The 72089-nt window shown below is 34.1% G+C and overlaps 3 protein-coding genes and 2 pseudogenes across 3 annotated transcripts; 1 reads left to right on the forward strand and 4 right to left on the reverse strand.

The window, feature by feature from the left end:
* The first annotated feature begins 5666 nt into the window (after positions 1-5666).
* Positions 5667-13521, forward strand: LOC144997936 (protein CHROMOSOME TRANSMISSION FIDELITY 7-like; annotated as a pseudogene).
* A 4843-nt stretch (positions 13522-18364) lies between these two features.
* On the reverse strand, positions 18365-19051 carry LOC145005994 (uncharacterized). The gene has a single exon (XM_078965095.1). It carries the CDS (start codon positions 19049-19051, stop codon positions 18365-18367), a length of 687 nt encoding a protein of 228 aa, XP_078821221.1.
* Positions 19052-24062: 5011 nt separating this feature from the next.
* Positions 24063-24605, reverse strand: LOC144997948 (major allergen Pru ar 1 pseudogene; annotated as a pseudogene).
* A 2053-nt stretch (positions 24606-26658) lies between these two features.
* LOC144997959 (major allergen Pru ar 1-like) lies at positions 26659-27304 on the reverse strand. The gene is made up of 2 exons (XM_078957816.1): positions 27076-27304; positions 26659-27003 (listed from the first exon to the last, which is right to left on the reverse strand). The coding sequence occupies exons 1-2, from the start codon at positions 27257-27259 to the stop codon at positions 26717-26719; spliced, it is 471 nt and encodes a 156-aa protein (XP_078813942.1). The 5' UTR covers positions 27260-27304; the 3' UTR covers positions 26659-26716.
* A 12106-nt stretch (positions 27305-39410) lies between these two features.
* Positions 39411-40048, reverse strand: LOC144997969 (major allergen Pru ar 1-like). Its single transcript, XM_078957824.1, has 2 exons — positions 39819-40048; positions 39411-39745 (listed from the first exon to the last, which is right to left on the reverse strand). The coding sequence occupies exons 1-2, from the start codon at positions 40000-40002 to the stop codon at positions 39459-39461; spliced, it is 471 nt and encodes a 156-aa protein (XP_078813950.1). The 5' UTR covers positions 40003-40048; the 3' UTR covers positions 39411-39458.
* Between the last annotated feature and the right edge of the window lie 32041 nt (positions 40049-72089).

Genomic DNA, 72089 nt, shown 5'->3' on the forward strand with positions numbered 1-72089 from the left:
AAAAGTTTGGATTATTTACAAATGTACATGAACACCTTGTTGATTGTGCATTGTTAATCATGCAACACTTCTTTATACAATGCATACGATGTATAGACTTAAGTGACGTTGAATTGTTCGTTAGTGTTCACTAATACTTTTGTATTGATACGTGATATCCCTCTGGATAATCCACATAAAGTTGGTCATGAGAGAAAACAATTAACAATAAGAGTCATGATAGTAGAAACCAAATCAATAAGAATTAAAAATGAAAAGTTTGGATTATTTAGAAATGTACATGAAGACCTTATTGGTTGTGCATTGTTAATCATGTAATACTTCTTTATACATCACATTTGATGTATAGACTTAACTGACGTTGAATTGTTCGTCATGGTTCATTAATACTTTTGTATTGACACGTGATATACCTCTGGATAATGCCACATAAAACTGGGCATGCAAGAAAACTGATTCTTGAAGATAAATACCTACATTTGAGATTGTATGTCCCTGAGATTTATTGATTGTCATTGCGAAAGATAATCGAATTGGAAATTATTTTCTCTTTGGCTTGGATAGGAACATGTTATCTTTAGACGAACATAGAGGAATCCTTGGTAAAAATACCATCTTTCATTCATGTTGACCAACAACTATTTCAACATCAATGACATTGTGTCGAAAAAATTTACATATCAATCGGGTGTTGTTACACAATCCGTTTGATGGGTCGAGATTCCGTAATAATATTATTGGGTATCTAGCTTTCAGTCGTAAGTAATGAGAGGGTAAACCACTAACATTATGTGTTCAAGAATTTCACATGATAAAAGTTATTTGTACCCTCTATGGCTTCATCAAAACTATAGTAAATTCTCTTTTATTCATGGAATCGGTCGATCAAATAATCATTCATATCATCCAGTATTGTAAAACTCGCCGAGTTGGCCGATTACTCCTCCGAGTACTCGCTACTCGGCCCCTTACCGAGGCGAGTTACAAAATCCCGAGTACTCCCCAATCGGCCTATTTACTAAACTGAGTAGTTTTGTAAAACATGGTCAACTCGGTGATTAATATGTATAATATACTTAATGATTTATTATTTAACACATACATATGATTATTACCACATATATATCTTAAATTTTCAGTAATTATTCGCGAAGTAAGACCATTATGTGATTTTTCAGCTTTTGTGTATTCACATGTATCTAATTTTGTTATATATTTCAATCAACTTATGATTTTAACTTATGATTTTGACATACATAATTTCCCTAAAAATATTTCTACATGAATTACCGAATCCGAGTACTCCCGAGTACTCTCGGGTACTCGCTACTCGGTAGTCGGCCGAACAAGTACCGAGTAACGAGTTCTGCAACCTTGATATCATCGACACTCTCATTGCTTGTGGATAATATTACCCACTAAATAATATAATTTGATTAGGTTTATATAATTTCAAAGGATGAAAAGATTGCATGAATCAAAACATTCAATGACTTTGCTTTATCCGTGAAAGGAATCACTATATCATCGGGAATGCGAATAAAGCTCTCGTATGCCGTTTCTTTAACTCCTTCACCGACCCGTCCATCGAATAAAAATGAAAATATATGTAGTTTTGGGTTAAAAATAAAAACATATTTTTGTTTTTGGTTAAAAAGAAAAAAAAAACACTTTCATTTTGTATTAAAACCAATATAAATACATTATTATTGGGCTTACGACATGTTACCAATTTCAGATAATAAATATATCATATTTTTTATTTTAAGGAGTCTTTATATATTTTAGTTATGATTTAGAGTTTAGGTTGGTGTAATAAATTGTTTACGCTAAAAATAAAAATAAAGGTATGTTTCTAAGTTGGGTAAAAAGTAAAGTATGTCATTGTTATTGTTTAAATTTATAATTTGATGATGTTTAATTAAAATTTATATATAATCTTATTGCTAGCCATTTGGATATAATATATAAAAAATATTATCTTTAATTTAATTTGGGTTTTGTGAACTTAGAGTAACACATAGATTTTTGGAAATATGCACTAAAGGATAAATATTTGTTTATATATTTTCCTTTTCTTTTACTTCTTTTTTATAATAAGAACAGTCACGCTTTAAAAAACTGGAACACGTGGATGCAGATCTTGTCATTTCTTTTTTCTTTGCTAACATTGTTCTTAAAAAATTCAGCCGTTTCAAAATAAAAAAGTCTATTAATTTGGAACATTTTACTAATGAAATTCTTTTGTTATGACACTATCCACTGAAATTTCTACTTATTTATATCCTACAAGTGTGATGTTTTTTAAAACAGAAAAACATTTTAACATTGAACACATTAAAAGTCATTGAAACATTCTAATGATGAGTGATGACATCTTCATACTACAAAACAAAAAATCAATGTGAATCCAAAACTGTAGATTCATTAAATTACAGATGGAAAGAAATAATATTTTATGATATTCCCTTTTTGTTATGGTGCAAAGCAAAACCTATAAAAGTACCAACTAACCATATAGTAATAGACATGTAGGCTTATTTAAGCATCATAGCTTCTCTCATTTGCTTGTCCACGCTCAGTTACATGAGCCACATCATCTATTGTTATCCTACTTTTAGCAATATTTAGTTGTTAAAATCACTTTCCTGCAAAAAAGAAAAAAAAACAAATCCTGAATGTTTGAATAAAAATTATTATAATAATAAAAAAGGTCAAAGACATACATCATGCCAGAAGGGGACAATAAAATATTTCATGTTGAATAATGGTAGGTATTGAACCATAAGGCTAAGGGGAGTGGTAACACTCCTAGCATTTTACTACATCAGATTTTTGAATGCCACCTCATTTTTTTTTATTTAGCATCTAATCTTAACATTTGGTAAGGAGTGGTAACACTCTTAACACTCCATTTTTTTTTCTTTTTCTAATTTAATTTAATAAACAAACATTTTGTTTTAATATTACACAAACATTTTTTAATATCGCATATTTAGATCAGAGTTGCAAAAACTGAAGTCATTAAAACAAATATATATAGATTACTAAATACTTTAGGGACTAATTTTGTAACTATAAGTTAAAACATGCTGAAATACCCATCACCATTAAGTTATACCCTTATCCATTAAGTTATACCCTTATCTGCCGCCTCCATCCATCGTCTTCTGTTTCTCATCGAACATGTTGCCTCCAGCTCCAATCCTGCAATTGTCTTCTCTTCCATTGCGTGCAATTGTTTTCTTCCATCGCCTCCATTAGGTGAGGCTGCTCCGTTGTGCTATTTAGGTGATGTTCTCTGCAACAGTGCCAAATTTTTTTACTCTCCATCTGATCGATTGAAGCTCCTGATTTCTAATTTTCAATCCTTATTTTTATGATTGATTATTCAATCTGATTTTAAAAGTGATTTTGCATATTGACGGGTAAAGCAGCCAATCATATGCAACATCCTTCCCTCTCTTCTCTCGCCAAGCCCCTAACAAGCTTCATTTAGCAACCCCCCTAGTGAGCGCTAGGGGGCGGTGTTTTCATGCCCTTGGCGAGCTTAGCGGCTTCATTTGGCGACTCCACTCCATTTGGCCTAAAGGGTAATGGACAACAAACTATGGAACTATAAGAAAATTGTTTGCCTTGAGATTGTTGAGAAACTTTGACATTTTGTCCCAAAATGGGAGAAATAGCAGAATTTCCCCTAGATCTTGTACATTTTAAAAATATATTTATTGATTCTTTCTTCATTCATTTCTATAGACCTGACAAATCTTTTAACAAAAGTATAGAATTTACATATTCAATATAATTAAGCAATAAAACTTGTTGCTTCATCGTAAATAACAAAACCATAAAAAAGGACATTCGTGTACTAACTTAAGCAACTACTTCTTGTCTTCTTCTTTTTATCCTAATGGAAACAAAGAAATAAGAAAACACTACAATTACTTAAAATCAAAAGAAAAAAAAAAGAATCCCTAACTTCAAGTCACTAAACATAATAGGAAAAAATAGCACCATAATTATAACAAGCTTTCTTATAGTGAATAATAAACATTGTGTGCATAGCTTCACAAACATCTTGTGAATCTAACCTAGTAAAACCATTCTTAAAAGGACACGACTCATGTCTTGCTTATGCATCTGCATTACCCGTTTTGTTACTGCATGGGATAGTAGGTAGACCTTTACTTGTTTTCGTCTATTTATGTTAATTTTTTCTTAACGTTGGTATAACCACTGCAAAAAGACTAACATACCCTTGTATTCATTACTGATGATTATGGTGGACCTTTACATGATTTCTAAAAACAGGGTCATTTTTAGGACAATGAAAACCCTAAAAGCATCTCAAATCAGCATTGTACTTTGAATAGCCTACCCAAATATAGCAATATCTAACATGCTATCTTTTAACTGGTTACCACATTGTTATCGCTGTAATCACATCAATATATTTTAAATCACCAACAGGTTAAAGAGATCGTGCTTAAATCCAATATGATTTGAAAAGTTTTTCCTGTAATTTAAAAAAAGTTATTGTTATGGTGAATGCCAAAGAGAGACAGAGGTTAGGTTTCAGGTGGGTCTAATAGTGATCGTGCGATGGCATTGAGTGATGCGAACTGTTTGGTCATGGAATAGTGTGAGGTCAGGGAGCTGGAGGGGAGTGTTTTGACGATGGTGAGTGGCTTGACGACTAATTATGGTTAGAGAGAAGGAGAGATGGTTGGGAGAAGGGGATAGTTATATAAATGTCAAATAAAAGGCGACACAGTGGGAAGGTTGGTGAACATGATAGGAATGGAGATGTTAAACTGTATTTACCTTCGACAAATTCAATTGCCCAAATACGAAGAATACCGAGATACAGGGAAAATCAAGAGAAAGAGCTAGTTGTTTTCACTAATTTGAATGTCTATGCGATAGAGGATTGATTTGTAACAATTGCCTCCTTAATTTAAGCTGACTATCTTGACTTTTTCAATGGTCAACCACGGATAAGATACTTCAATGCATAAGCTTGTTGTAAATGATCCTTTAACGGTTGTATTTCTTTGGGCTTTAATTAGGGTTTATTTACCCCGGCGGGAAATCAAAATCTATTACTAAAATGAAACTCAAATTTCATAGCATCCGCGCCAAAAGATGAATTCGCAGTTTTGCATTGCAAACAACGACACAACAAAAGACGTCTCATTTGTGTTGCTTCTCTTCTGTGAAGCCACCGGCCGGAGCGCCGCACCCCACATTTAACAGAGACCCTCGAATTTCGACCCCATAGCTACAGGTTCGTTTCTTCTTGCATTCGTTCTATTTATTTATTTATTTATTTATTTTCTCTGTTGTCTCTATTTCTTCTTATCGCTGGATTCGTGTTTCTTCACTTTCCCATCTGGAACCTGTTCTTATCTACAAGATAAGAGATATTAGATATCTTTATTATTGCTAATTTTCTCTCTTCTTATCTCTTCTTATCGCTGAATCTGATTTGGTTCTCTAGTTTAATCAGTGTTAAAATCTGTGAATCTGATTTTGGTTTAATTATGTTCAAATTTGTGATAAGCTGCCATGCTATGTTCAGTTATGATGATGCTTATATGATACGTTGAATGTAATTTAGGAAGTCATTCTTCAGCTCAAGTTGTTACTTGAAGCAACAACAATCAATGGAATCGAAAATAAATTCTTTCTTCAGACCTTCTTCCACATCACAAGCCCAAGCCCTAAATCCACCTCTTTCGCTTTCGGATACATTGTCCGATGATGAAGACTTCATCAGAGAACCCGAAATTCCCATTATATACACTCGACGAGCTCCAAACACAAATAGGTATATTCCTTGAGTAGCATTTTGTTCCATTTTTATCATACAAGAAGTTATTTGACTAAAGTTGACTTTTGGTTTTTGATACGCAGAGCTAATGATGATATTTTCAAAGAAAATGATCCAAACAAACTTAATTTTGGACAACAGTTAGTTTTCCACAAATTCCAAGCAAACATAATTTTGGACAACAGTTTCATTTGGATCTAGGCCAATCTGATTTTCTATTACACACTTGTAAAACTTGTGGATTCAAGTTTTCTCCTGGAGATGAAGAAGATATAAAGGTTCACAAAGAATTTCACAAAAGCTACACACATGGTATTCAATTCAAGGTAGATTCTTTATCCTTATATCTTTAATGTTTACTATTTCATTAATGTTAGTTTCCAAAATTTTCTTCTACTCATTCATTCTTCATTGATTTTACACTTAAGGGCTGTAACGCCCGTAGATCAGTGCTAGTCAATTTAGAGATAATAGGGGTCGAAAACAACTTTTTGACAAATTATTATTTAGAATAAATAATCTTAACCAAGTTGTAGAATATGTCTCAAGGGTTCCGTACATATAAAGAACACTGAAATCCGAGTTATCAAGAAGAAGTTATGGTCCGTCGAAGTATTTCGGCAAAACCGGCACGACACCGGGAGACGTAAATAGTGAATTTAAGATAGAGGACTTTTTAGCCTTAGTGATATAAACAAAATTATTAGTATACATTAAACCAAGAACATACAAAAAAAAGAACGCCAAATCTGACTTCGTATGAGGAAGTTATGATTTTTCTAAAATTTGGCATTGCAGTGCACGACCCGAAACTCGAATTTTAGTTCGAGCGGTTTTTGGCTTACGCAACCTTAATGAGAGTTGAAAATCTCATTAATAGAAACTCAAAGGTAAAAAGATAGACGACAACGGAGTCCGTATGAAGGAGTTACAAATTCTTCGCAGTCATTTAGCAGTGTAATCCTATCCTACTGTTAAATTTAAGATCCGTGGGAAATTAGCCGACGGAGTCTAAATTAAAGTTGTAGATCTTGTTTTTACCTACGCGTGGATATAAATAGCGTCAAAAACGGATATCGTATGAGAAAGCTATGAATTTTTGAAAATCGGCTGATTTCCACCCTGTGTGCGATGCCACGTGTCAGCACCAGGCTGCGCCTGGCTATAGCCAGCTTGACTCACGATGTGAACCTTCCTCCAGCCCCTATAAATAAGTAGTGAGGTCTCCATTCATTTCTCACACCTCCCCTCACTTCCCGCTCTCTCTAGAACTTCTCTCTAGCCCCGAAACCTTCCAAAAAGCCTAGGGAACCTCCCTAGCACGTGGCGGAAGCCCCAGAGCGCCCGACAGCTCCGAGAAGAAGAGCCTTTTGGCTCGGGAACACTGCTCCAGCGGCACCCGGTTTTGAGAAAAAACCCGCTGTAAGTGAGCTATGTCTACCCTATCTTTAGTATAGCTTATGTTTTAATATAGTAACGTTATTAGGAACTTATAATGAGTATTTGGGCTATTATTATGAGTTATATAAGAGTGTTTCTTAACACTTATATAATATTAATAATATCTAGACTATTAATTAGTCGTGGTTAACGTTAGACTAAACTCTAGTGGTAATGATACTAGGTTTTGTCCGAGGGAAATTGTTTTAACAGTAACGAAGTGCTGTCCGAGTACCGAGTCATCACCTTATCAGGTGAGTACATAGTTACTTTCATCTTAGACATAGATATGAAGTATTTTATATAAATTACCTGCTATGTGTGCATATTATCTGAGTACTTGCTGTCTATGCTAGATGAACGATTTTATACATGTTTTAAATGATTTAAACTGTATATGTATTTTATATCTACGATAATGTTGGGGTAAAACATGGGTAGATGTAATAGATGGAATATAAGTTGGATGATGAGTTGAGAGGTGTTATAGACCACGAGGTGAGGGTGAGAGGTAGATGATGTGAGAAGCCTTTCCCAAATGATGGCCCCGTCATTCAGCAGAGTATAGATGACAACCACGGACTATTCTAGACAGTCCAGTGGAACATGAGCAGACTCGCAACCTGTAGGTGTTGTGAACGATGTGTTCACCCGGTGTACTCTAAACCCTGGCATCCATGCAGACTTGGTGCCTAAACCTTGGTGATCATGCAGACTTGATGCCTAAACCTTGGTGATCATGCAGAATTGATACCTAAACCTTGGTGATCATGCAGACTTGATGCCTAAACCCTTGCGACTATGCAGACTTAGTGCCTAAGCTCTGGCGACTATGCAGATTTAGTGCCCGTTGTGTAAACCGTGGCAACGATGGACTTCGTGCCGAGTCCTTAGGATGATCCTTAGGAATGAATGAATGAGGAATAGCTGATTCTTAGGATAGATCCTTAAGACTAAGATGATAATGGGGATCGGTAATTGGTTTGATTGTTTGATTGTTTAAACATAATAATTATATTATTGTGGGTTGAAAACCCTATGTACTTACCAGGTTTCCCAACCTGACCCACTTAGTTTATTTATATCACAAGTGTCGATATGAAGTGACATTACACTGACAGATTAAGGAGATATAGATCACTAGTGTAAATGAATGTAAGTTCTGTTTATGCTTATGTTTCTGTACTGACGATGACATCCCAAATGTTTTAAAATGAATAAAAATACGTTTCTTTGGAAATGCTTTGATAACGCATATATCGTGTTTTTCTGGGAATAAATTCCGCAACATTTTTATTAAAAGAGGTACTCTGATTTTCATAAAGCATAAACAAAAAAATCGGTCTTTTCTGGCCGTGAAAATGGGGATGTCACAGTTGGTATCAGAGCATTAGTTTAAGCGAACCGGGAATTTGTAGGATTTCTAGACTTAAACTTAGAGTGCTAAGCGATGATTGTGAGATGTGAGCACTATCTTATGTAGGAAGTATGCCTAATATGCTTTTATATGCTAAATGATTTATGATGCTAAATGTATGATCGGATCTATGGCATGTTGCCGACCGGATCTTGAAATTTTATGTGTTCAGATTTCTAAACGTTTGATTATGGTATTAGAACTGGCATATAAGTTTTCGGCGTGACAAGGAGATCTATATGTCTATCTTAAATAAATTTTTTCCTATCTTAAAAATTCTCGCCTCTGTACACCGAACGTCTGCTTGGGCGTACAAAACATCATGGTGAAGACAAACTAGGAAATATCCGAGAAAGATGACAACCTGAGCCTAAGAATGTGATGGGTCATGCATCGGTCGTTGCGCCTACACCCAAACCTAACATAATGGCAGAAGTTCAGGAAGTGATGCCAACCATGATAGACTGAGAAAATAGAGGAAATGAGATGGCTTACGATAGTGAATGATACCTATCGGAAGATATCATAAGAGAGGTATCTTGCCTTTAGAATACGTCTGATAAAATAGCAGTACGTCTAGAGAAGTACGTTACATCTGAATGTACACATTTGAATGGTGGGATGATAGAACGATTTGTGTATTTCCTAAATTTTTCCTATCATCTGGAATTTCCATCACCAACCAAGTTGAAGCAGAATTGATGATTGAAGATACGCATGGAAGAAGTCCTAGTAGAGTCTAGGAAAATTTTTATGATTATTTGGACACACTCGTATGTGTTAAATTGTTTTGTGATTTTAGGACTTAGGGACTGCGAGACAATACTTGGGACAAGTATGAGTAGGTGTGAAAGGTAGTAGATGCATATACTACCGGAAGCACATGACTCACGCTTGGATCAGGGAAAGTCACAAGCTTACCGAGAAGCTAATAATTGATACCGTTTTATTCAAATATGTCGTTACCATTGTTTCGGTAAAGACTAAGAAGATGATTGTTATTCCGACCCTAGTGGCCATATCGAATTGAGTCTGACTACAAAAAGTATGTTACATGGATGTAGCACCCGACTTAAGCCGTAAGGATTAATCAAAGCGATCAGTAGAAGTATCGCGATGGTTGCTAGAAATGCTACCTTTTAAGACATGATTAGAACCTGAAGGAAGGTATAGTTTGTCCTGGAATTTGACTCTAAAAGACCTGAGTCCAAGCAATGCATCACACGATGAGAGGTCATTAGAACATGACCCATCTGTATATTATGAAAATCGAAGGAATAAACTTATATCAAGTTTGTTAAAGAATGAGTCTCCAATAAAGATCTAGATTGTGACATGAAGATCATGACTGAAAGTCTAACATGAGATAGAGAGCGGGTCCAAGATCGGGAACCGCCTACAGTCAGGAAGTCTTAACGTTAGATACTCGTTCGAAGAAACATCAAATTTACGGTTATTACTTTGGTTTAAGAGATAACGTATGGAGTCATCATGTGAGCCCTGTTTCGTTGATGATTTCGGGACGTAATCATTCTAAGGGGAGATAATTGTAATGCCCGTAGATCACGGCTAGTCAATTTAGAGATAATAGGGGTCGAAAACAAGTTTTTGACAAATTATTATTTAGAATAAATAATCTTAACCAAGTTGTAGAATATGTCTCAAGGGTTCCGTACATATAAAGAACGCCGAAATCCGAGTTATAACGAAGAAGTTATGGCTCGTCGAAGTATTTCGGCAAAACCGGCACGACACCAGGAGACGTAAATAGTGAATTTAAGAAAGATGACTTTTTAGCCTTAGTGATCTAAACAAAATTTGTAGTATACATTAAACTGAGAACATACAAAAAAAAAAGAACGCCCAAATTTGACTTCGTATGACGAAGTTATGATTTTTCTAAGATTTGGCATAGTAGTGCACGACCCGAAACTCGAATTTTAGTTCGAGCGGTTTTTGTCTTACACAACCTTAATGAGAGTTGAAAATCTCATTAATAGGAACTCAACGGTAAAATGATAGACGAAAACGGATTCCGTATGAAGGAGTTACGAATTCTTCGCGGTCATTTAGCAATGTAATCTTCTCCTACTGTTAAATTTAAGATTGGTGGGGAATTAGCCGACAGAGTCTAAATGAAAGTTGTAGATCTTGTTTTTACCTACGCTTGGATATAAATAACGTCGAAAATGGATATCGTATGCGAAAGTTATGAATTTTTGAAAATCGACTGATTTCCACCTTGTGTGCGAAGCCACGTGTCAACACCAGGCTGCGCCTGGCTGTAGCCAGCCTGGCTCACGACGTGAATATTAAAAATTCACGACGTGAACCTTCCTCCAGCCCCTATAAATAAGTGGTGAGCCCTCCATTCATTCCTCACACCTCCCCTCACTTCCCTCTCTCTCTAGAACTTCTCTCTAGCCCCAAAACCTTCCAAAAAGCCTAGGGAACCTCCCTAGCACGTGGCGGAAGCCCCAGAGCGCCCGACAGCTCCGAGAAGAAGAGCCTTTTGGCTCGGGAACACTGCTCCAGCGGCACCCGGTTTTGAGAAAAAACCCGCTGTAAGTGAGCTATGTCTACCCTATCTTTAGTATAGCTTATGTTTTAATATAGTAACGTTATTAGGAACTTATAATGAGTATTTGGGCTATTATTATGAGTTATATAAGAGTGTTTCTTAACACTTATATAATATTAATAATATCTAGACTATTAATTAGTCGTGGTTAACGTTAGACTAAACTCTAGTGGTAATGATACTAGGTTTTGTCCGAGGGAAATTGTTTTAACAGTAACGAAGTGCTGTCCGAGTACCGAGTCATCACCTTATCAGGTGAGTACATAGTTACTTTCATCTTAGACATAGATATGAAGTATTTTATATAAATTACCTGCTATGTGTGCATATTATCTGAGTACTTGCTGTCTATGCTAGATGAACGATTTTATACATGTTTTAAATGATTTAAACTGTATATGTATTTTATATCTACGATAATGTTGGGGTAAAACATGGGTAGATGTAATAGATGGAATATAAGTTGGATGATGAGTTGAGAGGTGTTATAGACCACGAGGTGAGGGTGAGAGGTAGATGATGTGAGAAGCCTTTCCCAAATGATGGCCCCGTCATTCAGCAGAGTATAGATGACAACCACGGACTATTCTAGACAGTCCAGTGGAACATGAGCAGACTCGCAACCTGTAGGTGTTGTGAACGATGTGTTCACCCGGTGTACTCTAAACCCTGGCATCCATGCAGACTTGGTGCCTAAACCTTGGTGATCATGCAGACTTGATGCCTAAACCTTGGTGATCATGCAGAATTGATACCTAAACCTTGGTGATCATGCAGACTTGATGCCTAAACCCTTGCGACTATGCAGACTTAGTGCCTAAGCTCTGGCGACTATGCAGATTTAGTGCCCGTTGTATAAACCGTGGCAACGATGGACTTCGTGCCGATTCCTTAGGATGATCCTTAGGAATGAATGAATGAGGAATAGCTGATTCTTAGGATAGATCCTTAAGACTAGGATGATAATGGGGATCGGTAATTGGTTTGATTGTTTGATTGTTTAAACATAATAATTATATTATTGTGGGTTGAAAACCCTATGTACTCACCAGGTTTCCCAACCTAACCCACTCAGTTTATTTATATCACAGGTGTCGATATGAAGTGACATTACACTGAGAGTTTAAGGAGATATAGATCACTAGCGTAAATGAATGTAAGTTTTGTTTATGCTTATGTTTCTATACTGACGATGACATCCCAAATATTTTAAAATGAATAAAAATACGTTTCTTTGGAAATGCTTTGATAACGCATTTATCGTGTTTTTCTGGGAATAAATTCCACAACATTTTTATTAAAAGAGGTACTCTGATTTTCATAAAGCATAAACAAAAAAATCGGTCTTTTCTGGCCGTGAAAATGGGGATGTCACAAGGCCTGGCGTAATGAAAGAGTTATAGATACACACTCATTAGAACATGGACGTGTTATTTTGATCCTTAATGATGATCCTCCTGCTCATATTAAAAAGGTACATTCAACATCTTTTAGATAATCAATTTCTTTCTTAATAAAATCTTGTAATTACAGGTTGAGGAGGTTATAAAGATGATGGAGATGGAGCTTGGTGATGGATGGATCTTCCATAAACACCGTAAGGTGACTATTTTTCACAAATCCCTTCAATATTTTCACTTTTTGGTTTTTTGATTTTGTAACTAATCTTTCAATTTTCATGTATAGGCCCCATCTTTATATCTCCTCCCAACAGGTTGTTGGATGTCTAGTTGTAGAGCCAATAAACAAAGTGTATCCATTAGTTTCAAACTCAGACCAAAACCATGATGTCACTATCACCACCACTCTAATGGAGGTCAAAAAGTCAACTCCAACCACTCTACAATTCGGTAGCATTAGTTTCCAAAGATAAATCATAAAAAAAGATAACAATCAAAGAAATTCAAATGACACTTTTCTTGGAGCCATGCATCATTCGTGAAAAAGACTTAATCCTCGCTGTTTGTGGAATCCGTGCAATTTGGGTCACACCCTCCAACTGAAGAAAACACATTGCCACTCATTTACTTGAAGCCACAAGGTACCCTTACCCCTTCACACACACACACACACTTATGCCTTTAAAGTTTTAAACTTTTTTTTTCGTATGATTGTAGGAAATGTTTTAGTGCGGGAGTGATACTAGAACATTATGAGTTAGCATTCTCTCAGCCAACAAATGTGGGGAAGTTATTAGCATCAAGTTACACAAACACCAAATCTTTCTTGGTTTACACAACAAATTCATAGTAAGCCAGACCAGTCCTAAGCCAGTCCAGACCGCAGTCCTTAATCAGTCCTTAAAATTGATATACGTGGCAGTCCAGACCAGTCCTAAGCCAGTCCACAATTGAACCGGTCCAAAAATAAACTAGTCCATTTTTTGGACAACTTCCAATCCAAACCGGTCCAATCGGTCAAAAAAATGAAAAACATTTGGTAGCCCAATTAAATATGAGGCCTCCAAAATTAAGGTTTTGTTTCAATTTTTTCATGCGAATAGAGTTTCCCTTACATCCCTTTTTATATTGCTCCCACCTTCCTTATCTTTTGTAATACAAGCGATGTGAGACACAGTGACAAACAAAAACTCCATTCGTCCCTACTCCCTGACTCCATTCCTTTGCTTTTTTCTTTTTTACTCTAATAATAATAATAATAATAATAATAATAATAATAATAATAACTAATTAATAGAATACTCAATGGCTAGTATAAATGCGATTGTATATAGGCTTATTTACTTTTTCAAGAAGTTTACAACGGTTAGATTTAAAGCCAACGACTATAAATGTTTTTAATTTGCTAATTTTTTTTACACTTGTTAAAAACACACAAAGCAAACTTCCCAACATCACCATTTCTTATATCAATTAAGGACAAAGAAACAGACGGTTTTCACAAACTTACAGATCAAACCTCACTACATAAAAAACGTAATCTACTCTCATTACAATACACTCAACCTAATCTATATCAACTAAGACACAAACAAAATCTAAAAACAATCAGACTCATACACAGACTATCTTAGCTTACATAGAATGAAGAAGAGTATACGAGTGTTAGAATGAGAAGAGAGAATTGAGAGAAAACCCTAATATGTTCTTAGATCTTGAACAACTTAATGAACGAACAATCTTCTCTCTCTCATCTTTTATACCTTGGATATCAACCATGAATATAACCCGAACCAAACTTAACCCGGACTATAACCCTCGTATCAATCCTGATACCTACATTTACACTTAACTACACAAAGAATACAAAATTTACACAACAACCCCTCAGTCACATAACACTTTGTTTTAAATAATAAATATGAGATTGTAAAATATTAACTCATATTTTTAACATCCCCCCTCAATCGAATTATTTATTATTATTCTTTAAAAATATCAATAAGACCCATTTTAACAACTAAAAATTCATGCTGTTTTGAACTCAAAGACTTTGTAAGAATATCAACATTCTGTTCAGAAGAATCAATTTTAACTAATCTTACAATACCATTAGCAATTTTTTCTCTAACAAAATGTAAATCTATCTCAAAATGTTTTGTTCTTTCATGAAATACAGGATTAAGAGCCAATTTGATAGTTGACCTATTATCACAAAAAATAGAAACAGGCATAAGACTTTTAACATCAAGTTAAAATAAAATTTTTAAAATCCAAATTACTTCACAAGTAATAGAGCCAAGAGCTCTATATTCTGATTCAGTGGAAGATCTAGAAATTGTAGACTGTTTTTTACTTTTCCAAGAAATTAAACAGTTGTTAAAATAAATCATATAACCTGATACAGACCTTCTTGTATCTAAACATTTTGCCCAATCTGCATCAACATAACCCTTTAATTCAAACACACTTGACTTAGTCAAAGCCACACCTTTTCCAGGACTATTTTTCAAGTAACTCAACAATCTAAAAGCAAGATTTAAATGTGACTTTCTAGGTTTGTGCATATACTGACTCAGAACTTGAACTGCATAAGAAATATCAGGCCTAGTAATTGTAAGGTAAATAAGTTTACCTATCAGTTTCTGAAACTCTGTTTTATTTTCCAGCAAATTATCTTTTTCATTTTTATCACCTGAACTTACAACAAAATTAATTTCTAAAGGAGTATTTACAGGTTTACATCCAAGCATCCCATATTCATGCAATAATTCTAAACAATACTTTCTTTGATTTAAACACAAACCATCATCAATACTTATTACCTCTATTCCAAGAAAATATTTAAGAATACCAAGATCCTTAATAAAAAACTGACTCCTCATGAATTCTTTAACCTTTTTAATTTCAACTTCACTATTTCCAGTTAGAATAATATCATCAACATACACCAAAAGTACAGTTATAAATGTACCAGATTTTTTAACAAACAAAGACTAATCACTAATACTTTGCTGAAAGACAAACATAAACAATGATGCAAGAGTTTTTCATTCCACTTTCTAGGGGCCTGCTTTAGACCATATAAAGACTTAGTAAGCTTACAAACTCTAGAATCACTATTTGAATAATAGCCAGGGGAAGAGACATATAAACATCCTCAGTAAGATCACCATAAAGGAAAGCATTATTTACATCTAATTGATATAAAGGCCACGAATGATGCGCAGACAAAGAAATAACAATTCGTACAGTAACAATTTTAGCAACATGAGAAAATGTTTCCTCAAAATCAATTCATTCTCTTTAATTATACCCTTTAGCAACTAAACGAGCTTTATACCTTTCCACCTCTCCGTTTGACTTATATTTAATTTTAAATACCCACTTACATCCTATGGGCTTTCTATTTTTAGGCAAATTTGTTATTTCCCAAGTATGATTATGATGAAGAGCTTCCATCTCTTCATTCACTGCCCTGACCCAATTTGGATCAAACAGAGCTTCTTTGTAATCTTTGGGTTCAACAGACTTATTTAGATTAGAAATAAAACACTTAGTTTCATGATCAAGATAAGAACAATTAATTGACCTTTCAATACCATATTTATATTTTCCTTCAACTACATAATCAGCAAACTTAACAGGCATATGTGACTCACGTCTAGTCCTAGAAGCACCTACAGACTGCTCCAGAAAAGGTGTCAAAATAGACTGACTAATTTCCTCAGTCACACTTGAAGATGAAGGAATAGAGTAACCAGTAGGAGGCACCATTGCCTCGCCACCACGGTTGACAGATTCACTAGGACTGATGTCATCCAAGTTAATGGTTACATCAGTACCATCCAACTGGGACTCCACTCTCAACTCATCAAGACCACTGGAATCATTTATATACTCATTTGTGTCAAAAACATCATAGGAAAAGAGATCACTAGGGCTAGAACTATTCAAAAAATTATCAACATTAGTTGATTTTAATTTGTATGGAAAAACAAACTCATAGAACTTCACATCCCTGGATACAAAAGAAGTGTTAGTATCTAGACTAAGTAATTTATAAGCTTTCTTATCAGAACAATATCCCAACAAAATACATTTTTCAGCATGTTCAGACAATTTATCAGAAATATTTTGTTTAGTAGCAAAGCATAAACAACCAAAAACTCTCAAATGATCAAAAACAGGAACCTTTTTGAAAACAAGTTCATAAGGAGATGAACCATTTAAGATAGAAGTAGGCATTCTATTTATTAAAAGAATCGAAGTCAAAACAGCATCTCCCCAATATTTAATAGGCACTCCTGATTGAAATAAAAGAGATCTTGCAACATTAAGAATATGCCTGTGCTTTCTCTCCACAACTCCATTTTGTTGTGGAGTATAAGCACAAGATGTTTGATGGATAATTCCTTTTTCAAAACAAAAAAACTTCATTTGATTATTAACAAACTCAGTACCATTGTCTGAACGTACAACCTTAATATTAACATCAAACTGGTTTAAAAGTATATTAACAAAAGATTTAAAACAATCAAAAACCTCACTTTTAGGCTTTAAAAGAAACACCCAGGTGGCCCTAGTAAAATCATCCACAACAGTCAAGAAATATTTGAACCCTTCAACTGAAGCAAGCCTATAAGGTCCCCAGACATCTAAGTGAACCAATTCACCTAACTTAGTTGAAGTATGCTGACTAAGAGAAAAAGATTCCCTTATCTGTTTTGCTCTATGGCAAACATCACAAGGAGGAAGGGACTCATTACCAAAATTTAACACCTTTTTTAAAGAAGTCAAAGCTTGATGAACTGGATGACCAAGCCTGCTATGCCAAGTTAGTTTAGAAACACAACATTTGGAAACTACATTAGTTAGATTACCTGAGGATACACCATCAAGGTAGTATAATCCCTCATATTCTCTACCATTCTCCACCATCTTCTTTGATAGTGAATCCTGGATTACACAATTATGTTCAGAAAAAACAACTTCACACCCACTATCTTTACAAAGTTTATGAATAGATGAAAGATTAACATTAAAGTCTGGAACAACTAATACATCAAATAAAGTAAGATGTGAAGATAAATGAAGATTTCTAATTTTATTTATAGGAGCTGAAGACCCATTAGGATGTTTATAAAGAAGATTAAGCCTAAAGACATCTATAACATCCTGAAGTTGTGACTCAGAAGCTATCATATGTTGATTAGCTCCTGAGTCAACAATCAAACTTTGAGATCTATTAGGACTAACAAATGAATTGCAACACTGAAACAATGACATACCTTCCATATTAGAAATAACAGACACATCTTCATTGTGAGAATGTTCACTAATAAGACGAAGGAACTTAGAATATTGTTCATCAGTAAGAAGATGAGCACCATTGCTGGGAACAGACTCAGAAGAAGCTGAAGTTTTACTATTAGATTCAATAGAAGAGGAATTCACAGAAAAAGATTTGTTCTGGTTATTATTATCACTTTTAGGTTTAAAATCTTTTGGATAACCAATTAGCTTATAACACCTATCTATTGTATGACCTTTAAGATTACAGTGTTTTACACTGTAATCCCTGATTTCTAGATCTGGTTTGACCTTGTGTTCGTTTAAAAATCATTTGCTTTACTATCAAACACAAAGACTTGTGGTTTTGAGGAAACAATATTACCAAGAGACCCATTCTTTTAAAGTGACTCTTCTCTAGAAAGAATAGAAAATGTTGTCTTAACATTTGGAAAGGGTTCCATTAACAGAATGTGACTCTTGACTTGATTATAAACATCATCAAGACCACTAAGGAACTGCATTAGTTTCATTAATTCTGAGTGATCATTAAGTTTAGTAGCAGCCTCACAAACACATTCAGTTAAACAAGTTAGACCATCAAACTCTTTCCATAGTGAATCAAGTTTATTATAGTAATCAGAAAGAGACAACCCATTTTGTTTTAAGCTATTAATCTGTTGATGAATATTGAAAATGACAGAACCATCAGCCTTATTATAAGTCTCAAACAACTCAACCCAAATATCTTTAGCCTTATCAGAATATACATGACTAGCATATATAGTCTCAGAAATTGACCCCAAGATCCAATTACAAACAACAACATTAACACGTTCCCAATTAGATGCTTTAGATGCTTCAGTTTTTTCCAAAGTAATAGTACCATCTACAAATCCTAATTTTTTCCTAGCCTTAAGACCTCTAGACATAGCACTACGCCACAGACGATAATTTTCATTACCAGTCAATTTAATTGTTATAATAGAAGTCACAGTATTATCAGAAGGATGAACATATAAAGGATCATCAAAATCAACTTGATTATATTTAGGAATACCACTTCCTTCAAGTGTATCACCAGCCATAGTTAATCACAAAAAAACAGCAAATAGATCAACAAAGAGATCAGAAATCATAAACACCTGTGTTGACTTAAAGTCCAGATGGTTACCACAATATGTCGGGGCCCAAGACAATCAACACAGAGTTCAAAGAAACATATAACAAATAACCGGTGTGCTCAGGAAACCATAATTTTCCACATCAACAGATAGAAAATATGACAAAAAAGAACAAGAAAGAACCTCACAGCCCAATAGACAAAGAGAGATGAAAAAGAGAACAAGAAAACCTCACAGTGCAATAGACAAGAACCGATTAACAATATCAACTCCCTGAATCCGTTCCCTTCAAGGGTTTATCGGTGATCAATTCCGACCCCAAGAGGATTATTTCAGATTTACAGGATTGATCGATTCCACTGCGACGGTTAGATTTTTCAACAGCGGAGCTTGGATTAACACTCGATCTTCACTAAACCTGAAAGATCAAGAACAAAAAACTTCGCAATACCAGGATCTTAACAAATCGACACAAGTTTAGGGTTGACAAACAACAACCCTAGAACTCTCAATCGTCTAACCAAAAAACAAAGCCAAAAAACTGTGAGAGAAGAGGAACAAAATACCTCTCAAAGAATCATCAACACCAAGAGATCAACTGACAAGAAGCGAGATGTCAGGATCAACAACCATGAGCCTTACATCTCTAATACCATGTTAAAAAGACACAAAGCAAACTTCCCAACATCACGACTTCTTATATCAATTAAGGACAAAGAAACAGGCGGTTTTCACAAACTTACAGATCAAACCTCACTGCATAAAAAACCTAATCTACTCTCATTACAATACACTCAACCTAATCTATATCAACTAAGACACAAACAAAATCTAAAAACAATCAGACTCATAGACAGACTATCTTAGCTTACACATAATGAAGAAGAGTATACGAGTGTTAGAATGAGAAGAGAGAATTGAGAGAAAACCCTAATATGTTCTTAGATCTTGAACAACTGAATGAACGAACAGTCTTCTCTCTCATCTTTTATACCTTGGATATCAACCACGAATATAACCCGAACCAAAATTAACCCGGACTATAACCCTCGTATCAATCCTGATACCTACATTTACACTTAACTACACAAAGAATACAAGCTTTACATAACAACCCCTCAGTCACATAACACTTTGTTTTAAATAATAAATATGAGATTGTAAAATATTAACTCATATTTTTAACAAAACTATAAATACTTATTCATATCCAACTATTTGTCTCACCTCAAATTCTATCCCTTACTCAAAACATCTCTAAATTTACACTACAAAGCTTGAAGTTTCCACATTCGGATAATGTCGGGTGACGAAGAAAGTAGTTCCCGTCCCGTTGGTCGCTCCGGTTTTGATCCGAACCAACCAATTGGTGAAATTAGCAAAGAAAATCGTACCGCACTTGTTTGGAATAATTTTGCGCAACTACGTCAACAGAAAAAATTATACGGTAGATGCTATCGGTGTGGAAAAGTTTATGCCGGTGCAAATGCGACACTAGAACGACATGATGTAAGTTTTCTTAATTTTTTTTATTATCGCTTTAATAGTTTCTTATGTTTAATTAGTTTACTTTAATTTTTTATTTAGAAGTAATTTAATTTATGATTAAGTTAGCTTAGTTTATGATTAATACTAGTCCATATAACAAAGACAATGCAAGTTATTAATTATAAACTAGAAAAGATTCCCAAGCGTTGCCGGGGTCAGAAGGTATTGCTTTGTAAAATAAAGTAGCATGTTGAATTGCATTTAAATAATCTAGTAAAGGAAGATAAACAATGTCATCTAATTACATAAGTAAATAAATCTAAATCATTATTTCTTGCAATAAATGAGGAAAATAAAGAAATGGTTTCTCAAATTGAACTTTATTGCCATGTATAGCAGCGACAGGAAAACCAATCCGGAAAATATAGAACGTTGTTTTTTGTCTGTTAATGTGAAGGTAATTTGGTCTTTTAAGGTAGTAAGGACTGAATTTGTGACGACGGCTAAACCATATGGACCATTTATGTAATTTGGCGGTGGTGGTGGTGGAGATGGCAGCTGGTGGATGGCTTTATGGTATTGGGTGAGTATTTCTAATAAATAAAACATTAATTTAAAACCAAAAAGAAAAATATAAATTAATAAAAACAATTGAATTATGAGTAAAAGAGTGATTTCGGTTTCCATGGTTGTCCTCGATGTGTTAAATCTGGTAAACCATAGGGACCAATCGTGTAATTTTGTCTAATAATAATAATAATAATAATAATAATAATAATAATAATAATAATAATAATAATAATAATAATAATAATAATAATAATAATAATAATAATAAGGGACCAATTCTGCCAAAAAATTAAATACTAATAATATGTAATAAAATGCAAGGGTTATGAAAAATTCAAATGAAAGTGAAAGAGTTGTTTGTGAACAAAAGCATAAAGATGAAGGGTCGATGTTTTAAGTAGTTTTTGAAAACCAACATAAGTTGGAGAACCAAAAGTAACAAAAAAGAGGAGCAAACATACATAACCTTAGGGACCAATCTTGCCAAACATTTAGGAAGTTTACTATTCCTAACTTACAATAATAATAATAATAATAATAATAATAATAATAATAATAATAATAATAATAATAATTAGGGACCATTTCTATTAAAAGACTAAATACTAATAATATGTAATAAAAGACGAGAGTTATGAAAAATTCAAACGAAAGTGAAAAAGTTGTTTGTGAACAAAAACATAAAGGTGAATAATCAATGTTGTATGTAAGTAGTTTTTTAAAACCAACATAAGTTGGAGGACCAAAAGTGACAAAAAAATTGACAAAAAAAAATGAGCAAACATATATGACCTTAGGACCAATCTTACCAAACACTTAAGAAGTTTACTATTTCTAACTTTGATATATATATATATATATATATATATATATATATATATATATATATATATATATATATATATATATATATACACTAAATTATGTTTAATGATGGAAAAGCTTGAAAAATATTTTGAAGAATTTCCACCGATTTTTATGATCGATTCAACACTAAATTCATATGTGAATTTTAAAGGTGTAACAGATAGTCTACTTAGTATCGGAAATCTTTTGGGATCAGATGATATTGACATAGCTAAAAATATATCAGTTTTTGAAGACATGATTAAACAATTATATATGATATATGATAATGAATATGCAATTCGAAATTCGTCAACTTTTATCCCGAGGCCACCAACTCAACAAACTAGTTCTTCAACCTCTATCATGAGGCCACCTAGTTCCTTGAGTATCGGATCCTTATGGTTTAGGGATAGTCAATCAAAACGTCCAAGATACAATCAAACGTCTTTAGATGAACTTTCAATGTATAAAGATTCTGATTAGGCTTCTAATATAACCAATGAACAATTTTCACAATTGGATGTTTTAAAGTGGTGGGAAGATAGAGAACGGTTAGGTTAATATAAAGTCCTAGCCTCAATGGCTATGGATGTACTAACGGTCCAAGCTAGTAACTTAGCTTCGGAATGTTGTTTTTCTCATAGTGGTAGGATATTAAGTGCTCGAAGGTGTATGCTAAGCGATGAATCGGTGCAAATGTCGGTGATGCTAAAGGACTACTATGATTCAATGGAGAGAGTACAAAATAGCGTGGATCTTGAAGAAGGGTTAACCCATATGGAAACCGAGATTTTGGTAGATGAAATGGAAAAAAGAGGCGCGGAAGTGTCATCATACACTAACACCGATGTTGATGAAGATATTGTCGACACTCAAGAAGCACGCAATGCAGATTTAACAAGTACATCATCTAACATCACTCCCGACCAAGATTACTCCAACCCCAACCAAGAAGTTCTGTATTCCGACGACAACTACAACTTTTGGAATTTCCCTCCGGATATAACATTCTGATGATATATTTATGTTTTAGAAATTATCACTAATGTTATGAACTTATTTATATTTACTAAGTCTTTTATGCAATGTTATGAACCCAATTTCTCTTTGTTTTCTATGTAATATTATGAACTTAATTTTTAAGTTTATATGTTAATGATATGTCGAAGTTATGAAATCTTGGAATTATTACGTATCTATTTGATGGATGATGATTTATAATGTTATGAAATGTATCATAAGACAATTGAAGTGAAATAAAAAACTAGAAAAACCGAAACCTGAAAAAATCCGAAACCGAACCCGAAAAAAATCCGAAACCGAATCGAAAACAAAAAACCGAAACCGAACCGAAAAAAGACTGGTATCTGACTAGTTTATAGCAAAACTGATCCGAAAAAAGACCGATCCAAAAAAAGGACGGAACCGAAAAAGGACCGACCGAGGACCGATCGAGACCGCTCCAAAAAAGACCGATAAAAAAGAAAGATCGACTTAGAACCGATCAATGACCGGTTCAGGATCGATTTTTGTGCACCTCTAACTTTGGTGTTAGTGTTTTTGGTATTGCTATATGCTAATATGTCTATTAAGTCCATTTTATTGGCTTTTATTTTGTTCTTTATTGTTCTCATGAATTTAAAAAGAAAGGTAAGTTATGTACTAAACATAAATTAAAATCTAAAACTTGTAAAAATAAATATAAACAAAAAATAAATAAATAAAGATCAACATAAATATAAAGTGATCAAAATGTGCTTATATGGACGCCATCTGTTTTTTTTTTTTTTTTTCTATAGCATGTAATAACGTGAAATGAAACCACATAATCCAAATATTTGTACAAATATATCAGTTTGGCTTTACTCATAACACCAGATCTTTTTTGGTCTACATAACAAACTCATAATAAGCCATTAACCTCCCAAATCTTGACGTGTCTTCATTGTATCAGGAAACATATTTGATAGTAAAATTTTATTAATGGTGTGATGCTTATTTCTCAAAAACAGTGGGAATCTTAAAAACACGAAACATGAATACAACACAACATTAAAAATGAGAATCTTTAAACATATGCATCAGGGTTTTTGAGGAGGTAGCCTTCCACAACCTTGTAAAGCCCTAAAACCTTTTCTTTTCCTGCATTTAGTTCTTCTTCCTTGAGTTCAAAATCACCATGGGTGTAAATAGTTGTGGTCATTTTTGCAATGGTGCCATTATCAGGTGAATCCTCAAACTTAATATCATAAGACACCTTTTCAATCTTGTCCGATATGCCCATACCTTCAATCAAACTATACTTGTATGTGAATGTCTTCTCATTCACTTCATCTATTTCGTGCTTCACAAAACCTACATACAAGAAGTTAATTAGACACAAATATTTTTCCCTATTAATATATATTGGATCAGATATAAATTTACCTCCTGCAAAGTTAATCTGCTTAATGCTTCCGGCCCCACCATCACCTTTGATAAATTCAACGCTTTTGATTGCATCTGGCAAGAGTTTTGGCATCAAATTGTGGGAGTCGATAATTGAGGCCTTGAAAATTCTTGATGGAGGGATGGTGGAAATGTGTTCATCGGTATATGTCAAGACACCCATGATTTTTGAAGGCTAAAAAATGATTAAAATGGGTTGACTTGAGTGATTTGGAGTATGGAGATTGAAGGATGATATGGGTTGTATTTATAGGTTGAGATGGGTAGAGGATTGTGAAGTTGTACTTGATGCAATTGTAGTTGTATATTTGCATTGGCAATGGCAAGATCAATATTCTGTTACTTGTCCACATTTGAAATGGGCTTTAGCTGCCATAAACCATTACCATAGGAATCAAACAAAATTAAGTATAAGTTTCATAATTTTAGTGTTAATGTTCTTAATCTTTATATACATCCATTTTATTGGCTTTTATCTTTTGTATGTGTGTGTATGGGGTGATGTTTCTAAAATTAAAAGTAGGGAAAATGACTTAAAAGCCCAATGAAGTTTCCAAACCGTTTAAAAAACCCCAATCATGTTTTGTCTGTTCAAAAATACCCAACAAACTTAACATTTTATCTAAAAATCTCAACTAAGTTACAGTTTCTCGAAAGTCAAATAAGAGAAACAGATGACGTGACTTATTACCGTATCGGAAAAATTACTTGTTAGACCAACGAAGTTTCCAAAACGTTTAAAAAACTTCAATCATGTTTTGACTGTTCAAAAAAAACCCAACGAACTTAAACAAAACAAAATTGGAATTTTCTGAACGGTTTGAAACTTTGTTGGACTTTTTAGACAAAATGTTAAGTTCGTTGGGTTTTTTTGAACAGACAAAACATGATTGAAGTTTTTTGAATGGTTTGGAAACTTCGTTGGGTTTTTAAGTCATTTTCCCTTAAAAGTAAGAGATGTAATCAATGTAAACAAAATTATAATCTTAAAATTAAAAAAAAAAAGATGATTAAAAATAAAAATTAAACAAAAAAGATCCACATAGACATATCATGATCAAGATGTGCTTAAGTGGACGTCATGTAGGCATGAAAAACGGTTGTTGTTGTTGCTGGTTTTTTTTTTTTTTTAATTATTATTTTTATCATGTGATAATGGTCAATTGAAATCAAATTTCTAAATTTTTTGTAAACACTTATTTATTAGAAATTGAGGACTATATGTGTTAATTGGCCATACATGATGGCTACATATAAAATAACCCCAATATTTTTAATAAACTATAATATCAAAATGATAATTTGAAATTCCAAAAAAAGTGAATATTTGAAAATTAACTTATCCTTATAAATGTCCTTTTTAGAGGATTTTAAACTAATTTTATTTATTATTAAATATTTGGTAATATCGAAATTATTGATTATTATTTATAAGCATGTTGGATTTTGTCTAATGCTGTAGAAATCTAACTATTAGTAAGTATATGCTAATTCAAATATTATATTTTTGAGTTTGTTTAAACTTAAAAAATACATATAGCTTGGTGTTAAATCCGAGAAATAAGAAAACCAATTAGGTTCCATTTCTGAATATGAGCATACTAGACCAAACTAAAAGTTGATTCTTTAACATACTCTCAAATAAAAAATCTTGAAAACCATCTAAAAGAAAGTAGAACGAAAAGTAGAATTTGAGTGCTGTATGTGTTACACTACATCCAAGTAATATTTTAAACAAATTCGCACTTCCATCTATTAAGGTATTAATTGGTCTTGTTTTTTATTGTAATATATAATCCAGCGACTGACAAAAAAAAAATTACAAAGCTAACATGAAAGCTTTGGCTGTTAGTAAATCACAGGTCGTAAAACTTTGGACCCATTATATTATCTCTCCACCTTGACAAATATGTAAATTGATAATTTCTTCAATAGCTATAAATTATATAAATTTGATACAATATAGTTTCCTAATTCGTTATCAAGGTTGTTGGTTCATGCAAGTTTACAATCTTATTTTAAGAGGCTATACTTATTATAAACATCAAATAAGCTTGTAAACATTTTATTAAGATTTATTTTCTTAGTTTGCTGCAAATGAGGGGTGTTCCTTAGTTAGGTCTAGTCAGATTTAGAGCAACGATATACACAAATCATCAATTCTCTTCGTTATATAAAGAAGTGTTTTTTTGGCTCAAATTTTATTAATAGTGCAATATTTATTTCTCAGAAAAAACAAGGAATCTTAAAAATATCAAACACATATGTGAATCTTCAAACATATGCATCAGGGTTTTCAAGAAGGTAAGCTTCCACAACCTTGTAAAGCCCTAACACCTTTTCTTTTCCTGCATTTAGTTCTTCTTCCTTGAGTTCAAAATCACCATGGGTGTAAATAGTAGTAGTCATCTTTGAAATGGTTCCATTATCAGGTGTTGCTTCAAACTTAATATCATATGACACCTTTTCAACCTTGTCGGATATGCCCATACCTTCAATTAAACTATACTTATACGTGAATGTCTTCTCATCAACTTCATCTACATGGTGTTTCACATAACCTACATGCAATTTTGAAATTAAACATAATTATTTCACCATATTAATATATATTTGATTAAATATAACTTTACCTCCTGAAAAGTTAGTCTGCTTGATGCTTCCGGCCCCACCATCACCTTGGATTAATTCGATGCTTTTTATAGCATCTGGCAAGAGTTTTGGCATTAAATTGTGAGAGTCGAGGATTGCTGCTTTGAAAATTCTTGAAGGAGGGATTGCGGAAGTGTGTTCATCGGTATATGTTATGACACCCATGGTTTTTGAGGATTAAATATGATTAAAATTGGTTAATTTTGAGTGTTTTTGAGTATGGAGATGGGTTTCAAGGCTAAAAGATATGTTGTATTTATAGGTTGAAATGAGAAGAGGGTTGTGGAGTTGTTATTGTACATTCGCATTAATCGGCAAGATCAACATTCCGTTTCTTGTCCACATTAAGAAACTTAATATATGTAATAAATATAAAAAAGATAATCTTGAAATTGATTAAATAATAAACATGAAACTTATCTTAATAAATGAAAATGTAATAAATATAAAAAAGATAATCTTGAAATTGATTAAATAATAAACATGAAACTTACCTTAATAAATGAAAATGTAATAAATATAAAAAAGATAATCTTGAAATTGATTAAATAATAAACATGAAACTTACCGTAATAAATGAAAACAGGCTTACATAGGCGTTATATAGGCATGAAAAGTAAAACACTGGTTTAGCTATATATAGCGTTGCACAGTGGCAAACTCGTCTTTACTAGAATTTTCACGAGACTTGATAACTTATCAAATATTATATAACTAGGTTTAAACCAGTGGAAATCCACGGGTGATAAATTAAAATATAATTATAGTTTTTAATTTGTAACAAAAAAAAGATATGAAAGTTTAGAAAAAATGAAGAATAGTGATATTAGACAATTATAATATGCGTTTTTCCAGGTGAGTATTCATATAAAATATTTATTTCCTTAATTAAAACAACAAAAGATATATTTTTATTTATTTTTCCAATTTGCATAACTTTTTTTATTGATTTGATAAAGTTGCATACCAAATTGTTAGGCTGTTACGATTTCACCACCTAAAATATGTATATTTGTATTATAATATATTATCTTGTTAGTATTTCATGAATGCAATCAATAACACTGCTTTGAATGCGAAGTTGGATTTAGCTTTGCTATAAGTTTCAATCGATTTTGAAATTGAGTATTGTTCGCATTTGTATGAGTGTAGTCGATGAATCGATAAAGCAAGAACATATGAGTTTTGATTCGCAATTGGATTGATGATTGAGGGATGATTCGTGAAGAAAAACGCGAAGTCAAGGACTGTGAAATTGTTGTTTGCAAGAATTTAAAAACTCGATTGTGGAGTTGTTGATGCTCATTTTGCGAAAGTAAAACAATCGAGTGTTTGCATCTGTGAATCAATTTGAAGTCAATTGGGTTAATATTCGCATATGGGTTCAATATATGAATTTTTGATTTCGCAAGTTTAGAGTTCAAGAACTAAACTGTGTTCGCATCTGGAATGAAAATTTTGTGGTTCGCATTTGATTAATTAGGTTAAAATGCGAAGGTGATTAATGCGAAGGGATGCGAAGGGTGTAAGAATGAAGATGCGAAGTATTTCACAGTAGAATGCGAATTGGGGAAGAAAACAGAAATTTTCAAATATTGTCCCTGGAGTTTCGCATTTTTGGAAATAAATACTCAACTTCGCAAATGGGGGTCATAAAATGATGAAATTGCAGAATTTTTAAAGAGATACACACACATAGACAACCACACATATATTTAGAAAATTAAACTAAAAGATGATAAATTACAGATTATAGCATTGTTCTTTGAGAATAAATTACTAAAAATGGGATATAGACAATTATAAGACATTGTTCTTGACTTTTGAGTCCAAAGACGTATGATCCGAACTTTAATTGTGAAATCGTCCTTGATTGAGTCAATTTCCTTTATAGGAGTAATATGTTCCATTGTACCTTGCAAGTTAAAAAAAAAAATTTACATTAAATTAGACAATTATAATCAGCACACAGAAAAAAACAATCAAACAGTCAAGAAGAAAGTACATTGGTAGGCTGTTACGATTAAATTAGACAATTATAATATGCGTTTTTCCAGGTGAGTATTCATATAAAATATTTATTTCCTTAATTAAAACAACAAAAGATATATTTTTATTTATTTTTCCAATTTGCATAACTTTTTTTATTGATTTAATAAAGTTGCATACCAAATTGTTAGGCTGTTACGATTTCACCACCTAAAATATGTATATTTGTATTATAATATATTATCTTGTTAGTATTTCATGAATGCAATCAATAACACTGCTTTGAATGCGAAGTTGGATTTAGCTTTGCTATAAGTTTCAATCGATTTTGAAATTGAGTATTGTTCGCATTTGTATGAGTGTAGTCGATGAATCGATAAAGCAAGAACATATGAGTTTTGATTCGCAATTGGATTGATGATTGAGGGATGATTCGTGAAGAAAAACGCGAAGTCAAGGACTGTGAAATTGTTGTTTGCAAGAATTTAAAAACTCGATTGTGGAGTTGTTGATGCTCATTTTGCGAAAGTAAAACAATCGAGTGTTTGCATCTGTGAATCAATTTGAAGTCAATTGGGTTAATATTCGCATATGGGTTCAATATATGAATTTTTGATTTCGCAAGTTTAGAGTTCAAGAACTAAACTGTGTTCGCATCTGGAATGAAAATTTTGTGGTTCGCATTTGATTAATTAGGTTAAAATGCGAAGGTGATTAATGCGAAGGGATGCGAAGGGTGTAAGAATGAAGATGCGAAGTATTTCACAGTAGAATGCGAATTGGGGAAGAAAACAGAAATTTTCAAATATTGTCCCTGGAGTTTCGCATTTTTGGAAATAAATACTCAACTTCGCAAATGGGGGTCATAAAATGATGAAATTGCAGAATTTTTAAAGAGATACACACACATAGACAACCACACATATATTTAGAAAATTAAACTAAAAGATGATAAATTACAGATTATAGCATTGTTCTTTGAGAATAAATTACTAAAAATGGGATATAGACAATTATAAGACATTGTTCTTGACTTTTGAGTCCAAAGACGTATGATCCGAACTTTAATTGTGAAATCGTCCTTGATTGAGTCAATTTCCTTTATAGGAGTAATATGTTCCATTGTACCTTGCAAGTTAAAAAAAAAATTTACATTAAATTAGACAATTATAATCAGCACACAGAAAAAAACAATCAAACAGTCAAGAAGAAAGTACATTGGTAGGCTGTTACGATTAAATTAGACAATTATAATATGCGTTTTTCCAGGTGAGTATTCATATAAAATATTTATTTCCTTAATTAAAACAACAAAAGATATATTTTTATTTATTTTTCCAATTTGCATAACTTTTTTTATTGATTTAATAAAGTTGCATACCAAATTGTTAGGCTGTTACGATTTCACCACCTAAAATATGTATATTTGTATTATAATATATTATCTTGTTAGTATTTCATGAATGCAATCAATAACACTGCTTTGAATGCGAAGTTGGATTTAGCTTTGCTATAAGTTTCAATCGATTTTGAAATTGAGTATTGTTCGCATTTGTATGAGTGTAGTCGATGAATCGATAAAGCAAGAACATATGAGTTTTGATTCGCAATTGGATTGATGATTGAGGGATGATTCGTGAAGAAAAACGCGAAGTCAAGGACTGTGAAATTGTTGTTTGCAAGAATTTAAAAACTCGATTGTGGAGTTGTTGATGCTCATTTTGCGAAAGTAAAACAATCGAGTGTTTGCATCTGTGAATCAATTTGAAGTCAATTGGGTTAATATTCGCATATGGGTTCAATATATGAATTTTTGATTTCGCAAGTTTAGAGTTCAAGAACTAAACTGTGTTCGCATCTGGAATGAAAATTTTGTGGTTCGCATTTGATTAATTAGGTTAAAATGCGAAGGTGATTAATGCGAAGGGATGCGAAGGGTGTAAGAATGAAGATGCGAAGTATTTCACAGTAGAATGCGAATTGGGGAAGAAAACAGAAATTTTCAAATATTGTCCCTGGAGTTTCGCATTTTTGGAAATAAATACTCAACTTCGCAAATGGGGGTCATAAAATGATGAAATAGCAGAATTTTTAAAGAGATACACACACATAGACAACCACACATATATTTAGAAAATTAAACTAAAAGATGATAAATTACAGATTATAGCATTGTTCTTTGAGAATAAATTACTAAAAATGGGATATAGTGTAACAGGAACTTCAAAAAGAAATTGATACTTTTTTGTTTATTATATAAACGGTTTGATAAATCAGACGAAATAATCAATTCTTTTGTTTATCATTTAAGTGTAGATGTTACCAAGAAAACAATGAGAAAATTACATATTTACTGATATACCCTTAAGGGTATATAATGAGAAAAAAACTAAAAATCGAAAACTAAACAGAAAAAACCTGTATATTTAACAAAAAAATTAGGATATAAACAGGAAAATCGTAAAGCACTGATTGATTTATATATTTAATTGTATCACTTGCAAACATACTTTTCAAAAACAGATATAAACATATACGTACATATAGACAATAAAACATATATTTAGAAAAATAAACTAAAAGATGATCAATTCCAAAATATAGTATTAACACAGACATACGTAACAGAAGCTTATTTTTACACAAATAAGATGCTAAATTTGACAGAAAACAAACGTTAAATGCTATAAACAGCCATAAAACAGAAAGTGCAAAGTGTGATTCAAAATTTATATAGGTATTTTATAGAAATTTGACAGAAAAAGAAATGCTAACTGTTTTGTTATAATTACTTGTTTGAAAGAAGCATGTTATAACAGGTAAATAAGTGAAAACTAAAATAACGAAAATTGATCTTGATGTTGATACCAAGGGTAAATACGGAATTAACACAGACATACGTAAGAGAAGCTTATTTTTACACATACACATACACATTGATGATCAATTGAGTGGATCGAATAAAGAATTTAAGATAGAAAATAATTAATAAACAACTTCTGAATCAAAGATAAATAGAAACCTTGATTAACAAATTCAATGAGAAGCAAAATTGAAGTCGCAGAAGAAGAAAAAAATTTTCAATTATACGATTAACACAAACATTGAGAAGCAATCATATATAATCATGAGAAACTCACCAAAAGATTGAAGTTGCTGATTGAATATTCGAAATTAAGAAGCAGAATCGAGATGCATAGACTGTCGTAAAGATTGAATTATGTAATTGAAGCGGAATATGATTGATATAGTATGTTATGCGCATAATAATTGATTGATATGCATACCATTTTTAGATGCTCTTAATCGGGCATGTAACAGAATTGATTTAATGTATACAGCAGATATTCCATATTTAAATTTCAAATTAGAAAATATCAATATTTCCAGATTCAATATTCCAAAGATTTCGATACAATATCATTATTTCCATCCATATTTAATTTGTAATGCTACGTGAAATTCCATATTCCATATATTCCATATATAATCTAATCTAATTCAATTCCATACCTAATTACCTATTTTATCTATTACCTAATGATACGTGAAAGGATGCTGAAGGGGTAATAGAGTAATTTAACATAGGGCGAAAAATGGATGATTGTAATGACACGTGTCCAGTTGGTTTTGTTTATTAGATAGGGAGATATTTAACTAGGTGTAAATTACAGGAGCTAATTAAAAGAATTAAATATAAATGTTTAAATATTTAATAACTTTAGATAGAAAATAAATAAAAAATAATGAATTATTAAAATTAATTTTTTATTTTTTAAATTTAAATGAATAAACAAAATAAACTAATAATTTTTAATTTAATTATTTTGAAATAAAAATGTAAGTTCATTAATGAAATTGATATTCATTTATTATTATATTTATTGTAATTATTGCATTAATAAAGTATTATGTAGAATTTACTAAAATAAAAAAACTCATAAAATGACATGTAGAATAGAAATTAATTCAAAATAACCACAAAATAACATTTAACAAATTGAATGAGAATGTGACATGTGACAAAAAAATCTTCATTTATTAGAATACTAGTTGTAAGACTCGTATGTTATACGAGTTGAATAAAACAAAAAAAATATATACGATGGTTCATCAAAAATTTGTTTAAATTTGAAATTTTAGATTTGAAATTTAAAATTTAAAAAGAAACATATTAAATACAATAGGTAAGTACTAATATTGTAATATATTGACTATTTTTAATTAAGGTAATTATTAATTGATGTGTAAATTTGATTTGTTAATTAAGAAAAGTTTTTAAAAAAAATTGACAAATGGAAAGAATATTTATTCAAAAATACTAAAAAAAGACATGTGTCCAAGTTAATGTAAGAGTGACAAGTGGCAAAAAAAAAACATTCATTTATTAGAGATGACTAGGTGGAAAACCTATGTATTACATAACCTACTTAAAAAAAATTAAATATAAAGGTCTAATATTTAAGAATTTTAGATTTATATGAAAATAAGAAAAATAATGAATTATTAAAAATTTAAAAATGATTTTTTAATATTTTAAATTTAAATAAATAAACAAAATAAACCAATGAACTTTAATTTGAAAATTTTGAACTAAGAAGTTAAGTCTATTAATGAACTTGATATTCATTTATTACTACATTTACTGTAATTATTAGATTAAAGTATTATGTGAAATTTATTAAAATAAAAAAACCCATAAAATAACATGTGAAAAAAAAATTAATTCAAAATAACCACAAAATAACATTTGACAAATTGAATGAAAATATGACATGTGGCAAAAAAAAAACATTCATTTATTAGAGTAGATATAAATAAACTATAAAATAAATTCAACATAATAAATTAAATTCTATTACAAAACATTTTAATGTTAGAAAAAGTTGATATTCGAACATTAAGTGTCCCTTAAAATGTCTATTTTAGAAGATTTTAGTCTTTAAAGTAAATTTATTTTCAAATATTTTGTAAGATTAATTATGGTTTATAACTTTATTGATTTTTTTTTATATTAGAAATTTAATTATTAGTAATTATATGTCATTTCAAGTATAAATTTTATGAGAATTTGAAAAATCTATACTAAAATAGATATGTTCCAAGAAATAATAACCGATCATTAATGGTAGATTGATAGGCGTCTTGAAAACATGAATTATATAATGGGTCTTGTGCTGGACCAAGTTAATATTTCCTTTTTTCTTTAAAAAATTATTAGGAAGATTTTTTAACAATCTTTTTACTCTAATCAAACAAATATTATTTTATTTATTATAATATTCAAAAGAAAAAATCACTAAGAACTCTCTTCGTTTCGTGGATATATTTTCGATTTTTGTCATTGTTATTGTCATTGTTCTGCGAAATTGTAGGATATTATCAACATCTCTGTTTTCGTCTTCCTCTAAATTAGTAGGGTATATTGAAAAACCTTATGCTATTGCTTTTTCTATTATCTCATACTCAAGCTTTTCAGTTTAACCCAAATGGCCACAAGTGATACCGGTGATGTAAAAATCAATCTATACAACTTACTAGGTTGTCTTTAGGTGCTTGATCTCTAAGACCTCGAAGAGTTTTTGCTATTAGTGAGTATGTAGGATTTTATGGATTTCTAAGACCTCAAAGAGTTTTTAGTTTTTAGATTGATGTGAGGAGGAATCTGAGTCCTTGAATTTAAGGATGGAAAGAAATTAGAGAACAATCTACTATTCGAATATGTTTCAAAGTTATTATGGAAAAAATGGTAAATCGTATCACCCATAAGGCCTACGAATCCACTTGATAAATATTTGTACTTGTTGAATAGTTAACATTTTTTTGGGATCATAACCTTATCTCTTAGAAAAGGGTGGTCATTTCTGACTGGTTTGTTGCGGTTGAGGCGGTGTGGCTGACTTCAGGTCTAGATGTCTTATTTATTGTGGTTTATGCTCTTCAAGGAGCTAACTGCAAGCAACATCTTTGGTCTGATACTTCTGAGATGATTTCTTTATTTGATGGGGAATGCATTATTATAGGATATTTTAATGGAGTTCGGGACGAATCTGAGAGATTGGGATTAACTTTCCATCTAACTACTGCTAGAACTTCTAACGAGTTTATTGATAAAGCTGGGTTAATTGATGTTCCTTTAGGAGGTCCGAGGTTTTTGTGGAGTGATAAGTGGGGAACAAAGTTTAGTAAACTGGATAGATTTTTGGTTTGTGAAGGATTTCTTCATTCTTTTCCTCATGTCACAGGGTTAGTCTTGGAAAAGAAATCCCTGATCACCGTCCTATTCTTTTGTTGGAACACTGTGTAAATTATGGTTCGACACCTTATCGTCTTTTTCACTCTTGGTATGAGTTAGATGTCTTTGATGGTGTGGTTCAGAATTCGTGGTCGAGTTTGTTGGTATGGATGGAGATTGATAACTCGTGGGTTATTTTTAAGAAGAAGTTACAACTTCTTAAATCTAATCTTCGGGTTTGGAATGGAACAAGTTGAGTGAAACTTACCAGCAAGAGGAAACAGTTACAAGATTCGCTTGACGCCATTGATGTTCGTCTCATGGATGATGAGGACTTGACTGTGTTGAGATAGCAATGGGTGTCCCTTCAGAAAGACTATTTAGATCATTTATTTTCAGAGTGAGGTTGCATAGAAGGCAAAGATTCGGTGGAGTATTGTGGGTGATGAGAACTCTAGTTATTTTCATGGAATTCTAAATAGTAAAAGGAGACAGTTAGCTATTCGGGGTGTGGGTGGATAATCCTATTCGGGTTAAGCAGGAGTTTCATTCGTACTACGCTTCACTTTTTTTTCGTATCAAAGGGGTTGTCGTCCCAAAACGGATTCTCGTTACTTTAATAATCTTTCAATGGTGCAGGTTTCTTCCCTCGAGGCTAATTTCTCTCACGAGGAAATCCAAAGGACAGTTTGGGATTGTGGTTCGTCTAAGGCTCCAGGCCTAAATGATTTTTCTTTTGTATTTTTGAAGAGATACTGGGATATGGTTGAGGATGACATGGTGGCGTGTGTTTTGCATTTTTACTCTCACTCTTCCATCCTAAAAGGATGCAATGTTTTTTTAATAGTCATTCCTAAAGTAAGAGATTTGAAGGATACAAAGGATTTCAGACGTATTAGTCTAATTGGATGCCAACAAAAAAATCATTGGTAAACTTTTAGCTGATAGGTTAGCGGATGTGATTGATAGTGCTGTTAGTTTGGAGCAGTCTGCATTTATTAAAGGTAGACAAATTATGGATGGTCCTTTCTTGTTGAAGAAGTTGTGGATTGTATTAAGGCTTATGGAAATCCTCTTATGTTTTTTAAGGTGGATTTTGAGAAGGAACATGATTCTCTGTCATGGGATTATTTGATAGAGATTATGCAAATCATGGGCTTTGGTTATCGGTGGTGTCGTTGGATTCTTGAGCCTTTGCGATCGGCTAGAGCTTCTGTTTTAATTAATGGCTCTCTTATTGATGAGTTCCAGATTCAGAGAGGTCTAAGACATGGTGATCCACTATCGCCTTTCTTATTCATTATAGCTATGGAGAGTCTTCATGTTGCTATGGTTAGGGCTCAACAAGCCAATGCCTTTAAGAGTATATCTATCTCTAGGATCAAGAATTCTCATATTTTTTATGTTGATGATGTTATGATATTGTCTGCTTGGGATCCTGAAATTGCTCAACGTATTGTTGGTATTCTGAGATGTTTCTTCTTGGCTTCGGATCTTATAATCAACTTGCTTAAAAGCAATTTGAATGGAATGGGAGGTTCCTTATACCCATGTCATAAGTGTGGCATATTCGATTGGTTGTGCTTCATGTGTTATTTCGTTCTTACATCTTGGAGTTCCGGTGGGACAAAATATGTACCGTGTCTCAACTTGGGCTTCCCTTACGGATCGGCTTCAAAGCAGATTATCCAATTGGAAGGTTAAAAGCCTTTCATTTGGTGGTCGTCTTATAGTTGATTAAGTCGGTTCTCAGCTCATTAAGAAGTTATTTGATGTCATTGTTTCTTACCTCGATCTCAGTTTTGACAAAGTTGGAATTTGTGCGAGCTTTATTTTTTGGGGTTCGGACTTAGAAGCTAGAAGAATGCATTGGATTCGGTGGGATAGGGTGTTAGTCTCCACATAAGAGGACGGTCTGGGTGTTGGCAGTTTGTTTCAATTAATCGGGCTATGCTTTTCAGATGGTGGTAGAGATTTTTTCATTCTCCTAATATGTTTTGGGTCAGGTTAATCAAGGTTTTGGATGGTACAGACAGAGGGTTTAATTCTCTAAAGCAGAAGAGTCCTTGGAATGGGATCATTCGTATGTTAGGTCAACTCCGTAACCAGGGGTATGATCTTCAGTCCTTGTGCCCTATCAGGGTGGGTGATGGAAGTATTACATCTTTTTGGCATGATGTGTAGATGTGAGACTCACCCTTTACAGTGACGTTTCAGTGGATCTATGTGTTGTACATTTTTAGACATGTTACAGCTAGGAAGAGGATTCATAATGGCTGGGACTTGGAAGATTTTAGGCGTAGTCTTAGAGGTGGTATTGAGTAGAGTCGGTAGGATGGATTTTATCTCCTGATGTAGGATTTCCAGTTAGTTAAGGCCGCTGACAGACTAGGATGGATTCTAGATGTTTCTGATAGCTTTATAGTTTCTTCTGCTCGTCGGTTCCTCGATGGTAGTATGCTTTTTTCAGGAGGCACGAAGACTCGTTGGAAGAATCGTGTCCCTATTAAGCTTAATATCTTAATATGGAGGATTATTCTTTTGAGTATACCTACTAGAGAAAGACTTTCTCATAGATACATCACCATATACTCGATTTATGTCCAACTTGTTCTCTTTCTGTTGAATCTGTTGATCATATTTTGCTAGTTATACCAAGTTGATTGATGTTTAGATGCGAATTACTACTTGGTGGAATGTTCAGTACCCGACTCGGTTTTCTGTGCACACTCTTGTAGAATGGTCAGATTCAGTTAACTTAATGAGTGGTCAAAGGAAGGTTTTTGATGCGGTGATTATGACTACTTTTTGGTGCTTGTGGTGTTTTCAAAATTCCACTGTTTTTGGAACGATTATTCCTAGAAATTCCTAAATTTTTTATGATATTGCTCAAAGGTCTAATTTTTGGATTTCTAATAGGTGTAACAATGTTAAGTTAGGATGGATCATGTAGTTACATAATCCTCCTTCTTCGTAGCTTTTATTATAATGTTTCATTTCTTGCATCTAGCTAGTTTTTCAAAAAATTTATGTTGTTCTGAAAAATCATATTTTATTTATTTTTATTTTATTATTCGCTTGTGTTTGCTATGATATTGTTGATATTTGATTTTCAAACTTAATTGCTTTATAATTTAAATAATTTAAATGGGGTTGTTTATTATCTGTAAAATTAAATTATTTAAGTGGACAATTTGGATCACCATATGGGATTTAAAAATTTATTGCTTTACAATTTTGATTAATTTAGATAAAAACCAAAATTATAATTTGCATTTCAAATTAATTTTGTTACTAAAATAAGAATTATAATAGTACAAACAAACTATTATTTAATTTTTCCTTATTTATTAACTTATAGATTTTATTTTAGTGTAAATCTTAAATTATACTACATCCGTCCCATATTAATTGTCCACGTTTGAGTTTTGAAGTATTTATTCTTCAATTTTGACCTTAAATATTTTTGTTTTCGATAGATAATACTTGATGTAAAATATAAGAATGAATTTTATTTTAAATTTAATTTTATAAGTGATACATTCAAAAGTCAAAAGTAAACAATTAATTTGGTACGAATAAAATATATTCCGGAGTTTCTTTTTATAATTTATACTAGAAGGACAAAAGCCCACCGGACAAAATGCAAAACCCAAAAAGCCTTAATATTTTGTAAAGAACCGATTCTCCATACTAAATTTGTTAAAGTCAGAGAAATTTTAAAACTTTTCAAACTATTAAAAACTGAACTATGAAATCGAATTGAAATTTTGTTGGTTCTAATTAAGCTTTAATATAATTTGTACTATTTGAAATTATATTTTGAAAATCGCAATCACTTTTATGTCTTTCCAAAAACATGTGAACACAGTGTCCCAAACACAATATACAAGTATACAATGTATTTTATGTCTTTCCAATAGATGTAGGCTATATTTAAGCACAAAATCTATTACAGACTTCACAAGAAACTCATAGTAATTCGTTAACCTTCCGATTCTTGTATACTTTATTCCATTACATTAAGAAACACTTTTAGGAGTCAAATTTTATTGATGGTGTAATATTATTTTCTTAGAAAACATTGGGAATCTTAAAAATGTAAAACATGGATACAACACAACATTAAAATGAGAATCTTTAAACATATGCATCAGGATTTTTGAGGAGGTAAGCTTCCACAACCTTGTAAAGCCCTAACACCTTTTCTTTGCCTGCCTTTAGTTCTTCTTCCTTGAGCTCAAAATCACCATGAGTGTAAATAGTTGTGGTCATTTTCGCAATGGTGCCATTATCAGGTGATCCCTCAAACTTAATATCATACGACACCTTTTCAATCTTGTCTGATATGCCCATACCTTCAATCAAACTATACTTGTACGTGAATGTCTTCTCATTCACTTCATCTATTTCGTGTTTCACAAAACCTACATACAAGGATTAAATTGAAAACAATTTCTTTGACGATATTTATACATATTGGAAGAAGTATAAGTTTACCTCCAACAAAGTTAATTTGCTTAATGCTTCCAGCCCCACCATCACCCTTGATAAACTCGACACTTTTAATAGCATCCGGCAAGAGTTTTGGCATTAAAATGTGGGAGTTGATGATTGAGGCTTTAAAAATTCTTGATGGAGAGATTGTGGAAGTGTGTTCGTCGGTATATGTTAAGACACCCATGATTTTTTAGGCTAAAAAGATGGTTGAGAAATGCTAATTTCGAGTGTTTGGGAGTATGGAGATATTGTTTTAGGCTAAAAGATGCGTTGTCTTTATAAGGTGAAGCGAGTAGAGGGTTGAAGCCTTGAAGGTGTACTTGGTGCATTTGTGATTGGACATTTGCGTTGGTAATATCAACATTCTGTTGGTTGTCCATATTTGAAATGGGCTTAGGTGCAATGAAGCACATGAGTAAAACAATTTTGAGAATATCAACAATTTTAGTATAGTGTTAGATCCATTTTATTGCTTTTTAGTTTTTACCTTATTTGAAATGGGCTTAGGCCTTTAGGCGCAACCGTTCAAATACCATCAAGTATTTAAACCCCCCACCAACCCAAAAAAAAAAAAAACACTAAAATCGACTTATCAATTTAAGGGTGTTTGGTGAAGCTTATTTTTCGAGCTTATTCTTTATAAGCTCATTTTTTCTAACTTATTTTTCAACTTGTGAGCTTATTATAACTTACATTAAGAAAATAAGTAGAATTCATAAAAAATAAATCAGAAAAAAATGAGCTTATAAAAGATAAGTTCATAAAATAAGTCAAACACCCCCTTAAATTCTAATACAAAACGTTTCGGTATTTGATGAAGTAATTTATAACATTAGACAATCCCGTAAATACATGTGTTTCCTTTTAATAGATTATCATCGACATTGATCGTCATAAAATGTTGGATAAGACTTGGTTATATTTCATAAGCTCTTTGTACTCTTTCTAATATTTATGTCATGATTCATGAAAAAAAATTACTATGTTTATCTTTATAAGAAATAATTTTCTATCAAGTTTGAAATCAAATAATTTTTCTTACCAAACCAATGGCTAATCTTGTTGTGGGCTCAACTCATATTTTCATGCTGTGGATGTAAAATATAGACATGAGAGTTGAATACCAAGTGTGTTATAGTAAATCAAATCGATAACAACCAACCAAATCCATAGAATGTTACTACATACATAATCATTATACCAAATAAACTTCTTTTAAAAAGTCATGGTATATCAATTAGATAAAAATATTAAATTTTTGTCCAATTATTTTTTACCAAAAGCGCAAAAAATACAACTACATGAAATTACCCTTGAGGACCAGCCTTCATGAAATTTCTCACACAGAATGAGGGTAATATTGTCCTTACAAGCCACCATTTGCAAGCGATGGGCATTTATTCACGGGAAAAAAAAAAAAAAACGACTTATCGATTTACGTATCCCGGTTCGTTTTAACCCAGTCTCTAGGACATTTCCTCTGTTCTTGAAACTCAACTCAAGAACATGAAGAAAGCATATGATGCTGCAGCGAAGACGACGACTTATCCCATTATGTTTCCTGTTATTTTATATGACGGGAAGCGCCAGACGAATGTAGGAAATATAACGATTCGTCAAGATCTTGCGATCAACGAATTCAAGACGACGTTGTCCCAATTGATAGGTATACATTACGATGATCTAACGACTTACTTAGTCGAGAACAGGAAATCGACGACTTCCACAGAGCCATTGAAGATTCTAATCACTGATACAGTTAACTTCGATGTAATGGTTAGACTGAGGAACTGTTATTTCTTTGTGGTTTTGAATCGGCCAAGAACAGAGTGTCGGATGATTCCTGGTAACCAGAGTGATTTATTGCTTATGCATTTGAATCTTCTTGATTCGAACACGAACAACGCGCAAACGTCTGCTTACAGTTATGGCCCCAGTCCTTATTGTTACAATTACAGCGATGGGTTTAGCGATTTGGTGATGCACAGAGAAAACTACTTGAATATGGTTTTGAATTCAGGATACGGATTCGTTTCTCCTTCAAATGTGAATCTTCCGAAGATTGAAGAGGCAGAAAGCAGTTCGAATCGTCCCCTGTGTGAAGATTGCACAACAGCGCAAAAACAGGGGAAGACAGCTGAGTTTCATTTATGTGTTTACGATGAGGTTATTCATGGAATTTTCCGGTCACCGGCGGGATCCATTTCTCGTCGCCGGTAATAGAAAGGGAGGAACCAGGAAGGGAGTGCTCCGGTGTAACGTGGTGTACAGTTAGGAGGAATTCATTTCATTCTTTTGGTAATATCTTGAATTCTTGATAAAGACATGGTATATAAGAAATACTAGTTTTCAAGCATGAGTTAAGGTTACCAATTTTTTTAAAGATATATTTCATCATTCAAGAAAGGCTATGAAATTATAAATACATTACAGAATAAATGTTAAAATAATTGAATTGACATGGATTTTATGACAAATTAGTTTTATAGAAATGTTGGATAATGGGCCATGGGGTTGTAAATTGTAATAAAGCTTATAAATTATAATTAGTTGCAAGGGTTTCTGAATTCCGATATGTTATCATAAATAGGCTTAGAGAGGAAAAAAGTCCATGAAATCGGCCCAGAAAGGCCCGCGGGCTTTCACTTGGTTAAGAGTCAGTTTTATTTGTTTGGTTCCTATACAAAGCCCGGTAAAGATCGGGCCGGGCCGGGCCGGGTCTTGTCTGAAAAGGTCCACGTCCCAACTTATTATCAATTAACCATATTTCGTAAAGAGTTTGCCATTTGTTTATGACTACATTCTACTCGGTTTAAACATGATAAGCATGTTAAAGACTTTATGAGTTGGTTTGCCATTCTTTTAAGAATTAATTTCAAATTGTAAATTTTATAAAATTGTTTGTCATGATCAACTTTATATATTGGGTCGGAATTTGAATGAAGATTAACGGAAAATAATGTATATCGGTTACGTGTAATGGTTAGCGTTAGGAAATTTTCTAAGACAAAAGTTTTCTTTTTTCCTATTTATAAAAAACGACTTATTTCTTTTCTTCTTCTTTCTTCTATGTTGAATATGACTCTTTATTGTTTTCTTTCTTTTTTTTTCTCTATGCTTTTCTCTTTTGTTTTCCTTTTCAAGATATTGTGGGAACAAATTAGAAAAAATAAACCATTAAAATGACTTTTTGGGCGTCCATGTTGTCTGAGTGTGGGACAACCTTGGTTATGTGGATATGGATTGGGTTTTTGAAAGCATTGAAACTTTTTGAAATTTGAGGGCTTGAAGCTTGGGTAAGTTGAATTAATTAAAGTCTATTTGGTGTTTTATCCTTTAAGGAATCGGATATAGATGAGTTTCTATTCGGATATGGATAAGTTTATGTTTGCATCAAACTATCAAACGTGTAACGTGTTTGTATACATTTGTTGTATTGTTGATGCTTGTACTTCAGAAGTGGTAAGTTTGCACTTTTTAAGTTGAAAGTAGCAAAATCTTGATCTTTGCAAATTGCAAGTCAAAATTCAAGAAGGAAGTAATTGGTGAATTTTGGTAGATTATCTTTAAAAAAAAATGCAGTTGCTTATTTTGTTTTGCAATTAAGTTCACATATTAACTAGTAGTAAAATGTTAATGTATATACAACATGAAGCAAAATGACATATTCGTAGTCCGTAGAGTCCAAAAATGGTGTTTTTATATTTGAAGTTGTACCTTTTAATGGTGTGTATGGAATTTTGACTTGTGTTGATAACTTACGCAATAGTGTATTTCATATTGATTCATCTAATGGTCTAGACAATGCATGCTTGTGACATTGTCGTCTTGGCCACATTAACAAGAAACACATCGCCTAACTCCAAAAAGATGGAGTGTTGGGATCATTTAACCTTAGGCCAGATGATGAATACGAATCTTGTCTTTTGGGCAAAATGATAAAATCAATGTTCATTGGATCTTTTTTGGAAAGAGAACTTACCTAACAAGGGTTTCCGGGCCAGCTTTCGTTCACCGACAAATCCCCCGCTGCAAACATGAGGCTTTGCCTCATGCTCTGGAGTCACTGAAGGCGGACCTCCATGGCCACAAGGGCTTAGTAGTGCTAGTTGTTTAACATGGATCAATAGGTTATCCATCATATCTTCCACATACCTTACCAAGTCACCACAACCCAAGTGGTTTTTTCATTGAATCTTGTGAAAGAGGTGAATGTTTGTTGGACCTCATACATACAGATGTGTGTGGACCCTTCAGATCCACCATAAGAGATGCTAATCAATTTTATGTGATGTTTACAGATGATTATAGTAGATATGCTTATATTTACTTAATCAAACATAAATAAAAAAAACCTTTGAAAAGTTCAAAAAGTTTAAACATGAAGTCGAGAATCAATTAGGCAGGAAGATAAAGATGCTCCAATCTGATAGAGGATGAGAGTATCTTAGTATCAAATTCCACGACTGCCTGAAGGAATGTGTAATAGTTTCACAACTAACTCCTCCTAGGACACCACAACTTAATGGTGTGGCTGAAGGGCGCAATCGAACCTTGTTAGACATGGTTCATCCCATGATGAGTCGAGTCACACTTCCCATTTCCTTCTAGGGTATGCCTTAGAAACAGCCACCAATATCCTCAATCTTGTCCCTACTAAAAAGGTTGCCAAAACACCTCACAAGATGTACATAGGGAAAGTTCCCTCGTTAGCACATATCAAAGTCTGGGGTTGTGAAGCTTTTGTTAGATGAAAAACTCATGACAAGTTTGAACCTAAAAGTGAGAGATGTATTTTCATTGGCTACCCACAAAAGTCTTTTGGATACTTGTTCTACAGACCTAGTGAGACCGTGGTGTTTGTAGAACTAATAGGAGTCTTTCGTGAGAGAGAGTTCCTATGAAAAGAGGACAATGGGAGCACAATTGACCTTGAAGAGATTCTAGAGTCAACCAATGAAGGAACCTTAGAAGACACTAGCACTCAACTAGAGGAAGAAATTCCAGTTAAGTTAGTTGACACATCATTACCTCTCCATCGTTCCATTAGAGTTAGAGTGCCAGCTCAAATTTATCGTTTCCATATAAATCCATAATGTGATATGTTTATCAGTGATCAAACACTGATAGATTTAGATGAGCCGGCTAACTACAAGGAAGCAATGACAAACCTTGAGGCAACCAAATGGAAAGAGGCAATGGACAACGAGATCAAGTCCATGTATGGCAACCAAGTTTGGGATTTGGTTGATCAATAACCTGGTCGAAAGACAGTTGGTTGCAAATGGATCTTCAAGAAGAAGACAAACATGGATGAAAATGTGCACACTTTCAAGGAACAACTGGTTGCGAATGGATTTATTCAAACCCCTTGAATTAACTATGATGAGACCTTCTCACCAGTGGATCAGATAAAATCTATTAGGATAATTCTCGCCACAGCAGTCTTTCATGATTATGAAATTTGGCAGATGGATGTCAAAACTGATTTCTTTAATGGGAAGTTGGCTAAAGATGTTTACATGAGTCAGCCAGAGGGTTTTATTGAAGTAGAGTTTTATAATAGAGTGTGTAAACTTGAGAAATCCATTTATGGATTGAAACAAGCATCTCACAGATGGAATCTTTTCTTGGTTGAAAAAGGTCAAAGAGTTGGGTCGTTCTAGAAGTGAGGATGAATCATGTGTGTATGTCAAAGCTAGTGGTAGTAGAGTAACTTTTATGGTATTGTATATTAATGACATACTACTTATAGGGAACAACGTTCCAACCTTGCAAGAAGTAAAACCTTGGTTTGGAAAGTCTTTCACTATGAAGGATCTAGGAGAGGCAACATATATTCTCGGGATAAGAATTTCGAGAGATAAAAAGAGAAGACTAATTGGACTTAGTCAAAGTACATACTTGGATAAGGTACTGGAATGGTTTAGTATGGAAAATTCCAAAAAAAGGAGAGATACCTGTTCAGAGCAATGCCAAATTGAGTAGGACTCAAAGTCCAAGTACAGATGAAGAAATAGCTAATATGAGTCGAGTCCATTATGCTTTGGCTGTAGGATTGATCATGTATGCTATGATATGTACTCGTTCTGATGTGCCATTTGCCTTAAGCATGGTCAGTCGGTATCAGGGAAATCATGGCAAAGCTTATTGGACAACAATGAAGAACATTCTCAAGTATCTATGAAGGACAAATGATATGATTCTAGTTTTTGGAGGCAATGATACGTTGAGAACGACTGTTTATAGTGACGCCAACTTTCAAACAAATAGACCTAGTGAGACCGTGGTGTTTGTAGAACGAATAGGAATCTTTCGTTAGAGATAGTTCCTATGAAAAGAGGACAGTGGGAGCACAATTAACCTTGAAGAGAATCTAGAGTCAACCAATGAAGGAACCTTAGAAGACACTAACACTCAACCAGAGGAAGAAATTCCAGTTAAGTCAGTTGACACATCATTACCTCTCCATCGTTCCATTAGAGTTAGAGTGCCAGCTCAGATTTATTGTTTCCATATAAATCCATAATGTGATATGTTTATCAGTGATCAAACACTGATAGATTTAGATGAGCCGGCTAACTACAAGGAAGCAATGACAAACCTTGAGGCAACCAAATGGAAAGAGGCAATGGACAACGAGATCAAGTCCATGTATGGCAACCAAGTTTGGGATTTGGTTGATCAATAACCTGGTCGAAAGACAGTTGGTTGCAAATGGATCTTCAAGAAGAAGACAAACATGGATGAAAATGTGCACACTTTCAAGGAACAACTGGTTGCGAATGGATTTATTCAAACCCCTTGAATTGACTATGATGAGACCTTCTCACCAGTGGATCAGATAAAATCTATTAGGATAATTCTCGCCACAGCAGTCTTTCATGATTATGAAATTTGGCAGATGGATGTCAAAACTGATTTCTTTAATGGGAAGTTGGCTAAAGATGTTTACATGAGTCAGCCAGAGGGTTTTATTGAAGTAGAGTTTTATAATAGAGTGTGTAAACTTGAGAAATCCATTTATGGATTGAAACAAGCATCTCACAGATGGAATCTTTTCTTGGTTGAAAAAGGTCAAAGAGTTGGGTCGTTCTAGAAGTGAGGATGAATCATGTGTGTATGTCAAAGCTAGTGGTAGTAGAGTAACTTTTATGGTATTGTATATTAATGACATACTACTTATAGGGAACAACGTTCCAACCTTGCAAGAAGTAAAACCTTGGTTTGGAAAGTCTTTCACTATGAAGGATCTAGGAGAGGCAACATATATTCTCGGGATAAGAATTTCGAGAGATAAAAAGAGAAGACTAATTGGACTTAGTCAAAGTACATACTTGGATAAGGTACTGGAATGGTTTAGTATGGAAAATTCCAAAAAAAGGAGAGATACCTGTTCAGAGCAATGCCAAATTGAGTAGGACTCAAAGTCCAAGTACAGATGAAGAAATAGCTAATATGAGTCGAGTCCATTATGCTTTGGCTGTAGGATTGATCATGTATGCTATGATATGTACTCGTTCTGATGTGCCATTTGCCTTAAGCATGGTCAGTCGGTATCAGGGAAATCATGGCAAAGCTTATTGGACAACAATGAAGAACATTCTCAAGTATCTATGAAGGACAAATGATATGATTCTAGTTTTTGGAGGCAATGATACGTTGAGAACGACTGTTTATAGTGACGCCAACTTTCAAACAAATAGACCTAGTGAGACCGTGGTGTTTGTAGAACGAATAGGAATCTTTCGTTAGAGATAGTTCCTATGAAAAGAGGACAGTGGGAGCACAATTAACCTTGAAGAGAATCTAGAGTCAACCAATGAAGGAACCTTAGAAGACACTAACACTCAACCAGAGGAAGAAATTCCAGTTAAGTCAGTTGACACATCATTACCTCTCCATCGTTCCATTAGAGTTAGAGTGCCAGCTCAGATTTATTGTTTCCATATAAATCCATAATGTGATATGTTTATCAGTGATCAAACACTGATAGATTTAGATGAGCCGGCTAACTACAAGGAAGCAATGACAAACCTTGAGGCAACCAAATGGAAAGAGGCAATGGACAACGAGATCAAGTCCATGTATGGCAACCAAGTTTGGGATTTGGTTGATCAATAACCTGGTCGAAAGACAGTTGGTTGCAAATGGATCTTCAAGAAGAAGACAAACATGGATGAAAATGTGCACACTTTCAAGGAACAACTGGTTGCGAATGGATTTATTCAAACCCCTTGAATTGACTATGATGAGACCTTCTCACCAGTGGATCAGATAAAATCTATTAGGATAATTCTCGCCACAGCAGTCTTTCATGATTATGAAATTTGGCAGATGGATGTCAAAACTGATTTCTTTAATGGGAAGTTGGCTAAAGATGTTTACATGAGTCAGCCAGAGGGTTTTATTGAAGTAGAGTTTTATAATAGAGTGTGTAAACTTGAGAAATCCATTTATGGATTGAAACAAGCATCTCACAGATGGAATCTTTTCTTGGTTGAAAAAGGTCAAAGAGTTGGGTCGTTCTAGAAGTGAGGATGAATCATGTGTGTATGTCAAAGCTAGTGGTAGTAGAGTAACTTTTATGGTATTGTATATTAATGACATACTACTTATAGGGAACAACGTTCCAACCTTGCAAGAAGTAAAACCTTGGTTTGGAAAGTCTTTCACTATGAAGGATCTAGGAGAGGCAACATATATTCTCGGGATAAGAATTTCGAGAGATAAAAAGAGAAGACTAATTGGACTTAGTCAAAGTACATACTTGGATAAGGTACTGGAATGGTTTAGTATGGAAAATTCCAAAAAAAGGAGAGATACCTGTTCAGAGCAATGCCAAATTGAGTAGGACTCAAAGTCCAAGTACAGATGAAGAAATAGCTAATATGAGTCGAGTCCATTATGCTTTGGCTGTAGGATTGATCATGTATGCTATGATATGTACTCGTTCTGATGTGCCATTTGCCTTAAGCATGGTCAGTCGGTATCAGGGAAATCATGGCAAAGCTTATTGGACAACAATGAAGAACATTCTCAAGTATCTATGAAGGACAAATGATATGATTCTAGTTTTTGGAGGCAATGATACGTTGAGAACGACTGTTTATAGTAACGCCAACTTTCAAACAAATAGAGAAAATTTTCGTTCTCAATCAGGTTGAGTATTAACATTAAATGGAGGAGTAGTTACTTGGAAAAGTTCCAACCAAGACACAGTGGCTGATTCTACATGCGAGTCAAAGTACACAGCGACAAGTGAAGCATCAAAGGAGGCAACATGGTTGAATAACTTCATTGGAGATCTTGGAGTTGTCCCAACCATTCAGGAACCAATGGAAATTTTCCGCGATTATGAAGGAGCGGTTGCTTTAACCAAAGAACTGAGAGATCATGGGAAATCCAAACATATCAATAGAAAGTACCATTACATCATACATAGAGTAGAAGAAGTTTATCTCATAGTGAAGAGAGTCTCATTAGAAGATAATCCTGCAGATCCTCTCATAAAGGCTCTGAGTAGGATTAAGCAAAGACTGTTGGGTTTTGTAAACTACAACATTCTATGGTGCACATACAAATCTAAATGCCTTGGATCTGTCTTTTCTCTAATTATACATGTAATGGTATTTCCAAAGAATTAAGCCTACAGCTAGCGTGTAATTGACATAAATAATATGAAATACTAGTTAGGATGACATACCTTTTATGTAGCTTGAAACCTTGTTGTATTTAGCCTTAAGAGCTTAGCACCAAAAGTATGCTTGCCTTTAACTCACAACTCACCTATGACAAAGGTGTCTCTTGAGAGAGAATCTCCATGCACAAAAAACACCTCATGAACTCCAAGAACATGTGTGTAGTCATTTTTTTGGCTAAGGAGTACATATTTATATGTTGGATTCCAAGGGTTATGGGTATAACCCAAATCCATACCCATGGGTATTATGATCCATGGTTCATGTGGCTCAACTCTTTATGTGTCCATACATAAACTTGGTCCAACATGGATCATAAGCCCAACACATATAAATATAACTAATTACCATAATTAGGCTCCATAGATTTAATTAGTCTATTTTGATCATTAAATTAATTCCAAATTAATTCTTGATCAATACTAATTAAAACATTTGATTTCATATTAATATATTAGCACTTATAATATATTAATAAATCATATATAACCTTCTCTCCAGAGTCCATCCTAACAAATTGTCCTGGTGTTATGCAACCCAAATGGACCATGTTACTCTCGGGTCGGGTATATACTAATAATATTTATGGTCTTAGGCATCTAATCCAACATAGACGACATGCTATGAACATTGGTTTGAGAGATGACTGTCATGAATTAGATTGTAGACATTAGTTTTAGTATTTAGATGGATTAGTTTGAAGCTTGTAACAAAATAAATGTAACTGACTTTTGGTGATTAAATAATAGAGATTATTTATGAGTTTGTTTACTACCATTTGCAATTATTTATTCTGGTGTTTCGTTTTGCATGTTTACTTCTTGAATAATTTAATTATTCAAAATTCCACAGTTGTTCATACTTTGGGAAGTATGTAGTGAATTAAGACAGTTGTTCATAGCAATTGTGTTGCTACAACATTCATGAGTACTTAGAAATTAAGTACTGGATAAACAATGCTCAGAGAATTACTTCATGGATTACATCACAAATAATTATGAGATGATAATATCTTATATTCTTGAAACGAAGATATATGAGTTGTAATTTGCAAGCCATTTATGCATTGGTATTGTGAAAACGCGTCAGTAACATGATGTTATAAAACGCAGTATCATGCATGATTTAGTGTGTATATAACACAAGAATATAAGTTAAAAGTTTATTCGTTCATTTTTCCCTAATGGGAAAAGCGATATCTTTAGCCCCCTCAGTGATTTGGTGTTAACCTATAGTGTTGGGCCAAACTAGGACTTAATTGATGTGTTCAATTTGAAGTATTTTGTCGTCATCACAAATCATGAAATCAGGAAACAAAACTTGGACAATGAGATTGATTATGATCCATGTCTCATGTATGTATGATATCTAGTAGAACGAAGGAATATCTGATCACTTATCTTAGGTCCAATGTTTGTTTATTTTAGAGTTCCGTAGTTGCTATGAAAACACTATTTGCTGTTTAATTTAGAAGTTATATTGGTAATTGCAATTATAGACTTATCAAAGTGGGAGACTGTTGGATTACGTGTCTAAGATAATAACTGAATTAGTATAGTCTTGAATTATTAGTGAAGTCTTTTTAGGTTGCCCTCAAACCTAGTAATTGAATAAGATGACTTTTAGAGAGAAAGAGAGAGACTGATTTGTTGATATGTTATGAATATAATATATTAATTAGAAATAATAACACTTAATTAATGATTAACAAAAAATTAATTAGAATTGATTTTGAAATTAATTGTATTAATTAAAAGAGCAAGGGCTAAAGTGAAATTGTTCAATAGTTGAATAGGAAAATGTCCAAAACATTCCTTGGAAGGAGGTGGAAGATTTATAGGTTATTCCCAAGCATCTAGAATATTCCTTGCAGATAAATAGGAAGCTAGATAATAACCAATTTGAATAAATATTATTTTATTCATTTAGGGTTATTTAGGGTTTCCAAGTTAGGCCTGACAATTAGGCTGGGTTCAGGTTCGTAGGTCACGGGTTCGCGGGTCAAAAAACATAACTTCAACCCAACCCATATAATATATGGGTTGATGGGTTGGCGGGTCACGGGTTGGTGGGTTGGAAACCTCAACCCAACCCAACCCATATAACCCATTTAAGTATATAGGTTTGTAGATTCACAAGTTAATGGGTTAAACTCAACCTATATAACCCATTTAATAAATAATCAACATATTTTAAAAAAATGAGGTTTTTTCAACTTAAATTCATAAAATGATTAAAGTAATTAACATAAAAAAACGTTTTCAACATAAATTCATAAAGTCAATAACATCCAAATAAAAATGAAAAATAAAAGCATTCATAGAAAGTGGATGTGTTCTTCGTTCGTGACTCGTGGAAATAACAACATGTATTTTTTTTTTTCTATTTCTGATTAACGAACTGCAAATGCAGATTAGTCACATACGATTACGAAAGGAATAAAATGATATTGAATATTACGAATACAGATGGAAATCAAATTTCATTAATAATTAAATATATCATTTTTTAAAATGTAATATATATATATATATATATATATATATATATATATATACACACATATATATATACACACACACACACACATATATATATATATATATACATACATATATATATATATATATATATGGGTTGGCGGGTTGACGGGTTGGCAGGTCAAAAATCTCAACCCAAACCCGTCTATTTTCGGGTTCGGTAAGTGTCAGGTTATGGATTGGGTCGAGAGTTGCCACCCCTATTCCAAGTTGCACAATAAAAGGGACCATTGACCTAAAATTTTCTGCCACTTGATTCTCAAGATCCCTAGCAAAAAATTTCATACTCCTCTCCTCTCTCTTGTTGCTAGTGTTGGGTGTGAAACATCAGAGGCAATACATTTGTATTGCTAGCTTCTAAGATATTGAAGAAAGGAGTCTTGATTGTTTACCATATCAATCAAAAGGTAAGTTGTTCTTTCTATAATTTTCGAAATTACCTAGGGTTAGAGATTTCATGTTCTTTAATAGAATGTCATGTTTGGTTTTAAGTATTACAACAATCCTATGGTGCACATACAACGCTAATGCTTTGGATCTAAGTTTTCTATAGTTATACATGCAACAAAAATATCCAAAGCATGAAGCCTACAACTAGCAAACAATCTGATATTTGAATCATAAAATACTAGTTAGAAAATTACCTCATTTTGTAGCTTGTTATATTTTAGATTTTAAGAACTTACCACCCCAAGTGTGATGCCTCAAATGGTTCACAACACACCATGAACCAATGGAGGAACTTTAGAGAGAGGTTAGGCACACCAAAATCGGCTATAGTATATCTAAGATGACTAGTCCACCCAATTTTGTGCCAAGGGGTCTCATATATATAGTGTAAAATTCAAAGGGTTATGTGTAAACTCTAATTCTTACACTTGGGCTTGTAATCGACTAATACTTTATGGATTCTTTCATAAGCTTAGCCCATCAATAATCAACCAGGGATTATTAGCCCAACTTATATATCATTGATTTACACAATCAGCCTCTGTATATTTAATTAGTCTCTTTTGATCACTAAATTAATTCCAACTTAATGCTTACTCAATACTAATTAAATAACATGATTCCTCAATTAATATATTATACTTATAATATATTAATAAATCATATTAACCTCTTTCTCAAATATCCATCCTATTAAATTGCCCTGGTGATATGCAACCCGAAATGGACCATGCTACTCTCGGGTCAAGTACATACCAACTATAGTTATGGGCTTAGACACCTAATGCAACAGTCTCCCACTTGGATAAGTCTAATAACTATAACTGCAAGTATGCCTTAAAAACTAACTAGCAATCGTAGCTCTTAAAAGCCGTTGTCGAACTCTGACGCATCCATTAGATAAGGGATCATATATTCCTCCATTCTAGATATCGTATGGACTGAGACATGGATTATAATCATTCTCTCTATCCATATGTTGTTTCTCGATTTCCGATTTAAAAAGACCAACTAATTGAATAAATCAAATCAGTCTAGGATTGGCCAAACGCTTAGGGTTGTCATCACTAAATCATCGAGGGGCCCACATATATCGCTTTTATCCCTCTAAGGGTAAAAGGAATTGATAATCGACTCATATGCTTGACTTTGTTGGATTAGATGTATAACCCCATAAATATAATTGGTATGTACTTGAATTAATAGTAGCAATGTTCTTTTGAGTTGCCTTCAAACATCGCAATTGAATAGAATAACTGTTGGAGAGAGAAGAATGATTTATTAATTTATTACTTGGTTGATAAATTTATTTTAAATCAATATAAATGATTTATTAATGTATTATGGATATAGTATATTAATTAGAGATCATATTGTTTAATTAATATTTAATCAGAACTTAATTTGGAATTAATTTTGGGATTAAATGAATTAACTGAAACTGCAGGGACTAAAGGCGACAATGTTCAAAAGTTGAGCATTGAAGCATTCTAGAACCTATCTTAGAGGTGGGGAACGAAATCTATAGTGTCTTAGGGTTTCCTTGGGCTCTAAGGGTGCCTTGGAAGCCTTAGGGAGGAAGTTAAGGGATTAGGGTAATCTAAGATACACCTGCCTTATCCTAAACCTTCCTTATGACGTATATAAACCCCTATAGGGTTGGATTTCATCCCATGCACTCCAAGATAGGCTTAGAGCCAAAAATTCACTTCCTTTTTTTTCTTTCTCTCTCTCTCCATAGTATTCCTTGGATGCTAGGTTTGTTTGTGAGCCATTAGAGGCGTGACACTTGTGGCGCTTGCTACCAAAGTTCAAGATCTTCAAGGATTTGATTGTTATTACAATATAACAATATATGTATGTATCCTAGCCTTAATTATATGTTAATTTTGAAAATTACATGTGACTCCTAGGGTAGTTGAATGAGTATCCACTCTCACCCACCGCTTCTTTGTTTGGTGGAGGTCATTAGTAGAACATATCTGATAAGACATTAACTTCATTAAAAGTCTAATGCTATTAAAGTAACTAAAACACCTTTTATGAAATCCCATGCTTAGTTACATTAGGAAAAATGTGAAAGTATGTTAATCCATAAAATTGCACATTATACTTTATAATAGTTAATGGAACATGTATGGTTAACCGACACACTAATAGTGACTTTAAAGAGTAATAATGGACATCTCAACAATTATCATTGATTAATGGAGTGTGTGTGGTTAACCTGCATAATAATATGACATGATAAATGACATCGAGAGTGTCAAGCATATTTGTATGATTATTCACATCTTGTTTGTGATCCTCGGTATCCTAGTCACAAATAGTAGAGCATAATCTAAAATCAAACATGCCATTGATAGATTCAATGAATCTCAAAATATCTAGGAATTTCATTTTATTTAAAATTGGTAAATTTCTTTTACCCATCTTCATAAATTCACAATAAGATTACGACATCCCTGTTCTTAGTTGTGAATTGGTATTTTGGATACTAGCCTTAATCGTTTATTATGGGTTAAATAATAAGGATTATTGTCATCTAAATAAAACTACATTCTTTCTTTAGAGATCTCTACTCCAATTGATGTTGTCGTCTACCCACCACTCGGGTTTCTCCCTACTCTCTATCGTGTCCAAGTTGACCTTTGATGGCACCAACTACAATGATTAGATGTGCAATATCAAGATGACTCTTCGATTTGATGGAAAAGAGTATGTCCTTGAAGAAAAACTTGTTTAAATCGATGAAACCGCTGCTACTCCTAAACAACTAGCCTCCTACAAGTAACACTATGATGATGCAACAAAAGTTGCTTGCATCATGGTTGCTACAATGATCCCCAAATTGCAGAGGTTCTATGAGGACTATTAGCCATATGAGATGAACAATAACCTTGTGGAAAAGTACCACAAGAGACCTTGACAAGAGAAATATGAAGTGGTCAAAGCTCTCATGGCTTGCAAGATGAAAGAGGCAGAGTCTATATGCAACCACGTATATAGAATGCAAAGGTACGTGGAATGCCTTGTTAGGCTTAATTGGCAGTTCAACAAGGTTTTGGTCATTGACATGGTATTGAAATCCTTTTCAAGTTGTTATGATCAGTTCATTTTGGTCTATCATTTGAACAACACAGAAATTACATTGGCCAAACTCCATAACTTGCTATAGACTGCTGAGTCGGGATTGAAGGGAAAGAAACAAGTCCCTACTACTACTTCTAGTGCTTCCCATTCTCACCATTCGGCAAAGCAAAAGGAAGAAAAAAAGGATGCTCCCAAAGCTAATAGGAAGAACACGGCCCATGAAGGGTCATCCAACAATGGCCCACATGCAAGGCTCCACTCATATATTTTAGTTGTTAGTGACCCCAAAGAGGCCACTTGTTACTATTGTAACTCACCATTTACTCGTTCTTGGGCTCTTGATATAGGATGTGGTTTTCACATTTGTTCTGATTTGCAGGGGCTAAAAGAAAGTGAAGAGGTGCGACATGAGAGGATGAATATGATCATGGGAAATAAATGAATGTAACATCCCAAAAATCACAATAAATTTGAACTTTTCAAAAACAACCCATTTCATCCATAAAGTTTTACAAAACCATTGTTTGAAAAGTATTATTCAAAATTAGAGTATCCTAAGATCCAATGTCATAAAAAATTCCCACGATCCTTTGAAGAACCTGAAACAATAAACGGAAACCGTAATCCAAAACTTAGTGAGTTACCCCAAAGTACCATCACATAACATACAAACAATAACATGCAAATATGATCCTTCAGCTAGATTGGACTGCCTCGTTGGGCCTACAGCCTATCCGGACCACCCTGAGGGTCTTGACCTTCAGCACAAAGCAAGACCGCCTCAACCCAACCATAATATATCGACATATGTAATAGACAAACATAAAGAACATATCCAACAAACACATATAATCATACATATATACAAATCAATCATCTAACTAGCATAACACCATCCTATAAGTCAGGATATGTAACCTAGTGGGCTGGCATTGGTGCCTTCGACCCACAAGTATAGTGAGGAAAGCTCACATCTCGGTCTGAAAGATAGGTAAATAAATCTATGCTCCAAATACTAGCTCTACTCATCACCTATTCATCAAATAGTGACCAATCTCAGATACAACTCAAAATAACGAAAATACCCTTAGGTCAAATCTTGGTCAAAGCCTAAAAAATCAAAAAGTCAAACTTGGTCAACACAACTGACCACACCCAACGTGCTCAGCTTGTACGCTTGACGTACATGAGTTTGACCAGAAACGTGATGGTTGACCACAAACACCCAATGTTCCTGGGGAACGCCTAGCGTTCGCAACTAGGTATTCTTCCTTCTTATTAACAGCTTAATCCTTTAGCTCTTTTATCTATATTCCAAATCTAGTCTTAAAATAACATCCTTAACCATAAAATTTCCAACTTTATGGTATTGCATGGCTATTAAGTGCCCAACCACCAAAAAACCTAACTACTTAACCCATTAAGACCTCGTAACTCATGCATGGAAGGAAACTAAAAATCAGGATTACATTTTTATGCTTCTAAATGCTCCAAAACTTTTGAAAGGATAGATTATATGTATTAGAGTAATCCATAATCATAATACCAGCTTATGGGACCAAAAGAACAACATTTCAAGTTTTAAACAAGATCCAATCAAAGCTTCACCAAGTTCAAAGTTTTTACCTCTAAATGATGCCAAATGATGATGTGATTCTGGATCCAAAGTGTTACACTTCTTCAAGATGATATTCTCTTTTTTCCTTTCTCCTTCATGGTCACCAAAACTCACAAAAAAATGCTCAAGAATGATCTAAGATGGATTAGGGTTTGCTTCGGGACGGAGGTGGGTTGGAGGCTGGTGAAAGAAAACAAGTTTGGGGCTTAAGGAAGTTTAAATAAAGTCCAAACCCTAAATATTAAGGTTTGGGATTCTGGCACGAACACCCAACGTTCACGAGCTTTCCTAATAACTACGAAATTGTCATTATGGACCACTTTGTAACCAGTTCTCGTATTAAGGGTGAAAATGTAATTAATTGTCATGCTAAGGGGTTAAAAGTTAAATACCTAAATATTTGGATGTTATAGTTCTCCCCCACATGAACTATACTTCTTCCTCAAAGTCCGCTGCTGTGAACAACTTAGGTTAAATCTCTCACATCTCTGTCTCGTGTTCCCACATCCATTCGGAACCCTTTCGATGCTTCCACTGAACCTCGACTAAAGACACCACTTTGTTGCACAAGGCCTTCATCATTCTATCCAAAAGTGGTCACTGGTCTCTCAACATAATTCAGGCGATAATCAACCTAAATATCATCTAAAGGAATAAGCATTGAATCATCTGTCATACAATTCCAAAGCTGCGAAACATGAAAGGTGTTGTGGGTCTGACTGAGCTCCTCATGAAAATCCAACCGGAAAGCTACCTTGCCCACCCTGGGAACCACTCGAAATGGTCTTAATATACAGGGGTCCCAACTTTCCCCTCTTCATGAAGCGTTTTACATCCTTCCAGGGTGATACCTTCAACAAAACTGAAAGACCCTCACTTTCATAAGACTAAAAAAAATTGTTACTCCAAAAACATGCTACATGCATATTCACAAATAATATTTTACATTTGATAATCTATTTACAAACAAATGGATACAAACTGACTAAGTTTAAGCTTATTACAAAACTATCCAGGATATTGTATATTTTATACATACTAAAACTTAAATACAAAAGTAATAGTATAGAATATTTTAATTCTTCCAACAGTATATAGCTATAATGGATGCTTATTGCCTGCAATATATTAAAACACTGAGAGGGTAAGCAGTGACACTTAGTGAATTTAATAATAGATACAATATGATTTTATGCCATATATATACTTTAATATGGAAGAAGCAAAGAGGAACAAGGAACAACTAAGAAATATGTGAATCATGTGACAAACTTTCCATACTAATCAATGACTTGATTCAAAGATATACAATCAATGAGACATAACAATTTACAAACTTTATATACATCAATAAAGCTTCGGCCTAAATGGCACAAAGACATACAATTTATGATTAACATTTTGGTAGATTTTAGTTGTCTAACCATTTGCCAATACCATAGAATAGAAGTCATTCTCTTACAGAGACATGCTCTACATGGTCAGAGGCTACATACCAGTACCACCGTGAATCTAAGTCCTTTCACTGATCACATGGTCAAAGGTATAACTTTGCTATCATAAATAGCGGAAATAATAACAACTGAAAAGCACATAGCACATATAGCACATAACATACAATTGTTCCTATATATTGAAACTCACCGTGAATTAACCGGGGGTCAAAATAGTAATTTGGTCAGCACTTCGTTACTATAAATAGCTTTCTTCTATAAAAACTGGGAGATTTATTGAGAACCGGGCTCTGCGAAGGTAGAGCTACAAAACGGACTCCGTTTTTGACGTTCTTTATATGCACGCGTAGGCGGAAATATAATCTACAACTTTCGTTTAGATTTGGTTGGCTAATTTTGAATTTGTTTTTAATATTATTATTTTTAACAGACCAGGACTGGTAAATCCGTTAAAAATTCATGACTTCTTCATCCGACGTCCATTTTCGTTTGTCTTTTTACTGTTGTAATACTATTGACGAGACATTTGATTATCGTTTAGGTTATGTCGGCTAAATATTGCTCGTGAAGTTTCAATTGATGATAGCCAGATATCAAATCAATCTTTGAGAAATAGTCAACACCCTGAAGTTGATCGAATAAATCATTAATGCGAGGTAGTGGGTACTTGTTCTTGATAGTTACCTTATTTAGTTCACTATAGTCAATACACATTCGCATCGAACCGTGCTTCTTCTTGAAAAACAATACTGGAGCACCCCAAGGAGAGGTACTTGGTCGAATAAAGCCTTTGTCAACTAATTCCTGCAATTGGATCATCATTTCTTTCATCTCAACTGGCACAAGACAATAAGGAGTCTTTGCAATCGGAGCAACACCAGGTATAAGGTCAAATTGGAATTCTACTTGCCTGTCCGGAGGAAGTCCATGCAACTCTTCGGGAAAAACATCAGGATATTCTTTAACAACAGGAACATCATTTACAGCTTTCTTCTCTTCTTTTGAGATATCAATTGTGTAGGCCAGATAGATAGAACATCCCTTTTATATGAATTTATGAGCTTTAAGGAAAGAGATTATTTTGAAGATTCTTTGTTCACCGTAGACATAAATAGGATTTTCTCCTTCAATAGGAATGCGTACTATCTTTTCATAGCACAAGAGTTCTACATGGTTCTTTGACAATCAATACGTGTCGAGAATAATATCAAAGTTGGGCAAGGAGATAGGGATCAGATTAGCAAGAAAACTATACCCTTCAATTTTTATGACACAATCCCTATAGACTTTATCAGCAAGTAATTATATACTTCTCGTAGTATCTACGTGAAATGGCTGCGCGAGTGCATAGCAAGCAGTTTGAAAAGAATGTGCAAATTCATAAGACACAAAAGAATCTGAGGCACCAGAATCAAATAAGATGTGAGCAGGTCTAGAGTTGACAAGAAATGTACCCGACACAACATTCGGGTCCTTGCGTGCTTCCTCTGTGGTAATCTGGAATGCACGACCCTTAGCTTTTGGCACCTCCTCCTTTTTAGTTGGAGTACCCTTTGATTGTTGAACAGAAGCTTGACTTCTCGCCGGTTGTTGGATAGTATCTTGACTTCCCGTCATCAGACTAGTAAGAATAGGGAAAAATGCTTCTTGTGGCCAGTAATACCACATGCATAGCAAGTAACATCTTTTCTTGGGCAAGCTGGCTTTATATGACCCTTTTCTCCACATCCATAACAGACAACAAATTCCTTGTCTATTTTGCATTGGCCCAGATGATTCCTTCCACAAACACGACATGATGGAGTTTGCATGGAAAAAGACTGTGATCGACCGCGACCACGAAAAGTACTTTGAGATTGAACTTGTTTGTTAGGATCAGATCGAACAGATTAAGCTGGTGGAATAGAGGGAACAGGAACAGGTCTTTCAATACGTGGATGCTTTGGAGCAGTAAAAGTGGCACCACATATTTCTAAGTCATGCTCGGATTTTCGAGCAAACTCAACGGCTTTATTGAATGACAGAACATCCCGATTGATAACAAAATCATGGATTTCATGTCGTAGTCCCTCCATGAATAATTGAATTTTCTCGTCTTGAGTTGGAATATACTTTGTAGCAAACCTTGCTCTTTGACTAAACTGAGTTTCATACTCATTCACAGTCATTCCTCCATGTTTAAGCTCGAGGAATTCCTTCTCTAATCTCCTCCTCATGTCTAGAGGACAATACTTCTCTAGCAAACGAGTTTTAAACATTTCCCGGGATAAATTCTCCTGGTCATACTTGTTGAGAACTTCATATGTTGCTTCCCACCAGAATAAGGCTTCTCCGATGAGCATTGCAGATGCATAATTAGCCTTGTCTTCATTATCCACATGAGATACACGAAATACTTTCTCTGTGTTCTGGATCCAGGTAAGAACAACAATGTGATTAAGAACACCAGAAAATTCTGTAACACCACTACTCTTGAAATCTTTAAATGAGGGACGTTTCACCTCCCCTTTTGAAGATTCTACAGTGGCTTTCTCTTTTCCTTTATCACCATTCTTTTTGTGTTCTTCGAGAGTCTGACTAATAACACAGGTAAGTTTACCCAAGAGTCGCTCCTCACGCGGAGATACTGGAGTATTCACTTCCTCAGGTTAAGGACCTCCACCCACATCAGGGGTATGGCTACTAACCTGTTCAGCCATTACTCTGCAATATGGAGTAACATCGTATTTTAGAATATTAGGGTTTATCATTACCTTAATACTCTACTTAATTCTTTCCTAAGTTTTGTATCCATATAATTACAATGAATTAGTTCATATATTGAACTTCCAATAGTTTAAGTCTAAACGCCAATCCGTGGCATTTAGTTCGCTTAAACTACTGCTCTGATACCATAATTGAAAGACCCTCACTTTTCATAACACTAAAACAATTTGTTACTCCAAAAACATGGTACATGCATATTCACAAATAATTTTTTACATTGATAATCTATTTACAAACGACTGGATACAAACTGACAAAGTTTAAGTTTATTACAAAACTACCCAGGATATTGTATATTTTATACATACTAAAACTTAAATACAAAATTAATAGTATAGACTATTTTAATTCTTCCAACAGTATAAAGCTATACTGGATGCTTATTGTCTGCAATATATTAAAACATTGAGAGGGTAAGCGGTGACATTTAGTGAGTTCAATAATAGATACAATATAACATTATGCCATATATATACTTCAATATAGTAGAAGCAAAGAGGAACAAGGAACAACAAAAGAATATGTGAATCATGTGACAAACTTTCCATATTAATCAATGACTTGATTCAAAGATATACAATCAACGAGACATAACAATTTCCAAACTTGATATACATCAATAAAGCTTCGACCCGAATGGCACAGAAGATATACAATTTATGATTAACATTTTGGTAGATTTCAGGCTTATAGCCCTGTCTAACCATTTGCCAATACCATAGAACAGAAGTCATTCTGTTACGGAGACATGCTCTATATGGTCAGAGGCTACATACCAGTACCACCGTGAATCTTAGTCCTTTGCTTTCATAAATAGCGGAAATAATAACAACTAAAAAGCACATAGCGCATATAGCACATAACATACAATTGTTCCTATATATTGAAACTCACCGTGAATTAACAGGGGGTCAAAATAATAATTTGGGCAGCACTTCGTTACTATAAATAGCTTTCTTCTATAAAAACCGGGAGATTTATTGAAAATCGGGCTCTGCGAAGGTAGAGCTTCAAACCGAAAAGATAAATTTCTCGGGGTCTTCAGGCACTTCGGGACGTGTTTCGAGTGCTAATATTGATACCGGGGCTTCGGGGGATGCCAAAATAGTGAAAATATTGAAAAGGGGGTCAAAATTGGCAATTTCTCAAAATTACCCGGCAAATCTCGCAAACCTCCTTTTTATAGCCGAAGTGTGAAGGTCGGCCGAGAAGGGCGAGTCAACAACAACAACATGTGGCAAAAAGTGCGAAGTCCAGCGAGGCTCGCTCCGGATGTGAGGCGGTGTGGTGGAGGGGAGAGGTTCGGACACGCGTCGACTTCGGACTAGTCCAGCGTCTCGGATGCGAGGAGTCAGTGCTACACGCGTCAGCTGCTGCTTCCGGATGAGTCATGACATCGCATACGGGGGGCCAGCTAGGATCTGATGAGGTGGCTGATTATACCCATGCGAAATTCCTCGGAAATTGAACCACAATCTTCCGAAATTCATAACTTTCTCATAGGGGCTCCGTTTTTGACGTTCTTTATATGCACCCGTAAGCGGAAATATAATCTACAACTTTCGTTTAGACTTCGTTGACTAGTTTTGACTTTATTTATAATATTATTATTTTTAACAGACTGAGACTGATAAATCTATTAAAAATTCATAACTTCTTCATCCGACGTCCGTTTTCGTCTGTCTTTTTACCGTTGTACTACTATTGACGAGAGCTTAGGTTGTGTCGGCTAAATATCGCTCGATCTTTATTTCGAGTTTTTAGCTATCTACTGCTATTCTGAAACTTCGAAAAATCATAACTTCGTCATACGAAGTCAGATTTAAAAGTTCTTTATATGAAAGTTTATTATTTTAACGAATTCTACAACTTTCATTTAGATCAGTAAGGTTAAAAAGTAGTTTATCGGAAACTCACTTTTTACGCGACATAGTGTTTGCCGTGTTTTATCGCGAATCTTCGATTGGTTATAACTTCTTCGTTATAACTCGGATTTCGATGAGGTTTTCGCCTAAATGCTTTTAACAAGATTCTTTACAACATAAAATAATAAAACTTTACTTATTTGAAATTTTATATTTTTGCTAAATTTCACTATTTGGATCTTAATTGGAATCGCATAAGACTTCCAATACTTTCTGAATGATTCTAAGCATAGTTTTACTTCATTTCTAGTAAAAACAATCTGTTACAACTCAACATTCAAATTCACATAATATTATTCACTTTTATAATTTACAATACACGATAACTGAACGTGTATGTTACAAAAACAATGTCGCCAACCTAGAATTCCAACTCAGATCGACGCTTGTTGGCGTAACTCTTCTGTCAGCTATGGGTTGTCTGTAGCCTCTGCTTAATCTTATGGATAAGCTATGTCATCTGAAGGACTGGCTCCGTCCTTCGTATGGCCATATGACCCACCTCTCCCAAACATATTAGGGTACGACACTTCCCCTCATAGAGAACCTCAAATGGAGGCGCACTGCTATTGGAGTGATAGTTGTTGTGTGAAACACTACCACGTCAACGTACTCCAGACTCCCTTTAACCAATTCAAGTCAAAGCATCTTACTCAGAACATCTCGAGAGACTACGCAGAAACCCACAATTGACAACAATCAATAACTTGAAGTTACTCAATTGCACGGCTCACTTTCTGCCTTCAACTGAAGACCTAGCTTCCAGTGAGAACCCAACAACCATAAATTCTTGAACTACTTGCTCCATCAATATACTTCCCAGAATCGGGAACCCATCCCTAAAAATCAGAAACCATACTCTAATACAGGTGATCATCCGCTTGTCGTACCCATCCCCGGTCCTTGACTAGGAACACCATCAAAGCACGTGGAAAGAATACTCAATATATAAATGCGCTGAAGAGACCTGAACGGATGTTAATTGGTCGCATAACATATTAGCCCAAACACTCATTTGGTTCAACAGCCCTTCCATATACTGACCACTCTCAATCCTACCCTCTATCTGCTTAACCAATCTGCACTCGGGATTACCCCTGATCTGATAACCAAAAACTACAATCGCCATCTCATAGATGAAATCCACGAGGGTCCGTGACATGTTGTGACACCATCCAATCATTGGAATGGGAAGCTCATGGTTCTTCACCATTCTTGCCACATTCTCACAACCATTCCTGGTACGACCTAACTCATCCCAAAGAATGCCACAACCAAATCATAGACTTACCATACTTCTATGCCCGACTACCACTTAGTGAACGTTATGATTACCCCACAGTCTTACAACATTTCCACAATTGCCATGGGTCCATCCCATGGTTTTGTCATCCATCTCCAAGAATACTTAATCAAAGATCAATATGATCTAGATCCACCAACCGAGATAATCCAAATCAATAGCCTCAGATTTCCCTAATCATGATCAAAACCAGCTACTTCCTTGTCCTTAGAATCAAATTCCAAGATAATCTGTATTTGGAATTATTATCGATATTTCCAAGCAGTTCTCCCCCACTTGGAATTAGTCCTTTTCTAACGATTTCAAGACTTTGACTATTCTCTCACAATCCATAGAATCAAAATCCTAAGTTTCCCATGTTAATCAGCATCCATACAACCTTCTCAAAGAAATTTTCTAGCTTTAATAATCAAAGCGGTCCTATAATTGCTCAATTGACTGAACCTAAAAATTTTAATGACATCATAACCAAGTTCGAACTGATTCCTTTCCAACCTTACTACCCTTAGTTGATATTCAACCTGAGCAATAAACACTCATCTTAACTTTATTTTGTTGTCCTAGAAGGGAAAACTGGCTATAATGAGATCTTATCTAGAAGCTCCTGACACAAGAATTGTGTGCACAATCCCGAGAGTAGGAATTTATGACAACTCACCTGACACCCTCTTTCAGACCAATCTCTCAATCATTCGTATCATAAAATATCTCAATAGCCTCGAATACAAAAATCCAATGAACTTACATCGTAACTTCCTTCGGCTCATCGCACAGAACCTATCAAAAATCAATCTGGTTGTTGATCCTCTGACCTTGTGGCGTCTGATCTTCAGAGCAAAATGATAAGTCCTCCCTTACTTAGGGCTTACTCCCTCAATGACATACATTCTCCACATTGCAACAAACAAAAATAGTTCATCCTGATGCTCTCTAAACACAACTCTCTATATACAAAACGATATATGACAATTCATGAATAATAACCAACAATCGTGAGGAAATCCCGAACCCTAAATGGTTATGTCAGAAGCCTTCCCACCATTACATCTTCCAACCCTTCACGAATGATCCTCTTACTTTGTGATTAAGCACCCTAAAAGCCGAATCCCTGACCCATTATAACCTATAGATTCTAGCATAATAGCTCTAACAACCTACTACGCGAATGCTTATCTATTCAAAATTAAATCAATGATCAAAATTTCCTACACGTGGTTTCTTGCGTTTCAACCTTGACCTCCTGCTGGACGGTGAACATCTAGGCTTGCACTCCCTCCACTAGCCATGTAGGATAGCCAGGTTTGATATGACTCAAATGGTGACAGTGGAAACACATTTGATTCTTCTTGCAGTTGTGAAATACATGCCCTCTCTCTTCACACTTATAGCATTTGAATTTGTGACATGCAAACCAGTGGGTTCCTCCATACTTCCTGCATAAATCATAACTCCATTGGCTTCCAATAACCAAGTTAGCAGCCTCAAATTCTTTGTCCATCACTGAATGAGCCCTCCCTTTCTTTTTGAGTCACATTCCAGCATCAAGACCCCCCCTGTATTCATCTCAGTAGTCTCTCTCACAGTCCACGAAGCTGCAGTTTACTCTTCGAACTTGGCAATTATCCTGCCAATGATCCGATCCACGATACAAGAAAATTCTTCCTATAATATATATGAAACCTCAATGGTAATCATCTTCAATATGTGATCACTAGTCAACCCCGACCTATCCTGGCCATCAGCTTCAAGTCCTGAACCAGATCCCCTCGTGAACTCCATACTGAAAACGAACTATAAAGCATCAGAAATGCCCCAAAAACATATTGCTACAACCACATGAAGAGACTACCCTCGGGGTTTGTGACTTCCTTCCTACGCGTACGAGTCCTGTGCTTTCAATAGTACGAGCCCATACTACCTTCCACACCTACCTGTATTTGTCTCAAGGATCATCACAACCACTCAAAACAATTACAACAACTAGGATACACATACATCCTATCCTCACTCTCTCAAGGGAGGCTAAACATTCCTCATCAGGCCGGATGCTCATATACACACTCATTCATAATGATATTCCTTACATTTTCTAAAAAGCGCATCATGAGTACTACATACTCCGTAGGCTATCCTAGGATCCACACCTCACCCCGCCATCACCTTTCGGAAGACCCCCATTGGTGCTAGTTAACTACTTCGTGAACACAATCACATGCACCATAACTTAAATGGCCTTAGAATAAAAGATTTAACCTTAGAATGGTTAGTCTTAGACAAGAGCTACGCAATAGGACCAAATCCTTAAATCTAAAATTATTTATCCCATGCAGCATGTGACTTAACGTATTCAGTTAATAGTTAATTCACACCTGAAAGAGTCATACAAACAATAAGCAAGAAAACTTTATATGAATAAAACATCATACACCAGACAATTCTATCATGCAATTCCTGAAAATCCCTACCCTAAAACTAGCATGTTGTTCTACCATATCATAACAAATAACCGTGTGGGTAACTTAGGGTATATTTTCTTGCTCTAGATGCTCGTACACATCACATCCTTCCTTGGTTAATTTTGAAAACCATTTTAAAATTTTTGCAGTTCCTTAGTTTGAGTCTGTATTCACATGAATGTTCATCCAGCTCTCTCAAACCAAGGCTCTGATACCAACTTGTAACATCCCAAAAATCACATTCAATTTTAACATTTAAAAAACAACTCATTTCATCCATAAAGTGTTTACAAAACCGTTGTTTCAAAAGTATTATTCAAAATCAGAGTATCCTAAGATCCAATGTCATAAAAAACAGGGAGATATGCACGAGCCTACCTTCGTTTTCCCACAATCCTATGAAGTACTTAAAACAATAAACTTAAAAAGCTTATTAAGTTCCCCCAAAGTACCATCACACAACATAGAAATAGTATCATGCAAATATGAGCCTTCAGCCTAAGTGGACCGCCTCACAAGGCCTACAGCCTATCTGGACCACTCTACGGGACTTTGGCATGACTGGACCACATCTCAAGGTCTACAACCTATCCAGATCACCTTGACTATCTTGGCCTTCATCAAAAGGCAGGACAAGCTTAACCCAACCACAATATGTCAACATATGTAACAGACAAACATAAAAAACATATCCAACAAACACAGATAATCATATAGATCTACAAATCGATCATCTAACTAGCATAACACCATCCTATAAACCAGAATACGTAACCTAGTGGGTCGACATTGGTTTCTTCAACCCACAATTACAGTGAGGAAAACTCACCTCTTAATCCGAAAGATAGCTGAATAAATCTCTGCTCAGAATATCGGCTCTACTTGTCACTTATTCATCAAATACCGACCAATATCAAATACAACTCAAAATACCCTTAGGTCAAACTTGGTCAAAGCCTAAAAATTCAAAAAGTCAAACTTTGTCAACACAGCTGTGTACTCAGCTTGTACGCTTAGTGTACATGAGTTTGACCAAAAAATGCAAAGGCTGATCACGCGTAACATCTCAAAAATCACAACAAAATTAAACTTTTCAAAAACAACCCATTTACTAAAATGAAGTGTTTTACAAAGCCATTGTTTCCAAAGCATTATTTAAAATCATATTCTCCTAAGATCCATTGTCATAAAAACTTGCACGAAACCTAGTGAGTTTCCCAAAATACCACCACACAAAATAACATACACAAACAAGCATGTTGGGTCCACTCAGTCATCGGATTGGAATACCCATGGGTACATAGACATCAGGCTGGATTACCCTCGGCCCAATCAGTCTTCAGACTGGAATTCCAATATATAATGTGTCCACTCAGTTATCAGACTAGAATACCCTCGGTCCAATCAGTCATTGGACTGGAATGCCAATATACAATGGGTCCACTCAATCATCGAACTGGAATACCCTCGGGCCCACTCAATCATCAGACTGGAATACCCCCGGCCTGTTGACTCACGTACAAAGCTATAAAGCCTCAACCAAAACCATAACATGTCAACATATACTTAACTGGTAAACATATAATCAGTCAAGAGACAAACATGCAGATCTATCGATCACTACCGCATAGCAACATCTTATAAACTAGGATACAGATCTAACAGATCACTACAATATAGTAGAATACAGTAAACCAGGATATTAATCCAATAGGCCAGCCTTGGTGCATTCGACCCGAAAGTACAGTGAGGAAAACTCACCTCAATCCGCTGAGTATCTCAGAAAATGCTTAGACCGCTGATCTGGAAATCCCTGCACGCTAGCACCATCAAATAACATCTAATTATTTATTAGATCTCGACCTATAATCAAGAATCTAAATTACTTGCCTAATGACCAGGGTAAAAGACCATTTTACCATTTTCTTACTTGGACAAAAACAAGTGGAACATACTCTGCACATAACATCTCCAGAAACTACTCCCATGTTATTGCGATTGGCTCTGCATGCAAAAAGCTCTAGGTTACAAACCCCCACCAATCCTTCGCATCCCAACAAAGAAGATTCATAACAAATTTCACGTTTTGGTCCTTGGGGCACGAAAACATGTAGAAACATCCCTCTACATCATATATCCATCTCAAAGAGATAATCGGGTCCTTGCCACCCCTGAACTTCGGAGGCTTCGTATTACTAGAATCCGGGTACAACATCACCCCACCTTCTCTGAAATCCTACAACGATGATGGTTGCAGTAGCCGCAACAACAACAACCTACTCGGCAGTGGTATAACGCCCGACAAACTCCTCAATCAACGCGATCTTAACTGACCCAAACAAATTTGGAATTACCTCCCTAATTTCCATGGCCACTTCGGTAGTAATGATCCCGCATATCTACTTATCACTAGGATCCGTCCTCTTAGTGCTGCCAACACCTGATCCTGAACCTCTGATAGCCACCATACTGAAATATAAAATGGAAAAGGTCAAACATCAAAACACAGTGCTCAACATACCAGGCCTCCACCTAATAGTTCATTGGTAGCCTCGAGATCCCTTCTGATGCTCATATGGATCATGTTCTTTCATGCTACATCCCCAAACCGGAACCGCAAAAATGTTCGGGGGTGGAGGACGTCATGTTTAGTATCACACCACATGCATCATAGTAATCAAAGTAATAAACAACCATTTCATAAATATTAAAGTGTTTACAAAGTATACGATTCACAAAATATTGACTCCAAAATTAAATAACAAAACATAACATGAAGCTACTATACTCCATCTTTTGAATCCTAGTGCGCGTACATGTCTACTAGTTTCCTGAGAATAAAAGTTATTTTGAAAGAGTAGATCATCATTTAAGCGGGTGAGTTCATAAGTATTTAAGTGATGAAAAGCAAGTTCTTTCAGAAAAGTTTTTGTGTTCCTCCAGAAAATCCTATATTTTCTGATTGGATAAATGATAAGTAAAAATGAATCTACAATTCCTTCTATGATTACTAAATGGATACAAGTTATATAAAATCCAGAGTAAACAGACAATCGATTGTGTGAATCTGTCCTAAGTCCACAACCAAACAAGGAACATGAATTGAAGCGGTAGTCACACATCCCATTGCTTGTTAGATCTTCGTTGTATATAACCATGGCATATTCATTTGGTACTTATGGAGTTAACTGTAATAGTTCTTTCTATTTGATGAAAACATTGTTTAATAAAATCATATATTTTCTTTAGTAAAAATGGTAACCACAATAGCTCCTTCTATAATCACTTAGTATATACTAGCTATATATAATCTAATATTGAACGAACAGTTAAATGGATAAATCTGGCCTAAGCCCACAACCAAACAAGGAACATGAATTAAGGCGAAAAGCACACATCCAACTGCTTATCGGATATTAATTATATATAACCCTGATGTATAAACTAAGGTATTATAGAACTAACCACTAAAGGTCCTTTAAGTTATACTGGTTTAATAAAAAATAATTAAACCTTTTATTGATAAGTTTCTAGTCTAGCCTACTAAATGTTATATTTGAAAAGTATGTTTTTGTACTAGGAAACGGTATACTGAATTTGTATGCTATGACCTAACCCATATCTGATACTCCTTATGATTACTTGGTGTATACATGATATATATATATATATATATATATATATATATATATATATATATATATATATATATATATATAAGATTGAATTAGTAGACTGGGTGAATCTGCTCTAAGCCCACAACCAAACAAGGAACAGGAAATGAACCGGAAAACACACATCCTACTGTCTGTCGGACCCGATTAATATATATCCCTGATGTATCTACCGAGGAATCATAAAGTCAGAATTATAGGCCCCCTTCTAACTCAATGTACCAACACTCGACTATTTTGTTTGTCTTTTGTGATGATGTATGTTTTCCCAAGTTTAAGACTATCTTTACTAGAAAAAAGTTTGCATTACCTTTTATGTGAGAATATGACTATATGAATATAATGGAAAATGAAAGTGTATAGTAATGTTGTATAAAGAAACTACTGAAGCACTAACTACCTTAAAACCAATTTATTCATTACGGTTAAAATGTGATGTGGTTATAACCATACTGTTTGACGAGTATTTAACACGACGACCTGCTGGTGTCGAAACTGATGTGATATTTGTCACCCCTTGGCCTGCTGGCCAAACTATAATGAATAGTCGGGGTGCAGGATTGTCAGTCCCGTATAGATCTATACACACAATGCCCGCTCTCCCTCCAGGAGACTATAGTTACAAAATGAGACATAACAAGTATACTACTATGCCGTGAAGTAGTATCTCACATTATTGTTATTTGTTCTTGTTATCATATGTTCCTTCCTGTTCTTGTTATAGTATGTTCCGAACCCCTAAACTATACCTATTATAGTTTAATAGTATACTTGTTTTGTACAGTCCCTGATTTGTAGAAAAAACTTTATTATCTACTGAGTTATGTTTGTACTTTAAAAATAGAGTTTTATAAACAGCAAAGTAACATAACTTAAAAGAGTTTTTGAATTGATTTGATCACTTGTAATGATGTAAAATTTTAAAACAAAATTTTCATTTTCAAAGACAACAAAACTCATTTCATAAATTCTCAAAATCACATGTGTCTTCAAATGTCATCAAATAAAACACAATCCTAGAATCATAAAAACAATCTCCCACCAGTGTGTACAATCATGTCGGTGCCTTTCTGCGATCCTCGGAACTACCATAAACACATAACACATAACACGGTAAGCATAAAGCTTAGTGAGTTCCCCAAAATACCACACACAACACATCAACCACTCGAGGCTATAACTCGATAAGACCCTACGATTAATGTGTATCAGTGGGACCCTCTGGTCCCACAACTCAGATGGACCCTCTGGTCCCTCAACTCAGCAGCTTAATATAATGCATAGTATGCAT

Source organism: Lactuca saligna, chromosome 1 (assembly GCF_052625555.1).
Source record: "Lactuca saligna cultivar CGN05327 chromosome 1, ASM5262555v1, whole genome shotgun sequence".
Classification (NCBI taxonomy): domain Eukaryota; kingdom Viridiplantae; phylum Streptophyta; class Magnoliopsida; order Asterales; family Asteraceae; genus Lactuca; species Lactuca saligna.

Excerpts from the sequence above, each read along its gene's own strand:
- LOC144997959 (XM_078957816.1), bottom strand. The coding sequence starts at position 27,259 with ATGGGTGTCATAACATATACCGATGAACACACTTCCGCAATCCCTCCT. Across the intron at positions 27,004-27,075 it reads GCAGACTAACTTTTCAGGAG|GTTATGTGAAACACCATGTA; the intron begins GTAAAGTTATAT and ends AATTGCATGTAG.
- LOC145005994 (XM_078965095.1), bottom strand. The coding sequence starts at position 19,051 with ATGGCTGGTGATACACTTGAAGGAAGTGGTATTCCTAAATATAATCAA.
- LOC144997969 (XM_078957824.1), bottom strand. The coding sequence starts at position 40,002 with ATGGGTGTCTTAACATATACCGACGAACACACTTCCACAATCTCTCCA. Across the intron at positions 39,746-39,818 it reads GCAAATTAACTTTGTTGGAG|GTTTTGTGAAACACGAAATA; the intron begins GTAAACTTATAC and ends CCTTGTATGTAG.